General features: G+C 42.8%; 1 protein-coding gene across 1 annotated transcript; it reads right to left on the bottom strand.

Moving 5' to 3' along the window:
• Nucleotides 1–16251: 16251 nt before the first annotated feature.
• LOC137378732 (dynein light chain roadblock-type 2) lies at nt 16252–60961 on the bottom strand. The gene is made up of 4 exons (XM_068049093.1): nt 60830–60961; nt 52972–53047; nt 28502–28669; nt 16252–16502 (listed from the first exon to the last, which is right to left on the bottom strand). The coding sequence occupies exons 1-4, from the start codon at nt 60944–60946 to the stop codon at nt 16459–16461; spliced, it is 405 nt and encodes a 134-aa protein (XP_067905194.1). The 5' UTR covers nt 60947–60961; the 3' UTR covers nt 16252–16458.
• Nucleotides 60962–72089: the final 11128 nt, after the last annotated feature.

The following is a 72089-nucleotide window of genomic DNA, read 5'->3' as shown; positions in this document are numbered from 1 at the left end:
TATCAGTTTATTATCAAACAAGACTTATCCAGTAACAAAGCAAAGCATTAAACACACAGAATGAAATATGAAAGTTCCCTTTTTAAATTCCCCACACACACTGAAGAAAATATATAAATTCTCTCTGCTGAGGTCTGTTACAAAGCAAAAGAATACTTTGGCCAAATACTTGCTAATTCTTGAAGTAAAAAGGGACGATATGGAAGGAAGTTAATTGTCTCTTTTGGTCTGGGGTCCGGGTATACGGAGATGGGTGACTGGGATATTTTCAGAGGCAATTCATTGTGGAGATTGTTGAGAAATCGTCTGATTGGCTTTCCATAAAACATGTGGGATCAGGAGTTTCAGCCAACACACACTTAAATCGCAGGGTTTTTCCAAAGACAGGACGAAGGAGGAGCTGACACATTGGGCTTCTCAGGGTCTATTAGAGGGGTGCAGGCAAAATGAGCTGAGGTTTCTTTTTCCCTTGGCAGGCAAAACACTCCCCAACTGAACTGAAAACAATATCGAAACCCCAAACAGAAAGTCAACTTCCTCACCTCCATAAATCTTGACAGGTGGCTTCTCTGTAAACATCTTCCCCAGGTCACCGAGGTTTCTGTTGTTTATTGAACTTAAAACACATGGTTTCCAGCAAAGGTTGTTTTCAAACAACATCTCAAGTGTCCTTTCAGTGAACTTGCTAAAAAAAAACACATCCATGGAATCTTTTCAGTTTTAAAACACAAGTCTTCAAAAAAATAAAATATTTAAAAAATGGAAGCACTTTCGTAACAATGTTCACTGATGACTGCACAGTGTTCATTACCATTCGTAACTGCTTAGATACTGAAGCAGTCCGTGCCCGCATGCAGCAAGATGTGCATAACATTCAAGTTTGGGCTGATAACTGGCAAGTAACATTTGCACCACACAAGTGCCAGACAACAAACATCTTCGGCAAGAGGTAATCTAACCATCTCCCCTTGGCATTCAACAGCATTGCTATCGTTGACTCCCCCACCATCAACATCCTGAGGGTTAACACTGACCAAAAGCTGAACTGGAAGTGCCATCTAAATACTGTGGTTACAAGCGTAGGTCAAAGGCTGGAAATTCTGTGGTGAGTAACCCACCTCCTGACTCCTCAAAGCCTGTCCACCAACTACAAGGCTCAAGTCAGAGGTGTGATGGAATAAAGGTCATTGACGGTGGCAGGCCACTCCACTTGCCTGGAAGAGTGCAGCTCCAACAACACTCAAGAAACTTGCCAACATTCAGGACAAAGCAGCCCACTTGATTAGCATCCCATCCACCACCTTAAATATTCACACTCTCCACCACCAGCGCAAAGTGAAACAGTGTGTACAAGCTCCTTCGACAACACCTTCTGAACCTGTGACCTCTACCACCTAGAAGGACAGGCAACAGATTCAAGTTTCCCTTCAACTCAAACACCATCCTGATTTGGAACTATATCACAGTTCCTTCACTGTTGCTGGATCAAAATCCTGAAACTCCCTCTCTGGCAACACTGTAGCCGTACCTACCACATGGACTGCAACGATTCAAGAAGGCGGCTCTCCACTATCTTCTTAAGGGCAATTAGGGATGGGCAATAAATGCTGGCCTTGCCAGTGCTGCTCACATACTAAGAATCAAAAAAACCTAAAAATGAGGTGCCAACCTGCTGAAGCTACAAATAGGACTACATGCATGCTAAACAGAGGAAGCAGCATGCAATAGGCAGAGCTAAGCAATCCCACAGACAACAGATCAGGTCAAAGCTTTGTACTCCTGCCATATCCAGCAGTGATGGTCGTACAATTAAACAAGTAACCGGAGGAGGAGGCTCCATGAACATCCCCATCCTCAATGATGGTGGAGCCCAGCACGTAAGCGCAAAAGAAAAGACTGAAGTGTTTTCAACTATCTTCAGCCAGGAGTGTCAAATGGATGATCCATTTTGGCCTTTTCCTGAGGTCCCCAGCATCACAGAAGCTAGTTTTCAGCCAATTCAATTCACTCCACATGATATCAAGAAATGACTGAGTGCGCTAGAAACAGCAAAGATTATGGGCGCTGACAACATCCCAGCTGTTGTCCTGAAGACGTGCTCCAGAACTAGCTGTGACTCTAGCCAAGCTGTTGCAGTACTGCTACAACACAGCATCTACCTGACAAAGTGGAAAATTGCCCAGCTATGTTCTGTCCACAAAAAACACAACAAACCCATTCTGGGTTACCATCCCATTCTCAATCATCAACTAAGTGATAGAAGGTGCCACTGTCTGTACTATCAAGCAGCACTTACCAATGACCTCCTCATCAATACCCTGTTTGCGATCTGCCAAGACCACCCGGCTCCAGACCTCATTACCGCCTTGCTTCAAACATGGACAAAAGAGCTGAATTCCAGAGCTAAAGTGGGAATCAAGGCAGCATTTGACTGTGTTCTATCAAGGAGCCCTATTAAATTAAAGTCAATGGGGATCAGGGGGAAAACTCTCACTGATTGGAGTCATATCTGGCATAAAGAAAGATGGTTGTTGTTGTTGCCAATCATCTCAGCCCTAGTGCACCACTGTAGGAGTTTGTATTGGTAGTGTTCTAGGCCCAACTATCTCCAGCTGCTTCATCAATGACCTTCTCTCCATCATAAGGTCAGAGGTGAGGATGTTCACAGTTCCATTCGTAACTCGTTAGATAATGAATCAGTCCATGTCCATATGCAGCAAGATCAGGACAAATTCAGGTTTGGGTTGATAAGCGGCAAGTAGTTGTATATTAATTATGTTTAATTGTATGCAGATTGTGAGCATTAACTGGTGATTGAACTGAATTCGCATAAATAGACACAGCTGAAACTGTGGTTGTGGGGTTAGAAGATATAGGCTTCTAATGTGTAACTCTGTAAATAAATGTAAAAGTGTGTAAATATTGGCTCCAGTTCTATTTCATCAATTGGCTTTCTGGAATATAACAGCAAGTAACATTCATGCTACACAAGTGCCAGGCACTGACCATCTCCAACAGAAGTCTAACCACATCCCTTGACATTCAACGGCATTACCATCACTGAATCACCCACCATCAATATCCTACCATTGACCAGAAATGTAACTGGAACAGCCACAAAAATACTATGGCTACAAAAACAGGTCAGAGGCTGGATAATCTGCAGTGAGTAACTCACCTCCTGACTCCCCAGAGCCTGTCCACCATCTACAAGGCACAAGTCAGGAGTGTGAGAGCATACCGTTCAATTTCCTGAATGAGTGCAGCTCCTACAACACTCAGGAAGCTCAACACCATTCAAGACAAAGCAGCCCACTTGATGGCATCCACCACCTTAAACAATCCCTCCTTCTACCACCAGCCCACCGTGGCTGCAAAATGTACCGTCTACAAGATGCACTGCAGCATGTTTCCAGGTTTCCTTCAACATCACCTACAAAACCTGTGACTTCTACTGCCTGGAAAGACAAGGGTAGCAGACACTTGGGAACACTCCAATCTGCAAGCTCCCCTCCAAGGCATGCACCATTCTGACCTGGAAATATATCACCGCTCCTTCATCATCACTAGCTCAAAATTCTGGAACCCCCTCCCTAACAGCACTGTGCTGCACCATTAGGACTGCAGCACTTCAAGAAGGCAGCTTACCACCACTCCTAAAGAAGAGCAATAAACATTGACCTTGCCAGCGACGCCCACATCCCATGAATGAATGAATGAAGAAAACGTGTCTCTTGGCTGTCCTAATTTCTTTTTGTTTCACATCCATTCATGTATATGTTTCATCGTTTTCCTTTTTTCAATCTAATTTTATACTTTATCTGTGGAACCACAGCATTTGTCTACTAATAAGAATATATTTAACAATCTTCCACCACTGTCTTTTATCCTCCTGAAATTAACCAATTTCCTACCTTTAGCTTAGACTTCTATTTTACTTTATTCTTCTGCAAATCGACATGTTTATGCCTATTCCAGTCAGGATTTCAATAATACATTTATTCTAAGTTGTTGATCTTTTTCATTCAAACCAGGATCTTACCAAATAATCCCAGAATTAGCTCCAAGGTATAGCTCCCCTTGCTGAATACTTATGTAAATGGCATAATATAATCTTAGGACATATTTATATAGAACCTTATGGCATTCACAGGACATCTCAAAGTGCTTCACAGAAAAAGAATGTTGTTATATTGGCAAACATACAGCCAATTTGCCCACAGCAAGGTGACACAAACAACAAATGATTTGATGTTTGGGTTATTTGTTTTTTGTGTCTGAAAAGGGAAGAATCTTGGCTAAGACACCAGTAGAATTCATTTCTCTTCTTCAAAATAATGCCATGGAATCTTCTACAACCACTTGACCAGCAGACAAGGCCTTGTGTAAAGTCTCATCCAAAAGGTGCAGAAGTCCCTCAGTATGGTGGAAATTGAATTTATAATCATCTAATTCCAAACCAAGAGGGCTAACTCTGAGGGATTCTACCAACTGCAACAACAACAACTTATATTTATATAGCACCTTTAATAAAACATCCCAAGGTGCTTTAACGTAGCATGATAAACAATTGGTGCAGCTCCATTACATACATACGAACGTACAAATTAGGAGCAGAAGTAGGCCATTCGGCCCCTCCAGCGTGCTCTGCCATTCAATAAGATCATGGCTGATCTGTCTGTGTCTCAAATTCCACGCTCCCATCTCTCCCCAATAACCTTAAATTCCCTTGCCTAACAAGAATCTATCTACCTCCACCTTAAAAATATTCAATGACCCCGCCTCTACCACCTTCTGAGGCAGAGAGTTCCAAAGTCGCACAACCCTCTGAGAGAAAAAATGTCTCCTCATCTCTGTCCTAAAAGGGCAACCCCTAATTTTAAAACAGTGCCCCCTAGTTCTGGACTCACCCAAAAGAGGAAATATCCTTTCCACATCCACCTTGTCAAGACCGTTCAGGATCTTATACACTTCAATCAAATCTCCCCTCACTCTTCTAAAATCCTGTAAAAACATGCCCAGTCTGTCCAACCTTTCCTCATAAGACAACCCACTCATACTAGGTATAAATCTAGTAAACCTGCTGTGAACCACCACCAAAGCAGTTACATCCTTCCTTAAATGTGGAGACCAAAACTGCACACAGTATTCAAGATGTGGGCTCGCCAATGCCCTGTATAACTGAAGTATAACATCTTTACTTTTATTTTCAATTCCTCTCCTAATAAAGGTAGCATTCCATTAGCCTTCTTTATTACTTGCTGAACCTGCATACTAACTGCAGTGCTGAAGAAAGATGGCGATCTCAGGATATGCTTAGAGCCACGACAACTGAATTTAGCCCTTAAAAGATTCCCACACAAAATCCCAACCCTGGAGAACCTGAATCCTAGGTTTACTGGTGCAAAGTATTTTTCAAAACTCGATGTGAAATATGGCTACTGGTCTGTCCACTTAGCCAAAAAGTTCCAGCTTTTCACAACTTTGAGAATGCCATTCGGGAGATATTGTTTCAAATGGTTACTATTTGTCTGTGTGTCAGCCAGGACATTTTACAACAATACATAGGCAGAATAACGGAAAATGTCCCGGGCTTTTTATACATATATAAAGAGCAGGAGGGTAACTAGGGAAAGGGTTGGCCCGCTCAAGGACAGAGAAGGGAATCTATGTATGGAGCCAGAAGAAATGGGCGAGGTACTAAATGAGTACTTTGCATCAGTATTCACCAAAGAGAAGGACTTGGTGGATGATGAGCTGAGGGAAGAGTGTGTAGATAGTCTCATTATCAAAAAGGAGGTGGTGTTGGGTGTCTTGCAAAGCATTAAGGTAGATAAGTCCCCAGGACCTGATGGGATCTACCCCAGAATACTGAGGGAGGCAAGGGAAGAAATTGCTGGGGCCTTGACAGAAATCTTTGCATCCTCATTGGCTACAGGTGAGGTCCCAGAGGACTGGAGAATAGCCAATGTTGTTCCTTTGTTTAAGAAGGGTAGCAAGGATAATCCAGGAAATTATAGGCTGGTGAGCCTTACATCAGTGGTAGGGAAATTATTAGAGAGGATTCTTCGGGACAGGATTTACTCCCATTTGGAAACAAACAAACTTATTAGCGAGAGGCAGCATAGTTTTGTGAAGGACAGGTCGTGTCTCACTAATTTGATTGAGTTTTTTGAGGAAGTGACAAAGTTGATTAATGAAGGAAGGGCAGTGGATGTTATCTATATGGACTTCAGTAAAGCCTTTGACAAGGTCCCTCATGGCAGACTGGTATAAAAGGTGAAGTCACACGGGATCAGAGGTGAGCTGGCAAGATGGATACAGAACTGGCTCTGTCACAGAAGACAGAGGGTAGCAGTGGAAGGGTGCTTTTCTGAATGGATGGATGTGACTAGTGGTGTTACGCAGGGATCAGTGCTGGGACCTTTGCTGTTTGTAGTATATATAAATGATTTGGAGGAAAATGTAGCTGGTCTGATTAGCAAGTTTGCGGACGACACAAAGGTTGGTGGAGTTGCGGATAGTGATGAGGATTGTCAGAGGATACAGCAGGATATAGATTGGTTGGAGACTTGGGTGGAGAAATGGCAGATGGAGTTTAATCTGGACAAATGTGAGGTAATGCATTTTGGAAGATCTAATGCAGGTGGGAAGTATATAGTAAATGGCAGAACCCTTAGGAGTATTGACAGGCAGAGAGATCTGGGCGTACAGGCCACAGGTCACTGAAAGTGGCAACGCAGGTGGATAAGGTAGTCAAGAAGGCATACGGCATGTTTGCCTTCATCGGTCGGGGCATAGAGTATAAAAATTAGCAAGTCATGCTGCAGCTGTACAGAACTTTAGTTAGGCCACACTTAGAATATTGCGTGCACTTCTGGTCGCCACACTACCAGAAGGACGTGGAGGCTTTGGAGAGGGTACAGAAGAGGTTTACCAGGATGTTGCCTGATCTGGAGGGCATTAGCTATGAGGAGAGGTTGGATAAACTCGGATTGTTTTCACTGGAACGACGGAGGTGGAGGGGTGACATGATAGAGGTTTACAAAGTTCTGAGCGGCATGGACAGAGTGGATAGTCAGAAGCTTTTTCCCAGGGTGGAAGAGTCAGTTACTAGGGGACATAGGTTTAAGGTGAGAGGGGCAAAGTTTAGAGGGGATGTGCGAGGCAAGTTCGTTACACAGAGGGTGGTGAGTGCCTGGAACTTGCTGCCGGGGGAGGTAGTGGAAGCAGGTACGATAGCGACGTTTAAGAGGCATCTTGACAAATACATGAATAGGGTGGGAATAGAGGGATACGGTCCCCGGAGGTGCAGAAGGTTTTAGTTTAGGCAGGCATCAAGATCGGCGCAGGATTGGAGGGCCAAATGGCCTGTTCCTGTGCTGTACTGTTCTTTGTTCTTGTATCTGTATAGCTGACAATGTTGCGGTGATGGGGTGGACCAAAGCAGTGCATGACCGAAACCTATATTTGCTAATGCTGGCTGCTTATCGTGAAGGCCTGGTGTTTAATAGCATAAGTGCCATGTCACGTTGGGCACATCACCTTCTTTGGGTCGATATATTTCACCACAGGAATACACCCAGACCCAGATAAGATCGAAGATGTCAGAGCCATGCCAACCCCTTAGGACTGGGAAGACCTACAATGGTGTCTAGGACTATTCAACTTTTGGCCCCATACATCCCCAATTTCAGAGTGAGTGGTGTCTTAGTGATAATGTCACTAGACTAGAAATCTAGAGCCCAGGCTAATGCTCTGGGCACATGGGTTTAAATCCCACCATGGCAGATTTAAATTAATAAATCTGGAATTAAAAGCTAGTCTAATGGTGACCATGAAACCATTGTCAATTGTTGTAAAAACCCATCTGGTTCACTAATGTTATTTAGGGAAGGAAATCTGCAATGTGGTTGACTCTGAAATGGCCGAGTAAGCCATTCAGTTCAAGGGCAAGTATGGATGGGCAATAAATGCTGGCCTAGCCAGTGACACCCACATCCCACGTAAAATGATTTAAAAAAACTTAGGGAATTGCTATGTAAAGACACCTCCTACTTGTGGCAGGAAGACCACCAGCTGGTGTTTGAGTCCTTAAAGTTAGGTCTGTGAAGTCAAGCCAATGTGCTACAGTATTATGACCCGACCAAAGAGACCATGCTTGAGGTCAACACATCCCAGAAGAGATTATGCGCCCTCATCATGCAGGAAGGGAAGCCAACTGCCTGCACATCGAAGAGTTTGACGCAAACCTAATCCAATTACTCGAACATCGAATGTGAAACATTAGCTCTGGTTTTTAGTATTGTTTGGTTTCACACCTATTTGTTTGGAACATTTTGCCATGGAGACTGACCACAAGCAGCTTGAAACCATATGGCACAAACCACTCACTAGTGGTTGCAGAGGCCTTTGGTGAAGGTCCAGGGCTACGACTGTGATATCTGATATAAACCGGGCAGCAAAATGGTCACATCGGACACTCTGAGCAGGTTGCCTAACCTGAATCAAAATGCAGATGTCTCGCTAGATTTGCATGCCCACAGTGTGGATACTGATATTGAGGAAGTTCTGAAGATCGGCTTTATGAGTTTGGACCCCACAAATGCAAGCAACTCAGAGACGAAATGACCCCATATTTTTAAACTGTGACCATAAACCTACGAGGAAACCTGTTGTTTGACTATTTATTTGGCCCTTGAAACACTCAGGGACTAAACACTATTTGAAAAAAAACACTACCTGTGGACAGTTGAGAGGTGAAAAGTGGAAGTACATACCAACATACGAACTAGGAGCAGGAGTGGGCTATTTGGCCCTTCGAGCCTGCTCTGCATTCTATAAGATTATGTATGTGGACTCAACTCCACTTTTCTGCCTACCACTGATGCCCTTTGACTCCCTGCCTTAAAAACATTAAATGACCCTGCCTCCACCGCTCTCTGGGGAAGAGAGTTCCACAGACTCATGACCCTCGGAGAGAAAAGAATTTCTCCTCATCTCTGTCTTAAATGGGAAACCCCATATTTTTAAACTGTGTCCCCTAGTTCTAGTCTTTCCTACAAGGGGAAACATCCTTTCAACATCCACCCTGTCAAGTCCCCTCAGGATGTTACATGTTTCAATAAAATCACCTCTCATCCTTCTAAACTCCAATACAGACCCAAGCTATCCAACCTTTCCCCATAAGATAACCCTCTCATCCCTGCACTCAGTAAAGTGAACCTTCTCTGAACTGCTTCCAATGCAATTATATCCTTTAAGCTCGGAGACCAAAACTGTACACAATACTCGAGATGTGATCTTTGCCCTATACAACTGTAGCAAAACATCTCTATTTTTATATTCCATTCCCCTTGCAATAAATGACAACATTGCATTTGCCTTCTTAATCACTTGCTGTACCTATAAACTAACTTTTTGTGTTTTGTGTCCTACAACACCCAGATTCCTCTGCATCTCAAGAGTTCTGCAATTTCTTTCCACTTAAATAATATATTGCTTTTCTATTTTTCCGACCAAAGTGGACAAGTTTGCACTTTCCCAAATTATAACCCATCTGGTTCACAAACTTATACTGTTCTTACAATCCTTTCACTTCTTTATTGTAAGTGACCAGAACTGATCCTTGTTGAGTCACTAGTAGAAAACGTAAATAATTACCATTTATATTCATCCTCAGGTTTCTATCATCAAAACAATTTTCTATCAAGCTTGCAATTTCACCCTTTAGCCTTCACTTCACCTGTCTTTTATTTGGTGGTGTGGGGGGCGGTTTACAGGGTGGGATGGGTGGTACCTAGAATTTCAATAGTTGATGTAGGATATTATGCTTTAGAATAGGCTTCAGATGGCAGAAACGCAATTAATAGCTCAATATTGCTGATTTTAAAAATAAGCCTACAGATTCAGTGGCAAAGTGCATTGGTACCTCAGTGGACTGCAGCATTTCCCATTGCATTGAGCCTATGATTCTCCATATTGTCAGTTCTGAATCTCAGTTGCTCAAGTAATTGGAAGGAGAGAAAATTGGATAGTAAACAAAAACAGAATGCAAATAACCTATCAAAAAATAAATTAGTTGGTATGCAAACTTCTTTTTGGCCTTAATGATCATCCTTCATCCATATTTTTAAAAATGGTAACTGCTGAAAAACTACATGTATAACTTCAGGGTATTTTGTAAATGTGAACAGGGAAAGAGAAGGCAACAGAAGCATTACAAGTTCGAGACAAATATGGCCATCGTTCAAAAATTAAAAATATATCTGTACAAAAAATGCATTCATTTTGACAAACCTGCATGTGTCTACAAGTGTTTAAGGCACAAAGAAAGATCTCTGAATTAGTTTGTTTTTAAAGTCAGATATTTGCACTGGTAACTTATCCACACAAGTTTCTGATTTCTGCTGGGCTATTAGGTTAGATTACAGTTCTGCCACTAAGCGATGATTGATTGGGAATTGAAGGACAAGTTATGTTCTACATACTGTCAAGTTTCCAAAACTCTGAGCATTTAATGGAAGTACACTGTCAAATAATCAATTTAATGACGCCGATAACTCATCAATTTTTTTTATTCGTTTGCGGGATGTGGGCACCACCGGCTAATTTATTGTCCATCCCTAATTGCCCTTGAGTGGCTTGTGAGACCATTTCAGAGTCAACCACATTGCTGTGGGTCTGGAGTCACATGTAGGCCAGACCAGGTAAGGACAGCAGATTTCCTTCCCTAAATGACATCAGTGAACCAGATGGGTTTTTACAACAAACGACAATGGTTTCATGGTCACCATTAGACTAGCTTTTTAATTCCAGATTTACTAATTGAATTCAAATTTCACCATCCCACCGCCATAGTGGGATTTGAACCCATGCCTCCAGAGCATTAGCCTGGGCTCTAGATTACTAGTCCAGTGACATTACCACTACGGCACTGCCTCCCCTTGTGCCACTGCCTCTCCTATGTACTGGCAGTGGTAGGTAGTACTGGTAGATCACCTAATGACTCTTTAACACTACATTATCAAGTGTTCAGATTTACAGGAATACTGGATGCAGCACTATAAATCCATTTTGGGCATGGCGTTTATTTTTAAGTTTAGTCAGTCTGAAAAATAAGCAGATTAATTTTGAATGTAAAGACATGATTTCTTTTATTGAAAAGAACAACTCGGCTGAACGAATGTGGTTTAATTCTCTCCTTCATATATGTTTCCTTATTGTTTTAAGAGTGCACAAGTTTTTTTCTTCTAATTTTCTCCAGGAAGTAATTTATGCTGAAGTAGTTCCTCGGCAACCAGCGCCTCACCCAAAAGGGCATTTCCCCAATACCAGCTTAATGTTGGTAGATTATTTGACTGGTGGGAGGTTGCTCATCATTGATTAGGGGCATTCATAGCATGGATACAAAATTGGGTAAGGGACAGAAAAGAGAGTTGTGGTTGCTTTTCAGACTGGAGAGGTGTCTCATGGTGTTCACCAGGATTCAGTCCTGGGACCATAGTTGTATTTGATATGCATTAATGACTTGGGCTTGGGAGTTCAAGACAGGATTTCAAAATTTGCAGATAACACAAAACTTGGAAAGGTAGTAAACATTGAGGAAGATAGTAACAGGCTTCAAAAGACATAAACTGGCTGGTGGAATGGGTGGACACATGGAAGATGAAATTCAAAAAAGTGTGAGGTGCTACATTCTCATAGGAAGAATAAGGAGAAGGAACACAAGCGAACTTGTACCAATTTAAAGGAGGTGCAAGAACAGAGACACATTTGTGCAAAAATCTTTGAAGGTGGCAGGGCAGAAACAAAACAGTAAATAAGGCTTATGAATTTAGAAATAGAGCATTGTGTAACCTATGTAAAACACCAATTCAGCCGAGCTGGAGTATTGGGTCCAATTCTGGGCACCACACTTTAGGAGGGACGTTAAGGCTTTGGAGTGGGTTCAGAAGAGATTTATTAGAATAGTTCCAGGGATGAGGGATTACAGTTATGTGGATAGAATGGAGAAGCTGGGGTTGTGCTCCTTAGAGTAGAGAAGCCTCAGAGGAGATTTGATTGAGGTATTTAAAATCATGAAGAGTTTAGATAAGAGTAAATAAAGAGTAACTGTTTCCAGTGGCTGAAGGGTCGATAATCAAAGGGTATAGATTTAAGGTGATTGGCAAAAGAACCAGAGGCAACAGGAGGACAATTTTTTTTTACACAAGTGCTTAGGATTTGGAATGCACTGCCTGATAGTGTGATGGATACAGATTCAATAGTAGCTTTCAAAAGGGAATTGGATAAATATTTGAAGAATAAATTGCAGGCATATGGGGAAAAACCGGGGAGTGGGATTAACTGGATTGCTCTTCAAAACAGCTGGTGCAGACTTGATAGGCACCTCCTTCTGTGCTGTACGATTCTATGATAACAGCCAAATCAATCTTGCCCTCACATATGCAAAATATGCTTTCCAGCAAGTTATTTTTTCCCTTCCCTCACCTAAGTATATCACAGCCTGTTGCTACACCCCTGCTCCTGCCCAAAGTGAGGGTTACTACCTCAGCTCAGATCAGGAATTGAACCTTAGAACATACGGATCTCTATAGTTTAGTAACATACCATGCGGCACAGTTCATCTGCTGTGCCATCAGAAAATCAGCCTAAAAATAGTTTTATAGAAGTGGCATTTCGCTTGGGACTGTTTTCTTTAACTTTCAGTCATGTGAATCAACCCTAAATTGCTGCCAAAGAATACATTTTGTGGTAAAATTTTCCAGCTGTGCACTCCCATTACAGCATCCCGCCTGCTAAGAGGGCATAATCCAATTAATTAAACCTTTAAGGAAGATGATTCATCCCAGTGAAGCACTCGGTCATCATTATATGCTGGTAAATCACTTTTCAATTTTTTTCTTTTGAACTCTGCTTCAAACCTCAGTATTTGTAGGGTTATGGTATGAAACAGCTTGTCTATTGGTTTAGCTTTAAAAACCATAAGTCATTTTTGCTGGTGCTTAGAGCTAGCAGTTACTCAGTAACATACTCAGTTACATTCATCTTTAAAGAACATGTGAAAAGGCTTCAAATATGACAAAATTATATTCGAACATACATTAGCTGCATTTGATTTGGACTATAAATAGCAATACTTAAGATCAAAGACAGAAGTTATGAGAGTTAAGCGACTTTATGGTAGAAAAAAATAATTTTTTGGATAGGTCCAAGTATTTCAACTTTTTGGTTCAAGGTGGTTGATGAAAATAAAATAATTTCATGCTAGTTAGCTGAACCATAAAAACAAGAATAAAAACAAGAAATGCTGGAAATACTCAGCAGGTCTGGCAGCATCTGTGGAGAGAGAAGCAGAGTTAACGTTTCAGATCAGTGACCCTTCATCAGAACCGACAAATATTAGAAATGTAAAAAGTTTTAAGCAAGTAAAGCAGGGCAAGAGATAACAAAAGAGGTGTGGATAGGACAAGGTCACAAAGAATAACTGACCAGAAGGTCATGGAACAAAGGAAAACGGTATATTAATGGTGTGCTGAAATACAAAGCGTTAGTACAGAAAGGGTGTGAATTGACTGTAAAGCACAAAACACAAACATTAAAAAAAAATTTAAAAACAGACAGTGGGTAGGCACAGTAGAAACAAACTAAAAGAACACTAAAATAAAATAACCAAATTAAAAAGAAAAAAATAACTCTGAAATTACTGAATTCAATGTTCAGTTTGGCAGGCTATAGCGCTTCTAATCGGTAAATGAGATGCTGTTCCTCGAGCTTGTGTTGATGTTTGCTGGAACACTGCAGCAATGCCAGGACAGAGATGTGAGCATGAGAGCGGGGGCGGTTGTTGAAATGGCCAGCAACCTGGCTCAGTGACCTGCTTACAGACTGGACTAAAAACAGGAAGTCATGCTTAACAGTAAACCTTCCATGAGCGAACATCTGTGTCAATCTCATGCAGATTTGGATAGATATTTGCAACCAGGGCTGTAAATTACACTTTCCAACAAGCCAAATGCTTTTCAGCATTGGCAAAACAGAACAGCTTCTAAGTGACAATGTCCAGACGTCAGTGAAGGAAAAGGGACATTTTCCGATATTTGTGTTTGGTAAATTACTTTTATTTATTTATTTATTTAGAGATACAGCACTGAAACAGGCCCTTCGGCCCACCGAGTCTGTGCCGACCATCAACCACCCCTTTATACTATTCCTACACTAATCTCGTTTTCCTACCACATCCCCACCTTCCCCTACCTATACTAGGGGCAATTTATAATGGTCAATTTACCTATCAACCTGCAAGTCTTTGGCTGTGGGAGAAAACCGGAGCACCCGGCAAAAACCCACGCAGACACAGGGAGAACTTGCAAACTCCGCACAGGCAGTACCCAGAATTGAACCCCGGTCGCTGGAGCTGTGAGGCTGCGGTGCTAACCACTGCTCCCCTGTGCCGCCCACATTTTTTTTTTGAGTCTGTGCTGACCAACAACCACCCATTTATACTAATCCTACATTAACCCCATATTCTCGATCACATCCCCACCATTCTCCTGCCACCTACCTACACGAAGGGCAATTTACAATGGCCAATTTACCTATCAACCTGCAAGTCTTTGGTTGTGGGAGGAAACCGGAGCACCCGGCAGAAACCCACGCAGACACAGGGAGCACTTGCAAACTCCACACAGGCAGTACCCAGAACTGAACCCGGGTCGCTGGAGCCGTGAGGGTGTGGTGCTAACCATGTGTACATGGAAGAATAGTAAATAGTAAGTAAAGCTAAGCTTGCTTCACATTTCCAATCTTCAATCATTTTTCCAGTGCTTTGGACAACTTGTATTGTGTCAAACAATTCATAGTGGAGTATAATACTGGCTAGATAAAGAGTGGAGTGCGTCCTCATTGCTCCAATTCCTATACCTGCCATCTCTACAGCTTCTGCAAAATTGTTTTCTTGTTGAATCTGATCCTTTTCAACTTGCAAGAACAAGTTCAAGATAGAAAATACAACAATAAATGTCTAAACACTGTATTTAGTTACAAGAAACAACTTGACCAGTTCCTAGGACTAGGAAATTCAAAGCTGCATCAAAAGGCCCAATACAGCATATATGAACTACCATGTTTAGAACTTCTAAACCCAAGGAAATACAACTCAAGTTTATGCAATGTGTCCACAATTTTACCCTTCAAACTCTGATATAATTCTAGTGAATCTCCACTGTACACCAAGGCCAATATATCCTCTTTGGTGCAGTGCTCAGAACTAAACACAGTACTTCAGGTGGGGTTTAATCAAAACTCTGCACAAATGAAGCATAATTTCCTCCCCTTTGTATTCCAGCCCTCTTGAGATAAAGTCTAACATTCCATTAGCCTTATAGATTACTTTTGTACCTGTGCAACAGCTTTTACAGATGTACCTGGACACTCAAATCCCTTTGCTCCTCTACAGTATCTAATCTCTCTTCATCAAGAAAATAAGAGTAGGAAGCAAAAAGAGTATTTATGGGTTGGAGTAGGGATGGAGCCAAAACAACCAAGAAGGAAGAAATGAAAGCTGGCATGACCAGTTGATAGGAGAGAGGAGACAGAAGGGTCCTAGAAGAGTCAAAAGAAGGAAAACGTAGTCGAGGTAATGGGCTTGAGTTGGGAATGGCAACCAAAATACATACTAGTATAGACAGAAGGAATTCAGGTTGCATAGACATGGCAAAAATTAGGAGACATATCCTGGTTGTAAACACAGAGCAAGGAACCGACATTAACGAAGAGGTCAAAGTCTGAAGTGCCGAGGTGGGATGAGATTGACTTGTGGCTACGTGGAGTCAGCTTGGAGTATGATGAACCAACGTCCAGGTGCAGAGACAGTTGCAGAGGGCGGGTGAGTCTGTTCGAGTATTAGGGGGCGCACCGCTGGAGGTTGTCCAGTGGAAATGAGAGAACTGAGAAAGTCAACCATGAGGCGCAAATTGATTCAGATGTCCGGCAGAGGTGAGCAGTGGCCTTGGTGTTAGTAATGCAGAGCAGCTGATTCATTATACCAGCTCACCTGCAGATGTAAAATGTCTTTGATTCCAATTTGTACTTATGTTCTGGCACGAAGATTACCTTGTAAAAAAATATCTTTACAAATTCAAATCAAAGAATCAAGGGAAGGAGATTGCATGCCAGAAATAAGAGAACCATATCTGTAATTAAATTCATTGATGAAATAACAATGGCATATAGAAAGGAAAACAAAGATTAAATTGCACATCACCATTTATTTTTGAAGTGTTTTAGAAAAAACAAGAATCAAAATTAGTTAAGAATAAGTTTGATTCATAACCATGACTGGTCCCTTATACTGTCACAAATTTACTTTTAACCATTAATATATTTAAAGGTTATATTGATAGTCTTCAACAGCTGAACATTTATCTTGATGCCTTTCTTATATGTGCTCTTAATTCATTCACTTGGATTCTGGATGACAATTAGCAGGTATTCTTTATCTGTAATGGAAACAAAAGTACAAGATTGCTCAGGGATAGAATACAAAAAGGCTTTTCCAGCTGTACAATTCATACCTACATTTCCACATTTTGAACATTCAATACTTAACACTTAAAATGTAAAAATTAAACTCCAACATTGCTTCAGATTACGTGTTATTCATTGCAAATTAGACTTTTTCTTCCAATTGGAAAAACGTGTTTAAGAACCATTCTATTTGCAGGTGCAAAGCTATGGAAATCTTTATGGAACTCATTATATGACATCAGACTATTCACCTGAACCACAGGCTGGAATTTAACGCCCCCTGGAAGCAGGCCGGGGGGCGGCGGGGAGCGTTGTGAAATCATGTAGGATGATGGAGGCACTGTGCCTGTCGCTTATTGGACCCGTTGGTCTATTTTACCACCAGCGGGGAATGTGGCAGGCGGCCTGCTCACCCTTAGGCCTATTTGAGGCACTCAAGTGGTCAATTAATGGTCACTTAAAAGCCTCTTACCACTGCTGCTGGTATCTTAAATGTAAATATAGACACAACCACTACAGCCATGTTGAATACACTATCTTGTGCAGCTATCAATGCTTTAATAAAGAAATGAATTCATGATGGATTACGCTGAGTTTTTCCATAAATTTTGTCGGAAATCAACTACAAATCGGAATGAAACAGACGAGTTGTCATTAGTCATTAAAATTATTGGCCCAGATTTTGAAGTCAGTGGCAAAGCGATGGCTTCGCCACTGACCACAAAAAAAACTGCCTGCTAACCTCTAGCGATCCTTGTGGCAAAAAAGGGAGACAGATTTCTGTGTGGCATCCTCCCCCACAGAGCCGAGTAGTGTTCCATAAAGCACTTGCAAATGTCAGATCATATAAGGCAGTCAAGAAAAACGCAGCCACATAATCTGAAAACTGGCAGGAAGATAAGACACATCCACAAATTCAGGAATGTCAAGAGGTGTGTAGTATTTAAATGAACATTTAAACATATAATTGCAGGGAAAATTTAAAAAAACTTAATTAAATGGCAAAATGAAATGGACAGTTTGTAAAAAGAAGAGTATAGTAAAATGAACACTTTTTAAAAAAGGTGTGCAAGATAATTAACTGCTTTTAAAAAGCCATGCACTCAATACATGGAAAAAAAGAGGCAGCGCAGAAGATAAAGAGGTGTCGTAACTTTAGTGAGGAAGACCTCAACACACTCCTCAAATGACGTGCAAGTGCAGTATTGGGGGCTTCTGGGGAACAAGTACAGGGTACTGGGAAAAGTTAGCATGTTGGTATGGCAGGAAGTGGCACAGGCCCCAGGTGCTAAATGCACCGTGCCACAGAGCGCCAAGCAATGTCAGAAGAAAACTGAATAATTGAATGTGATCTGCTAGGGTTTGTAGTTATTTAAAAAATGAAAAATTATTAAAATGCTACTGCTGCAATGAATAGCGAACAGCTTGTTTATGGGTGACGTGGTCAGAGTTCAATCTAAAGCCAACTGGTCGTAAAATTCAATTGCCATTGGAGACGGGCCTCACTAAGTGCTTGTAAAGATCTTTTATGGTATTCCACAGATTTGAGGTGTAAAATTGCAATTAGTGAATTATACCTGGTCTCCAAAGCACCCAACTTGTCTCCCTTACAACAAAACTCCAGTACAAACTAATATTATTTTACACAGGCATGGAAAATAAATAAGTTAATCACTTCTGTGGGCAGTCGATGACTGGTGGTGGTGTGATCTTTCTAAAGGAGATTAGCCAGCTTGAAGAAAGGGCCAGGCAACAGGTAGGCATCAGTAACAGTTCAGTGTCCAGTGCCCAATCAGACATTGGAGTGAGGAAAGGTGAGTGTCACATTGTTGCATTGGCCACCTGCAAGTTTAAAACATATTTGTTGGCTGTGAAGTGTGAAAAGGTAAAATGATGCCTTCCCTCCCAATTCAACAGCACCCGCCCACTACCCCTCTCACCTCCCAGCCTGCTCCCAACGAGGGAATTAAATCCTGCCCTTTGAGTCTAAAACTGACACAATTAAAATCAGCTGACATCGGTACAACTCAATGCTTCCATTCATTGTTGCACCTCAATGTTAGCATCATGACATACAGAAAATATTTAATAACTTTAAAATTAAATTCACATTCACATAACTAGGGCTGTGGACAGGGCTTTAAACTAATGGGGGGCGGTGGGGTGGGGGGGTTGCGGTTTGGGTAAAGGGAAATTTAGAAATCCAAAGACAGGGGTCAGGGCACTGGAGCAGGATAGTGACGTGGATAACTTCCAACAGAACAGGACAGGAAGGGACAGAGAATTCAACAAAAATTGTACATTGGCAAATAAGGTCATTGCAGGGAATAGAGGTTAAAAAAATGAAATTGAAGTTCCTTTATCTGAATGCAAGAAGCATCTGTAAAAAGATAGATGAACTAGTAGCATGAAGAGGTAAATGATCTAGATCTAATTGCCATTACTAAGACATGGTTACAAGGAGATCAAGGTTGGGAAATGAATATTCCAGGGTACACAATATTTCAGACAGACAGACAGAATGGCAAAGGAGGTGAGGTAGCCCTAATATTAACGTCCTTATGCAATCCTTTACTAAAAAGGGATCTGGCCTCAAAGATCATGAAGTTGAATCAGTTTGGGTGGAAATTAGGAACAGCAGGAGTCAGAAAACACTGGTGGGAGCAATTTACAGGCCCCTTAATAGTAGTCATATTATTGGACAGAACATTAAATGGGAAATTATTGCAACATGTAAAAAAAGGTAATGCACTAATTGTGGGGGATTTTAATCTGCATATGGACTGGGACAATCAAATTGGCAACAGTGGTCAAGAATATGAATTTGTAGAATGCTTTTGTGACAGTTTCTTGGAGCAATACGCTGTAGAACCAACTAGGGATAAAGCTATCTTAGATCACGTATTGTGTAATGAAGCAGGATTAACAAGCAATGTCATAGTAAAAAATCCACTGGGAAATAGTGACCATAATACCATTGAATATCATGCTAAGTTTGAAAGTGACACATTTCAATCACAAACAAGAATCTTAAAAAAAGCCAATTACGAAGATATAAGGGGAGAACTGGCAAAGGTTAATTGGGTAAATTGACTGGAAGGTATGGCGGTAAATGAGCAGTGGGAAACATTTAAAGAAACAATTCAAAGGATTCAACAAAAGTACATGCTGTTCAAAAACAAAAACTCATCCAGAAAGACCCATCCGTGGCTCACTCTGGAAGTTAAGGAGAGTATTAGACTAAAAGAAGAGGCTTACAATGTTGCAAAAAAATTGTAGCAAGTCTGAGGATTGGCAATGTTTTAGAAATCTGCAAAGGGCCACCAAAAGGTTGATAAAAAGGGAAAAAATTGAATGAGAGTAAACTAGGCAGCAATATAAAAACAGATTGCAAGAGCTTTTATAGGCACATAAAAAGGAAGCGAGTAGCTGAAGCAGAGGTTGGTCCCTTTGAGGCAGAGACAGAAGAAATTATCATGGGGAATGAGGAAATGGCAGAGGCATTGAATAAATATTTTGTGTCCGTCTTTACAGTAGAAGACACAAGTTCCATACCAGAAATAGGCAGTAACCTAGGGGCTAAAAAGAGTGAGGAAATTAAGGACATTGATATCAGTGGAGAAAAAGTATTGGAGAAACTTGAGACACTAAAATCTGACAAATCGGACCAGATGAACTACATCCTAGGGTTCTAAAAGAGATAGTTGCAGAGATAGTGGATGTGCTGGCTAGGATTTTGCAGAATTCTTTAGATTCAGGAATGGTTCTGTCAGATTGAAGTTGGCAAATGTTACGCCACTTTTCAAGAAAGGAGGTAAAGAGAAATCAGGGAACTACATGCCAGTTAGTCTATCAGTCGTTGAGAAGATGCTGGAAACTATTAAGTGTCATGCAGACCCCCCACCTGCCAAGAATAAGGCATATTAATTTTGTCATATGAACACTGATTTTAAACTGTTGCTGGAGCGAGGAAATGACTTGTTAAACAGATCAGCTGGGGATGGAAAAAAAATTTGCATACTAAGAGTGCTTGGAGGGACAAAAGGGCTATTCCCTGCTCCAATTTAACCCACAATGGACTTTGAGCAACAGGTATTGTGTGTAAGAAGAGACATTCCAGGGTCAGCTAAGACAAGAGAATCCACAAACGACGTGGTCAGGCCAGCTAGTCACATGAGTAACCTGCTTGGCAACCCAGGTTTTTCTGAATTGCACAAAAAGATGGAACTGAGAAAGACTGCTTTGCTCCTGGACTGAAAAAGACCTCTCCTTGCTGTCTTGCCACAACCTCTCCTGTCTGCTCCCATCTCTTTCTCACAAGCCTCTGGACCCACTGAGGACACATTAACTTCAAGAGAGAAAAGTCTCCTCCATCGAACAAGGTTTAAGAGTTTTAAGAATAATACTGGGCCCCAACGAAAAGCAAGAGCTACCTACAATCAAGGACTTTACAGCGAGCTCGAAGAACAGTAACCAAAACCATCTTCAGATATTGCCTCAAACTTTTCCACTTTATTTCTTCTGCTCTTTTCTGTCTCTATCTGCATGTGTGTATCGTGTATGCATGCCAGCGTGGGCGTGTCACGTATCCATAGGCTTTAATCAAATTAGAGTTTAAGTTTAATAGAGTTCAACCTTTTTTCTTTAAACCCAAGAAAACCTGTTTGGCTAGTTTCTTTGCCTTATAATAGGAAGTTAGTGAACATGGATTCATTAAGGGGGGGGGGGTTTAAAAAAAATGGTGTGTTTAAAATTAAACTGTTATGGGAAGACCAGGCGAAGGCTGACACGGAACCCTAGACCCCTTTCTCACATGGTCATAACATAAGGAAGTCTTAACATTGTATGATTAGAACAAGTCAGCATGGTTTTATGAAAGGGACATCCTGTTTGACTAATTGATTTGAATTTTTTTGAGGATGTAATTAGTAGGGTAGATAAAGGGGAATCAGTAGATGCAGTATACCTGGAATTTCAAAAGGCATTCAATAAGGTGCCACATAAAAGATTAATGGGCAAGTTAAGGGTCATGGTGTTGGGGGCAATATATTAGCGTGGATAGAGGATTGGTTAACAGACAGGAAGCAAAGAGTGAGCATACACCTGGGTAGGACCGGGACTGATGTCCTGGGGGGAGTATTTGCTAGAGTGGTTGGAGAGGGTTTAAACTAAAATGGCAGGGGGATGGGAACCTTTGCAAGGAGTCAGAGGAGGGAGGATCAAAGACAAGAACAAAAGACAGTAAGGGGAATAAGAAAAGTGATAGGCGGAGAAATCAAGGGCCAGAATCAAAGAGGGCTACAGTGAGATATAGTGGGAAGAGGACAAGTAATGTTAAAAAGACAAGCCTTTAGGTTTTGTGCCTTAACGTGCGGAGCATTCGCCACAAAGTGGATGAATTAATCGTGCACATAGATGTCAACGGGTATGATATAGTCGGGATTACAGAGACATGGCTGCAAGGTAACCAGGGATGGGAAATGAACATCTAGGGGTATTCAGTATTTAGGAAGGACAGACAAAAAGAAAAATGGTGGTGGAGTTGCATTGCTGGTTAAAGAGGAAATTAACGCAATAGAGAGGAAAGATATTAGCTCTGACGATGTGGAATCTGTATGGGTAGAGCTGAGAAACACTAATGGGCAAAAAACGTTAGTAGGGGTTGTATATAGACCCCCAAACTGTAGTGGTGACGTTGGGAATGGCATTAAACAGGAAATTAGAGACACATGCGATAAAGGAACATGTGTAATTATGGGTGACTTTAATCTGCATATAGATTGGGCAAATCAAATTAGTCACAATACCATACAGGAGGAATTCTTGAAGTGTATACGGGATGGTTTTCTGGACCAATACGTTGAGGAACCAACGAGAGAACAGGCCATCCTAGGCTGGGTGCTGTGTAATAAGAGGGGAATAATTGACAATCTAATGCTGCAAGACTTCTTGGGGATGAGCAGCCATATGATAGAATTCTTCATCAAGATGGAGAGTGATGTAGTTGATTCTGAGATTAGGGTCCTGAATCTTCATAAAGGAAACTACGAAGGTATGAGGCGTGAGTTGGCTATGACGGATTGGGAAACGGTACTTAAAGGGATGACGGTGGATAGGCAATGGCAAACATTTAAAGAGCGCATAGGTGAACTGCAACAATTGTTTACCCCTATCTGGTGCAAAAGTAAAAAACGGGTAAGGTAGCCAAACCATGGCTTACAAGGGAAATTAGAGATAACATTAGATCCAAGGAAGAGGTATATAAATTTGCCAGAACAAACAACAGACCTGAGGATTGGGAGCAATTTAGAATTCAGCAAAGGAGGACCAAGGGATTGATTAAGAAGGGGAAAATAGAGCACGAGAGCAAGCTTGCGGGGAACATAAAAACTGACTGTAAAAATTTCTATAGGTACGTGAAGAGAAAAAGAATGGTGAAGACAAATGTTGGTCCCTTACAGTCAGAAACAGGGGAATTTATTATGGGGAACAAAGAAATGGCTGACCAACGAAATGCATACTTTGGTTCTGTCTTAACAAAGGAGGATACAAATACCATACCAGAAATGTTGGGGAACACAGGGCTTAGTGAGAGAGAGGGGAATTGAAGGAAATCAGTATTAGTAGAGAAATGGTGTTGGGTAAATTGATAGGATTGAAGGCCAATAAATCCCCAGGGCCTGATGGTATGCATCCCAGAGTGCTTAAGGAAGTGGCCCTAGAAATAGTGGACGCATTGGTGGTCATCTTCCAAGATTTATAGACTCTGGGACAGTTCCTACAGATTGGAGGGTAGCTAATGTAACCCCACTATTTAAAAAGGGAGGTAAAGAGAAAGCAGGGAATTATAGACCAGTCAGCCTGACGTCGGTAGTGGGGAAAATTCTGGAGTCCAAAGATTTTATAGCAGAGCACTTGAACAGTGGTAGAATTGGGCAGAGTCAGCATGGATTTACGAAAGGGAAATCATACTTGACAAATCTAGTACAATTTTTCCAGGATGTAACTAGTAGAGTTGATGAGGGACAGCCAGTGGATGTGGTTTAGTTGGACTTTCAGAAGGCTTTCGACAAAGTCCCACATAAGAGACTAGTGTGTAAGATTAAATTGCAAGCGACAGGGGGTAGTGTATTGCGATGGATAGAAAATTGGTTGGTAGACAGGAAACAAAGAAGAGGGATAAATGGGTCTTTTTCTGAATGGCAGGCAGTGACTAGTGGAGTACCGCAGGGATCAGTGCGAGGACCCCAGCTATTCACAATATATATTAAAGATTTAGATGAGGGAACAAAATGTAATATCTCTAAATTTGCAGATAACACAAAACTGGGTTGGAGGGTGAGTTGTGAGGAGGATGAAGAGGGGTTTCAGGGTGATTTGGACAAGTTGAGTGAGTGGGCTAATATATGGCAGATGCAGTATAATGTGGATTATTGTGAGGCTATCCATTTTGGTAGCAAAAACAGGAAGGCAGATTATCTGAACGGCTATAAATAGATAGGGGAATATGCAGCGAGATCTGGGTGCTCTCGTACACCAGTCACTGAAGGTAAGCATGCAGGTGCAACAGGCGGTAAAAAAGGCAAATGGTATGTTGGCCTTCATAGTGAGATGTCTTGCTGCAATTATACAGGGCCTTGGTGAGGCCACACCTGGAATATTGTGTGCAGTTTTGGTCTCCTTACCTGAGGAGGGATGTTCTTGCTATGGAGGGAGCGCAGTGAAGGTCTACCAGACTGATTGCTGGGACGGCAGGACTGATATACGAGGAGAGATTGAGTCGGTTAGGATTATAGTCGCTGAAGTTCAGAAGAGTGAGGGGGGGATCTCATAGAAACTTGTAAAATTCTAACAGGACTCGACAGAGTAGATGCAGGAAGGATGTTCCCGATGGTGGGGGAGTCCAGAACCAGGGGTCAAAGTCTAATGATACAGGGTAAACCTTTCAGGACTGAGATGAGGAGAAATTTCTTCACCCAGAGAGTGGTGAGCCTGTGGAATTCGCTACCACAGAAAGCAGTTGAGGCCAAAACATTGTATGTTTTCAAGAAGGAGTTAGATACAGCTCTTGGGGCTAAAGGGATCAAAGGGTATGAGACGAAAGCGGGAACAGGTTACTGAGTTGGCTGATCAGCCATGATCATAATGAATGGCAGAGCAGGCTCGAAGGTCCGAATAGCCTACTCCTGCTCTTATTTTCTATGTTTCTATACATGGGGCATTTTCAAGTTGGCAGGTAGTGAATAGTGGGGTGCCGCAGGGATCATAGCAGGGGCCTCAGCAATTTACAGTCTACATTAATGACTTGGATGAAGAGACAGAGAGTAATGTATCTAAGTTGGATGATATAAAGCTCGGTGGAAAGGTAAGCTGCAGGGAGGATGTAGAGAGGTTGCAAAGAGATGTAGGCAGGTTAAGTGAGTGGGCAACAAGATGGCAAATGGAGTATAATGTAGGGAAGTGTGAAGTTGTTCACTTTGGTCGTAAAAATAAAAAAGCAGAATATTTTTTGAAAGGTGTGGAACTGGTAAGTGTTGATGTTCAGAGACACTTGGGGTACTCATACAAGGAAAGCACAAAGTTAACATGCAGGTGCAGCAGGCTATCAGGAAAGCAAATGGCATGTTGGCCTTTATTGCAAGGGGATTGGAGTACAGGAATAAAGAAGTCTTACTAAAATTGTACAGGACTTTGGTGAGCCCACACCTGGAATACTTTGTGCACTTTTGCTCTCCTTTAAGAAAGGATATACTTGCACCGGAAGCAAAGCAGCGAGGATTTACTAAATTGGTCTCTGGGATGAGGGGGTTGTCTTATGAGGAGAGGTTGAGTAAATTGGGCTTATATTCTCTGGAGGTTAGAAGAATGAGAGGTGATCTAATTGAGACATGCAAGATTTTGAAAGAGCTTGATACGGCAGAAGCTGAGAGATAGTTCCCACTGGTCAGGGAATCAAGAACACAAGGACACAATCTCAGAATAAGGGGTCAATCATTCAGGACTGAGATGAGGAGAAATTACTTCACTCAAAGGGTTGTGAATCTTTGGAATTCTCTACCCCAGAGGGTTGTGGATGCTCCTTCATTGAATACATTTAAGGCTGGGATAGATAGATTTTTGGTCTCGCAGGGAATCAAGGGATACGGGAAGCGGGTAGGAAAGTGGAATTGAAGCCCAAGATCAGCCCTGATCGTATTAATGGCAGAGTAGGCTCGATGGGCCGTATGATCTACTTCTGCTCCTATTTCTTGTGTTGTGTGTTCACAATTTTTTGGCAGATCTCAATTTCTGTGGTATTAATTACAGGGGGACTTTCTAACACAGATAAACCTGTAGGAGAAAGTGTACAAGTGGACAATGTCCTTTCAAGTTACTTCCTGTTCTGCAGAAAATCCTTGTTACTTTTATAAAGCTGTTTGTGTGACATTTTCATGATGCAACATTTTAACTGTTCTCCCACATCCCACTGAGATTCTGATAAAATAGTGATGGCTACATGAAATTTTCATGTTTAAACTGTACAAAAAAAAATTATACACAGATAGCAATTTGAGCTGAATTATACTCATGTGTAGCACTGGTTGCTATAGCTCTGTCACCAGTGCTGGGCACAATGTGAAGTAGACCAGCATGCTTCAGTGGTGTAAGTGCAATTTTTCCCACAGCACATCAGCACCAATGCACTAAATAAGTCTGGTTACAGAAACTGACAATTGTTAGTTTCTTCGATGGTAGATAAAAAAGACAATGCTGATAATCTGATAACATATCTACAGCATACTAAATAAACAACTGTAATACACAATTTATTTCATAAGTAATCAAGGTCCAATAACTCATGAGTGCAGCGTTGAAGTAATAATGAACCAGTCAGATCTTTATTCTTGACTTAATGAATATTCTGAAGTTACTCACACAGCACACATCATACTTAGAAAAATTGTAATAAATGATAACAAGGAACATTATAACAGGCAATCGACTTTAATAGTTCACCCTAAGCGGCATCTTGCCTTTTCGCAAGAAAAATGTATTAAGCTCCTCCAAATAATTTCAGCCGAAAATAGAACACTTTTTTTTTATTCGTTTTTTTTTTCAAATTGATATTTGCATGCTGCATTGTCGAGAATCAAGTTACTGATTGTCAAACTGATTTATTGCATTGTATTTCAAAGTACTTCTACATTATTCTGTCACTGGACCATGGAGCTAAAGTTTTATCCTAACCCTCCCTTCCTATCTGTTTGAATCAAGCTGGGACAATGAATAGCTCTTTGACTACCTTTGAAAAATTTCATTCGTAAAAACAAAGACAAATGGGAGAATCAATATGAACTGAAAGTATATCCAGCCACATTCATCATCACTGGCTAGCTATAATTAAAAATAAAATTCCACAGGCTGAAATATCATGAGTGGTGGAACAGGACATTCCAAGTGTTGTAATCTTAGGCAAATGCAGAGTGGTAAAAAGTTGCTTTGCATGCAGTTAATCACACAGCACAGCTGACATGCTGAATTCACCAGAGGGCAGTATTAAGTGCAGGATCAATACTTCTCCAAAAAATGGAAAATTCGAAGGCAAGTCATTCCAGGGCCCTCTCACGCACATCCAAGCAGCTGACATCAAAGGATATTTGGTAGATGCGTGGGAGCACATCACCTGCTCTCAGCCAGGGAATAGAAACAATTTTTATTTGTTTTTGGTATTTGGGTGGCGGTATCAGGCAGCATTTATTGCCTATCCTTTGTTGCCGAGGGCATTAAGAGTCAATCATGCAACATGGAGGTTGAGTCACATGAAGGCCAAACCAAGGAGAGTTAATAGGTTCTCTTCACTGAAGAGCAGAACTTTTTGCGTTTTTACAGTAACTGGTCAGCTTCAACACTCATTTTTTCTGGTGCCAGCCGACAAATTACCAGGTTATTGGGTTCAGTTTCAGAACTTTGCACAATATCTGGGTTGTTAGTCCAATACTATAACCACTAGGCTACCATACCCAAGGATAAAAGAGACAGCATGCTTCAAAATTACAGTAGTGCATCCGATTACAGTCTTACTGTGCATTAGTAGTCAAGGATTCTGTGACTTTCGTAAATGCATTCAGTTAAAATCAAACTTTTAGCAAACTATATGCTTTTATATCAGACCTCTCTCTTGCTTGGTATTAAAACCTTTGTCAGCCTTCAAAGTAAAGCTTCATGCACTATTAAAACCAAATTTAACTTGTGGGCTCAAGACTGGACAGTGATGAAAGGACCCTGCGGATAATGCAGAGCACACCCTCCACAGCAACTGTAACAACTAATTTTGCTTTTCAATTTCCATAGACATAGAGGACTGAATTTTATGTAAACAGACCCAAATGCAGCGGGGAGGCAGGGAATCTGGTTGTTCTGACAACGGGCTCTTTAACTCATCTACGGCATTAGCATTCTACTTTCCCAACCATCCAATCACAGAAGATGGCTGGGATGATGTACCAAACCCGTCAAAGGAAGGATTTTTAGTTAAAGGGATCTTAGCAGGAGTCAGAAGGGCTGAGGTGTACATTGATTCCTGAGGCTTCTGCAACCACAGGAATTGAAATGCGACAGCTGCCCCCTTGTTCTCGGACTCTTACACGGGAAGTCCTGCTGCGGGATCTGAGGGACTGATATGACATGATGTTTGCCAAGGATGGGAGGAAGAGGCCAGCCTCTCAAACCAAAGAGGCATGCATGGAAGTGGCCAAGGAAGTGAACAGCAGGAGTGTGGCCCATTTGGGGCAGGGGGGTGGGGTGGGGTGGGGATGGAATCATGTCAGGTTCTCGACCGGACACCACTAGTCGGGGAAAATAAGCTCCCTTCCCCGTCCCTCCAACCTGAACCCACTTCCCCTGTGGCAATTCTGCCCAGAGACTCTGTACCTTTTGATTGTCACGTATCAAGGAATCAATCTATTTCACTCTTACAAACTAACAGTTTTACCTGGTGCTACCATTATCTCATGTTTTTTTGATCGGACCCGTAAGAAGGTCAAGTCATTTTGTGGGTCAATATCTCGGACAGTGCTTCTGGCTTTCATGGCAAGTTGATGGAACAGGCCTGCATACTGCACTGTGGTGGAGTTATCCAAGGTTGTCCTTATTGGGATTCCTGCAGATCCAAACAAACATACAAAAAACAATTATATAGCTTTCTAAATGGATTTCATATTTTACTTGTATCCAAATAAAGACTTTAACAGCTTTAAAAAATTGTCAAATAATATTTAAAATGTAATATCAGGATTTAGAGTAAATATGGAAATTTGCATGAGTCATAAAAGAGACCTGTAAGCAGTTAAGGACATATCAATCTACATAGGCTCGAGGGGCCGAGTAGCCTACTCGTGTTTCCAATTCATATGTTCGTATATCCAGCTCTTTCTTGAAATTGTTAATACTACCCACCTACATTGTCTCCTTGGACAGTTCCACTCATGAATCTCAATTGTTTGTTCACTTTCCCATAAATCAGTTATGCTGGGAAGCAACATTGATCCCAACCCTCTTTACTGGGTGAGAAAAATGCTCTGTCTTCTACAGTATTTCCCCACCCCCCCACTGCTCCAACAGCCTGAAGTCAGTTGGCCAAGCCATTGTGCCAATTGTGAGTACCTGCAGCCTTGCAGTAACATATATGGTGGTAGAGTAGCATAGTGGTTATGTTACTGGACTAATAATCCAGAGGTCTAATGATCCAGAGACACGAGTTCAAATCCCACCACAGCAGCTGTCAATTAGATATAACTTTAAAAAGCTAGTACCAGCAATTGTGAACATGAAACCACTGGATTGTCATAAAAATCCATCTAGTTCACTAATGTCCTTCAGGAAAGGAAATCTGCCATCCTCACCTAGTCTAGCCTATATGTGACTCCTTACACACAACAATGTGACTGGCTCTTAACTATCCTCTGAAATGTCCTAGCAAGCCAGTTGGACCAAACTATAATAAGCACCACACAGACAGCAGTGGTTCAAGAAGGCAGCTCATCACAACCTTCTCAAGGGCAATTAGGAATGAGCAATAAATGCAGGCCTTGCCAGTGACGCCCACATCCTGTAAATGAATTAAAAAATATATCTACAAACACAATGAAGTAGAGGATGTGGGCTTATGCTAGTTTCACATTGCGAGTTCAATGGTGGGACAAGGCACTTTACCATAGAACAAAAGCAAGAGGGCAGGTAAATCCAGATGCTTTGCACAAATCATCTGGCGACTGCTGACAAGATGTGAATGTCAAAATAGCTGAGATTTAAAAAGAAAGAATGTCAATGTTAAAATCGAAACAGAAAATTTTGGAAGTACATAACAGGTCAATCAGCACCTGGAAGGAGAAAGAAAAGCTAACATTTCACCAGAACCTCTGACTGGGCCACAACCAGCTCAGTGAATTATATTTTCGTTCCTAAAAGCGAGGTGACCTGCTGCGCAGGTGTAGAGTTTCTGTCTTTATCTCATTAGCAGGCTTCCTGCTGATCTCAGCTGGGGAATTGGGGATGACAAGAAGAAATAATATTGCTGCTATCTGGATCGTAGTACCATTACCAGGCAAGTGTAAAAAAATAACTCAATATATTCTACAGCTTCAATAAAATGCTTCCTTCATCATTCCATGTGCAATCTCATAGGAAATACTATATTAGGATCATGGACAATTTAATGGTATAACCATCATCTTAAATTTGATTGCAACAGTTCTCATTTATTCAGCAAATCACTGAGTGCACATGGGATACTAGCTATTAAAGCATCAATTAATGTAGCATGTGATCACAATACTTGCTAAGAAATAGGCCATTTAGAATATTGTCCCAAATATTACAGGACTTAAAACCATTCCAAACTGTGGGCAAAAAATTATTCCCTACAAACTGAACAGCTGTTATTTGTGAATAAAACATGCCACACAACCATGCAACTGGTGATTCTATGATTCACTACATTTTTATTAAAATTAAAAATTTAGATAAAATTAAATGCTCCCTAAATGCGAGATTTTAAAGTTAGAATAATTAAACAGTAAAGCTGCCGAATGATTGAACCTTTCCCGCCACAAACTCAAACGCTCACATTCATACCCATATTCAGGGCCACAACTCATCCTCTCCATCTCCACAGCCTCTATGTTTCCATAGTCTCAATTTGTCAAAGCTACCTTGCGACTCTCTCATCCCCTTATCCTCCTGCTTTTTACCACATTTTCTCCTGGGGAAAAAAAATCTCCCCTCTAAAGGGGAAACTGTGAATATAGGAAGGAGAGCTTATCCAAAGGGTCCACAAATGTGTTGCTGCCTCACAGATCCATGCCCACCTCGCTGGCAACCCCATGTTTGATTAGAGGGAATTCTGTTTTCCATCCCAACCATGGCATTGAAACAATCCTAATCAAAGGTTAGTGCATATGCAGGTTTCAGCATATGCTGATAACACTGCACTACCTTTACACCACTGCCTCTATGCTGCCAAAATACTTGTCTGACATCAGGAGGGGCGCAAGAGCACCCCTTGTTTACTTTCCTCAGAGTCTAATGCCTGGACAGCAAGAGTGCTGCTTTAGTGTAGGGCCTTACCAAAGCTGCACGATTAGGAGTAGAAACTCGCTATGTGGAGAACTAAACTGTGCCAGTGGACTTGCATTCCATTATCTTGGCATGCAGAGACAGTGTTACTCGCTTATTCAGAGAGACACCCAATAGTTTATCACCGCAGTCCAAGATGCATTAATACAATAGGGTTCTGTAGCTGAGCAAGAAATAGTATAAAACAAACCAGAAAACACCTTTCATTGCAGAAATTAAATTTCTCGAGGTTTTTAATTTTTACTTGTCTTTTCTTCACAATCATAACCTATTGCTCTCAGCAGAGGCTGCATTGTAATACCGTGAATACACCATAGTTTCACGGTTCATCTTGCGCTGATGAGAACAAGTCAAGACGGCAAAAAAACATCAGTTGAGCCAGAAATGAGAGAGAAGAAAGAGAGAGACCATTGTAATACCAGATTACACAGCACATTTATCTGCATTATGGTGTAGATGCAGTGCTGATATGACAGTCAAGGGTCACAAAATCTCTTCCTACTGTGAGCCCAACCAAAACTGCTCCAACCCAACATATGGATCTTGTACATTATTCTAAAATCCTCTAAACATTGCGGCATTAAGATACACATTGGCGTTTCCCCATACTTACCTATCTCAACAGTTCTACTTCTTGGGGTTGTACATAGTGTAACAATATACATCTCTGTGCCCGTCAAACATGTGGACTTCACTTTCCTCCAACTGAAGCACTGATGATATGCACATGTTGCATCATCAGTATACGCAGTGGTACTCACAAGTTTCGAAAGAAGCCAGAGCACCCAACTTTGTGCAATCGGTGCAGCTGAGGCAACATTATTTAATAAGCTTCACTCAAGCATAACTATTGCTAGGCAGTGCGAGGGGGAAAAGAAAACACTCAATAGTGGAAGATAAAGACTTTCAGCTCCCCCTTATGAGCAGATTGTGGATATACCAGTTAGATGATTAGAAATTCTTAGGATTAGAGTGTCATGCTCCAACAAATTATATTTTTGAGAACCTAACCTACAGAAAAATGATTCAGATCACCACTTATACTTCACAATACCAGAAAATACATAAACATTTATTATTCCATTAATACAAATTTTCTTTTCCACTTTTCATTTATTAAGAATTATTTTTCATTTCCATCTTTGCTTTCCCCTGCTTCCCTCTCTCCTCCATCACTCCCAACAGCAGCTCCACCCCTCCCGAGAGCTATGCCCATTATTACCAAGCCACAGAGACAGACAAACAATCTTGATTCTAGTTTCTACCTCTGCTGCCCTACAAGAAGCTAATAGGTGGCACCTTGTGGGGAAGTACTTGGAATTCTCCAGGCAGATCAAATATAAGCACAGATAAAAGTGGAAAATTTGTTGCGTGGGGAAATATGGGGAAGATGAAACTAGGTGCACTGCTTCATGTTGCTGTAATTATCAATTGGTTCAACTTCAATACAAAATATCAACAGTGTATTTATTGGAGTGTATTACTCCCAAAATAACCCAACTAGTTAACTATAAGCAATGGGAGATTTTTAATTTGGCCAGAACATGCATGATTGTTGGGCTTTTCAAGTTGCACAGGTTTATTTCAGCGAAGAATTTGGTCTGTTTCACCATCAAAGGATATGGGGAGCAGGCAGGAAACTGCAGTTGAGGCAGAAGATCAGCCATGATCATATTGAATGGCAGAGCAGGCTCGAGGGGCTGCATGGTCAACTCCTATTTCTTATGTTCGTATCAGTTATTAGTTCAAAAAGAGTGCATACTAATGTTTGATGTCAACAACAGTATTACTACTGTCAGCTACAGTAGGACAAAACACCGCTGCTTCACGTCTGGGACCTGGGTTTGAATCCAGACTGATATGATGAAAGCCTCTTCCCTTTCCAAAATATGTACAAGTTTTAAAACAACTGAATTCAAGTTTGAACACATGGCACTGAAATTGGCAGTCTCAGAGGCCACAAATAATGCTGGTGTACAAAACTGAAATGCTCTTCTGAATTTGTAAGTAAAAGGACTTTTTTGTGTGAAGAACTTTACTATGCATCTAATCCATACCATATCTGACCTATCTACTCTTTCTCTGCCGGTTGTACTGGTCCTGTGCAAAATGAATTCTGTCGGTGAATTCACTTTTTACTGTTCCAGGTTGATGCTAAAGCAATCGTCAAATGCAGAAAACAATTCATAGGAAGACTATTATGAGTACAGGTCTGGTACAGATATTATTTTGGACAGGTGGTAAGGGGTGTGGATGGTTCCCACTCTTCATCTCCAACTGACCACAATCGCATTTTGTTAAATTGATACATTAGCCCTAGAGTGTCTTTAGGGTCAAATAAAGAGACGAATGACAAGTTTTTTCATAGGTTAAACAAAAGATTACTATTTATTTTTACACAATTCCCGAAATGGTCGCAACCTCCCTCACACACACATACATACATGCATGCACAAGGAGAGAGGGAAAAAGGGCAAGTGGTTTAAAGTGAGATAGGCGTTTGTGCTTCATGCTAAACCTGCTGAATCTTCGAAGGAGGAGAGTCTCTTTTAAAGGTGCAGGCCTGGATGTTTGTAGTCTTGAATTTGTTGAGGTGTTGTAGATTTCTGGTGGTTAAGACTTCAGACTGGAGGTGGTGGTGGTGGTCACTTTCAGCTCTCTGCTGCAACAAGATGAAGTGTAGAATTAGCAGCAGGGCTTTTTCTTCTTGTCTGGCTGGCTCCTTCCACAGTCCCTGACTGGACTGCTTTGTGGTGTTGGCACGATCTCTCCTCTATTTCCAGAGGACTAGCTTTAAAAAGGTCAAAACCCATCACAGTAGCATTTCTGTTAGTTGATACATGACCTTCTCCCTGGACCAGGATGTGGAAGCTATGGCTATCTTTTGATGTCTGGATGGGTACCATCCTGTTATGATATGTCTACTGTTACGACCGACCGCTCCACTCAAAGCCCTAGATCAAAATATACGATTCTGATTGTGGTTGGAGAAACGCATGGATAATTCAATCCTGTCGCTCCACAGATCGCCGAACATATCATACCCAACCAAATTGTACCATCTATTAACCCCCTGAATGAGGCTAACCAAACCAGGTGTCTTTAAAATCAACAAATTAACTCTTTAATTATAAGAACTAAATTCTTAAACACTATGAAGATAGAAACATTTAAAATAGAAAAAAATTAGAGTCCTTGCAAATTTGCAGTCCAATGTTGCTTGAAGTCCTCACAGAATGTTGCTTTTCTCCTCCAGCACATTTCAACAATTAACGACTTGCAAACACTTTCAACAGAATCAATCTGACTTGAGTTTGAGGGATAAAAGATTGTCACAGTCTAAAGTGCCTTTCTTCAATTTAAATTACCAGAGATCTCTGTTTTGGCTTGACTTTTTTTTTTAGAATTTTGAGAGATAATAAACAGACTAAAATTTCTATTCCTTCAGTTTAAATGCTGAGCGCTCTTTTTCCAGGTGCTGACACCATAGCTGTTTCCTCTCTCTGTCTGTGTTGGAACAAACGGTCTTCAACTAAAAGCCAGTTCAAAATTGAATTGTAACAAATGTATCGCATGAGATTCACTCCCAGTGGCTGTATCTATGGTAACGAGAATGCACCCTTTGAATCGCAGTCTCCAAATGGCTGTTTCTAGGGCAATGAAAATTCACCTTCCTATAACTCCTGAGGATTGCTGGTTCTTAAAGCAATACTGATCCCTTGCAAACCTTAAAGAAAAACCGCATATTCACTGGAGAAAATGAAACTACACGACCATGACACTACTTCATCCCTTCATTGTATCAAAAGAAACACATTCAATTCAGGAATATCTCTTGATGGTTTCAGGATGGATGTAGTTAACACCTCTTAGGCTGGAACGTATCCTTTTGTCCTTTCAAGGCAGTTTTTGAATATATCGGCCAGGTCATCTGACCTTTGGCTGCCATCTTTGTAGTACATTGTCCATTTTTTTCCAAAGGAAAAGTCAAGTTCAAAGAGTCCACATTGAATAAAGTTTTTATCTTTAAAGTTAGGAATGTGAAATGCCTTTACTGGGCATAACACTACCCAGTTTTAGTGGTGTCAGTGCTCCTTTAAAACGGTGTTTGGTTCGATTCAAAAGATGCTGTATTTCATGCAAATATAGACAGTAAAAAGAAAAATAAATTGGAAAGATTTCAGGCAATATCTGAAGAGTAGTTGTTACGGTTCTTCAAGCTCACTGTACAGTCCTTGATTGTAGGTAGATCTTGCTTTTCGTTGGGGCCCAGTATTCTTCTTAAACCTTGTTCATTGTAGGAGACGTTTCTCTCTTGGGGTTCATGTGTCTTCAGTGGATTCAGAGGCTTGAGAGAGCGAGATGGGAGCAGACAGGAGAGATATCTTCTCAGTCTGGGAGCATTCTGCTTTTCTGCCCAAACTGTTTGTACAAATTCAAAAAAAAAAATCTTAGGTCACCCAGCAGGTCAGTCATGTGACTAGCTGGTTTGACTATGTCCATTTGTGTATTCGGCCATCTTTGCAGTCAACCTGGAATGCGAGCTCCCCCCCCCCCCTTCAACGACTGGTGATCAAAAGTCCATTGTGGGTTGAATATCAGGGAATGGCTGTTTTGTCCTTCCATACACCATTTGCCAATATGCAAACTTCCCTTCCAGCCACGGCCGATTTGTTCAACAAGTCCACCTCTCACTCCAGTCACAGTTTAAAATCAACGTTCAATACAAAATTAATGTGCATCATTCTTGGCAGGTGGGGGCCTAGCATGGCACCTCTACTGTTGGCATGAAGCAATTTTGCATATTTTTCTGCATCCTTATTTCAGATGCTAACCCTCATTGCCTGCAGTTATAATGAAAATGTAATCTGAATCTGTTATCTGGTTGTGTTCTGACATCGAAATAAAGTGGTGAGAGACTCTTAGAGGATGTTGTAATCATCCTCTGATTCACCTTTGGGTACATTTGGGCCTTGTTGCCCAATTCACAGTGCCATATTTAGTGCTTGTGAAGTGTAATTGCACTGCAATGTTCTCTGCTTAACTCAGACATATGATGTACAAGGAAGAATTTATCTGATTGCAATTTGAGTTTATCAGTGAACATTCTGTTTCTTTGTCTTTCCCCCCAACCCTTCCATGTTGGGACTGGACGCTGTGGGTCGACATACTGTCCTTTCACTTAGAGTCTGTGTTTGTATCTCTTCAAGACTGATGGTGTCAAAGCACTGTATTTCTCCCCTTCCGATTCACTGAGGAATATTGCCAAATGAGGGTTAATCTTGGAATGAATTTTTTAAACAAAGGCTGAATGGTAGACAGTAGCAGTTACCAGTTAGAGGAGTTTTGCCAACCAGGAGTGATGCAGAGAAGAGGGAGTGCTGAGTATGATGCGCCAGTATTGGAACCCCTGCTGTTTGTCATGAATAATTCCAATTCAAGTTACCAGATAATCAAACTTAAGAGGGTCAACTGAATCTATGGAGACAGTTTTATAGCTACAACATTTGAATATTAATAGAGATAGAACAGTGTCAGATTAAATTTAATACAGACAAATGTGAAGTCCTACATGTAGGAAGAAAAAAAGACAACATTAGTAGTTCATGAATGATGCTGAAATTGTGGATGGAGTTGAAAAAGAACTGGGGATCTTTGTAGATTTGGAGCTCAATGTGCCCAACCCTGTTGGGGTAGCAATCATAAAAGCAAATAAAACTCTCCATCGTGTTGTGTGGCACTACCGCCATGCTAAAAGTGATAGATTTTGAACAGATCTAGCAATGCAAAACTGGGCATCCATGAGGTGCTGTGGACCATCAGCAGCAGCAAAATTGTACTCAACCATAATCTGTAACCTCATGGCCCGGCCTATCCCCCACTGTACCATTACCATCAAGCCAGGGGATCAACCCTGATTCAATGAAGAGTACAGGAGGGCATGTCAGGAGCAGCACCAGGCATACCTCAAAATGAAGTGTCAACCTGGTGAAGCTACAACCCAGGATACTTGCGTGCCAAACAGCGGAAGCAACATGCGATAGAGCTAAGCGATGTCACAATCAACGGATCAGATCAGAGCCCTGCAGTCCTGCCACATGCAGTTGCGAATGGTGATGGACAATTAAACAGCAGGAGGAGGTGGCGCCATAAATATCCCCATTCTCAACGATGGGGGAGCTCAGCACATCAGTGCAAAGACAAGACTGCAGCATTTTCATCCATCTTCAGGCAGAAGTGCCGAGTGGATGATCCATTTCGGCCTTCTCCTGAAGTCCCCAGCATCACAGATGCCAGTCTTCAGCCAATTTGATTCCCACCGCATGATATCAAAAAAAGGCTGAAAGCACTGGACACTGTAAAGGCTATGGGTCCTGACAACATCCCAGCTTCAGCAATGAAGATTTGTGCTGCAGAACTAGCCACTAGAGCATGGCTACCCGACCTGAACCCGACGGCACCCGATATATATCGGGTTCGGGTCAGATACGCTCTATCACCACCTCCGATAAGTGGCTCCAATGTTAATGCACTTTTTGGACTAGAAAGATTGTATAGTTACAGTTTTTTAAGCTTGTGCAGATAAGCAACAAAGTGAAAAACAGAAGCAAGGTTAACTGCTGGTTGGGTCAGTTTGGGTGACGGAATAGAATGAAAGGACTCGGGCCGGGTCGAGCTCGGAGTCGGATGTGATTCTGTCGGGCTCGGGTCGGGTTTCGTTTGCAGACCCGAGCCGGCCTTTACTAGCCACACCCCTAGCCAAGTTGTTCCAGTACTGCTGCCACTGTGCGTCGGTGGTGGAGGGAGTGAATGTTTGTGGATGGGGTGCCAATCAAGCAGGCTTTGTCCTGGATGGTGTCAAGCTTCTTGAGTGTTGTTGGAGATGCACCCATCTAAGCAAATGAAGAGTTCCATCATACTCCTTTACTTGTGCCTTGTAGCTGGTGGACAGGCTTTGGGAGTCAGGAGGCGAGTTACTCGCCGCAGGATTCCTAGCCTCGGACCTGCTCTTGTAGCCACGGTATTTATATAGCTACTCCAGTTCAGTTTCTGATTAACGGTAATTGCTAGGATATGGATCGTGGGGGATTTGGCAATCGTAATGCCATTGAATATCAAGGGGAGAGGTTAGATTCTCTCGTTGAAGATGGTCATTGCCTGGCACTTGTGTGGCACAAATATTACTTGCCACCTATCCGCCCAAACCTGGATACTGTCCAGGTCTTGCTGCATTTCTACACGGACTGCTTCAGTATTTGAGGAGTCGCAAATGGTGCTGAACATTGAGCAATCATCAGCGAACATCCCCACTTCTGACCTTATAACTGAAGGAAGCACATTGATGAAGCAGCTGAAGATGGTTGGGCCTAGGACACTACCCTGAGGAACTCCTGCAGTGATGTCTTGCAGCTGAGATAATTGACCTCCAACAACCACAACCATCTTCCTTTGCACTAGTTATGACTCCAACCAGCAGAGTGTTTTCCCCCCCCCGATTCCCACGGACTCCAGTTTTGCTCAGGCTCCTTGATGCCATACTCGGTCAAATGCTGCCTTGGTGTCAAGAGCAGTCACTCTCATCTCACCTTGGGTTCAGCTCTTTTGTCCATGTTTGAACCAAGGCTGTAATGAGGTCAGGAGCTGAATAGCCTGGCAGAACGCAAACTGAGTGTCAGTAAGCAGGTTATTGCTAAGCAAGTGCCGCTTGATAGCACTGTCGACGACACCTTCCATCACTTGACTGATGATTGAGAGTAGACTGATGGAGTGGTAATTGGCTGGGTTGGATTTGTCCTGCTTTGTGTGTACAGGTCATAACTGGGCAATTTTCAACATTCCCGGGTAGATGTCAGTGTTGTACTGGAACAGCTTGGCTAGGGGCACGTCAAGTGCTGGAGCACAGGTCTGAAGAACTATTGCCAGAATGTTGTCAGGGCCCAAAGCCTTTGCAGTATCCAGTGCCTTCAGTTGGTTCTTGATATCCCACGGAGTGAATCGAATTGGCTGGGAACTAACATCTGCGGTGCTGGGGACTTAAGAAAAAGGCCAAGATGGATCATCCACTCAGCACTTCTGGCTGAGGATGGATGAAAATGCTGCAGCATTGTCTTCTGCACTGATGTGCTGGGCTCCCCCATCGTTGAGAATGGGGATATTTGTGGTGCCACCTCCTCCTGCAAGTTGTTTAATTGTCCACCACCATTCATGACTGCATGTGATAGGATTGCAGAGCTTGGATCTGATCCGTTGATTGTGGGATCGCTTAGCTCTATCGCATGCTGCTTTCGCTGTTTGGCACGCAAGTAGTCCTGGGTTGTAGCTTCACCAGGTTGACACCTCATTTTAAGGTATGCCTGGTGCTGCTCCTGACATGCCCTCCTGCACTCTTCATTGAACCAGGTTGATCCCCTGGCTTGATGGTAATGGTAGAGTGGGGGAAAGGTCAGGCCACGAGGTTACAAATTGTGGTCGAGTACAAATTTGCTGCTGCTGATGACCCATAGCACCTCATGGATGCCCAGTTTTGCATTGCTAGATCTGATCAAAATCTATCCCTTTTAGCATGGCGGTAGTGCCACACAACACGATGGAGGGTTTTATTTGCTTTTGTGATGCCACCCCAACAGGATTGGTCACATTGAGCTCCAAATCTACAAAGATCCCCAGTTCTTTTTCAATTCCATCCACAATTTCAGCATCATTCATGAACTACTAATGTTGTCTTTTTTTCTTCCTACATGCAGGACTTCACATTTGTCTGTATTAAATTTAAGCTGACACTGTTCTATCTCTATTAATATTCAAATTTTGTAGCTATAAAACTGTCTCCATAGATTCAGTTGACCCTCTTAAGTTTGATAATTATCTGAAAACTTGAATTGGAATTATTCATGACAAACTGCAGGGGTTCCAATACTGCAGCATCATTCTCAGAACTCCCTCTTCTCTGCATCACCCCTAGTTGGCAAAACTCCTAACTGCTACAGTCTACCATTCAGCCTTTTTAAAAAAAAAAGGCATTCCAAGATTACCCCCCCACTTGGCAGCATTCCTCAGTGAATCGGAAGGGGAGAAATATAGTGCTTTGACACCACCAGTCTTGAAGAGATTCAAACACAGACTCTATAAGTCAAAGGATGGTACATCAACCCACAGCGTCCAGGCCCAACATGGAAGGAATTGATTGTGGGGGGTGGTGGGGGAAGGAAAGAAAGACAAAGAAACAGAATGTTCACTGATAAACTACTTATGCTGCAATCAAATAAACTCTTCCTTGTACATCATATGCCTCGATATAAATGGTTATGATATGGTTGAGATTAGAGACATGGCTGCAGGGTGAGCAATGATGGGAACTGAACATCCAGGGGTATTCAATATTTAGGAAGGAAAAGGAAGGAGGTGGGGTAGCGTTGTTAGTAAAGGAGGAAATCAATGCAATAGTGAAGAAGGATATTGGCTCAGAAAATCATGATGTGGATTCTGTATGGGTGGACTTAAGAAACACCAAGGGGCAGAAAACTTTGGTGGGTGTGGGGGGTTTCGACAGGCCCCCAAACAGTAATGGAGATGTAAGGGATGGCATTAAACAGGAAATTAGACGCATGCAATAAGGACTCAACTGTAATCATGGGTGACTTTAATCTACATACAGATTGGTCAAACCAAATTAGCAATAATACTGTGGAGGAGGATTTCCTGGAGTGACAGTTTTTTAGACCAAAACGTTGAGGAACCAACTAGAGAATAGGCTATCCTGGACTGGGTATTGTGCAATGAAAAAGGATTAATTAACAATCTTGATGCGCAGGGTCCCTTGCGGAGGAGCGACCATAACATGATAGAATTCTTCATGAAGATGGAGAGTGAAGTCGTTGAATCCAAAACTAGGATCCTGAATCTAAATAAAGAAAACTACGAAGGTACAAGGTGCGAGTTGGCTATGGTAGACTGGGGAACTTTACTAAAAAGGTTGACAGTGGATAGGCAATGGATAATATTTAAACAACGTGTGCATGAATTACAACAATTATTCATTCCTGTCTGGTGCAAAAATAAAACCGGAAAGGTGGCTCAACTGTGGCTTACAAAAGAAATTAGGGATAGTATCAGATCCAAAGTGGAGGCATATAAAATTGCCAGAAAAAGCAGCAATTCTGAGGATTGGGAGCAGTTTAGAATTCAGCAAAGGAGGACAAAGAGCTTGATTAAACAGGGGAAAATAAAGTATGAGAGTAAACAAAAACTGACTGTAAAAGCTTCTATAAATATGTGAAGAGAAAAAGATTAGTGAAGACAAATGTAGGCTCCTTGCAGTCAGAAACGGGGGAAATTATAATGGGGAACAAAGAAATGGCAGAACAATTAAACACATGCTTGGGTTCTGTCTTCACAAAGAAGGACACAAATAACCTCCTAGAAACGTTAGGGAACCAATGGTCTAATGAGAGGGGGGAACTGAAGGAAATCAGTATTAATGAAATAATAGTGCGAGGGAAATTAATGGGGTTAAAGGCTGACAAATCACCAGGGCCTGATAATCTACATCCCAGAGTACTAAAGGAAGTGGCCCTGGAAATAGTGGATGCATTGGTGGTCATCTTCCAAAATTCTATAGACTCTGGAGCAGCTCCTACAGATTGGAGGGTGGCAAATGTAACCCCACTATTTAAAAAAGGAAGGAGAGAAAAAAAAACAGGGAATTACAGACCATTTAGCCTTACATCAGTAGTGGGAAAAATACTAGAGTCTATTATAAAGGATGTGATAGCAGAACACCTGGAAAGCATAGAACGGCATTGGGCAAAGTCAGCATGGATTTACGAAAGGGAAATCACGCTTAAAAAATCTACTGGAGCTTTGAGAATGTAACTAGAAGAACAGATAAGGGAGAGCCAGTGGATGTGTTGTATTTGGATTTTCAGAAGGCTTTTGATAAAGGTCCCAAATAAGAGGTTAGTGTGTAAAATTAAAGCACATGGGATTGGGGGTAATATACTGGCATGGATTGAGAATTGATTGACAGGCAGGAAACAGACAGTAGGAATAAACGGGTCTTTTTCTGGGTGGCAGGCAGTGACTGGTGGTTACCGCAAGGGTCAGTGCTTGGGCCCCAGCCAGTCACAATACATATTAATGACCTGGGTGAGAGAACTATATGTAACATTTCCAAGTTTGCAGACGACACAAAGCTGGGGAGGAGGATGCAAAGAGGCTCTAATGTGATTTGGACATGTTGGGTGAGTGGGCAAATGCATGACAGATGCAGTATAAGGCAGATAAATGTGAGGTTATCCACTTTGGTTGTAAAAACAGAAAAGCAGATTATCTGAATGGTGATAGATTGGGAAAGGGGGAGCTGCAACGAGACCTGGGTATCCTTGTACAAATCGTTGAAAGCAAGCATTCAGGTGCAGCAAGCAGTCAGGAAGTTATACAGCAGTTATACAGGGCCTTGGTGAGGCCACACCTGGAATAGTGTGTGCAGTTTTGGTCTCCTTATCTGAGGAAGGATGTTCTTGCCATGGAGGAAGTGCAGCAAAGATTTACTAGGCTGATTCCTGGGATGGCAGGATTGGCGTCTGAGGAGAGATTGGGTCGACTAGGCCTATATTCACTGGAGTTCAGAAGAATGAGGGGGGGATCTCATAGAAACATATAAAATTCCAACAGGACTAGACAGGGTAGATGCAGGGAGGATGTCCCCGATGGTGGGGGAGTCCAGAACCAGGGGTCATAGTCTCAGGATATAGGGTATGTCATTTAGACCCGAGATGAGGAGAAATGTCTTCACTCAGAGGGTGCTGAACCTGTGGAATTCTCCACCACAGAAAGCAGTGGAGGCAAATTAACCAAATATATTCAAGAAGGAGATAGATATATTTCTTAATGCCAAAGGGATCAAGGGATATGGGGAGAAAGCGGGAACAGGGTACTAAAGAAGACGATCAGCCATGATCCTTTTTGAATGGTGGAGTAGGCTCAAAGGGCCAAATGGCTACTCCTGCTCCTATTTTTCTATGTCTCTGTCTGAGTTAAGCAGAGAACATTGCAGTGCAATTACACTTCACAAGCACTAAATTTGGCAGTGTGAATTGGGCAATAAGGCCCAAATACACCCAAAGGTGAATCAGAGGAAGATAACATCCTCCAAGAATCTCAATCCACTTTATTTCAATGTCAGAACACAACCAGATAACAGATTCAGATTACATTTTCATTATAACTGCAGGCAATGAGGGTTAGCATATAAAATAAGGATGCAGAAAAAGATGCAAAATTGCTTCACACCAACAGTAGAGGTGCCATTCTAGGCACCCACCTGCCAAGAATGAGGCACATTAATTTTGTTATGAACATTGATTTTAAACTGTGACTGGAGTGAGGGGTGGACTTGTTGAACTGATCGGCTGTGGCTGGAAGGGACATTTGCATATTGACAAACGGTTTGGAAGGACAAAGCAGCCATTCCCTGACATTCACTCCACAATGGACTTTTGCTCACCAGTCGTTGAAGGGGGGTGGGGAGCACGCATTCCAGGTTGACTGCTAAGATGGCCGAATACATAAACTGACATGGTCAAACCAGCTAGTCACATGACTACGCTGCTGGGCGACTTGGGTTTTCTGAATTTGTACAAACAGTTTGGGCAGAAAAGCAGAAGCCTCCTGGACTGAGAAGATCTCTCTCCTGTCTGCTACCATCTCTTTCTCACAAGCCTCTGAATCCACTGAAGACACATGAACCCCAAGAGAGAAACGTCTCCTACAGCGAACAAAGTTGAAGAATACTGGGCCCCAACGAAAAGCAAGATCTACCCACAATCAACGACTGTACAATGAGCTCGAAGAACCGTAACAACAACTCTTCAGATATTGCCTTAAACCTTTCCAATTTATTTTTCTTCTGCTCTTTTCTGTCTCTCTTTGCATGTGTGTATCGCATATGAATGCTAGTATGGACGCGTCATGTATCTGTAGGCCTCAGCCAAATTAGAGTTTAAGTTTAATAAATTTCAACGTTTCTTCTTTAAATCTAAGAAAGCCTGTGTTTCTGGTGGTTTCTTTGCCTTATAATTGGAAAGCAGTGAACAAGGATTCACCAAGGGGGAGCTAAAAACACGATGTGTTTAAGATTAAATCCTGTTACGGTAAGACCAGGTGAAAGCTGAGAGGGACCCCCAAACACCTTTCTCACCGGGTCATAACAGAAATTTGGGTGCTAGCGTCTGGAATTTTACCCACAGACAAATGAAGGAAATTGGAAGTGGGAAGCCAAATTGTGCCCAATCAAAAAGAGCAAGATTTTCTTGTGGTTGTGTGTGCTTGAATACTAACATGTCTGCAACTGAAGCTCATAGCTCTCCAAGCCAGGGTGAAGTAACTTGGGGCCAGTCTGTTCAGTTTTCTGTCAATTAACACTCTCTCTGTACTAACACTTTGTCTTTCACCACACCATTAACATACAATTTGCCTTTGCTCCATGACCTTCTGGTCAGTTATTCTCTGCGACCTTGTCCGATCAACACCTTCACTTTTGTTATCTCTTGCCCCATCTCTGCTTTACTTGCTTAAAACAGATTACATTTCTAGCCTCTGCCAGTTCTGATGAAGGATCACTGAACTGAAAAGTTAACTCTACTTCTCTCTCCACAGATGCTGCCAGACCTCAGTATTTACAGCATTTCTTGTTTTTATTGCAGTATTTTGCTTTTATTAGATTATTGAAGTAACTTGGGATACGTTAAAAGCACTGTCTATGGAGGAGTTGAGAAAAATGGCACTCTCACTGATGACGTGGTTTTCTTTACGTAGCAAGGCTAGGTCGTCTGAACTCCTAAGACTAGTGGCCAACCACTTTTCCCTTGAATCTGAAGCAGCAGAAATAGGGTTAGAAGCAGACTCCGACAAGATATTGTCAGCAAAGATAGAATTGGAACAGAGGAAACTTGAATTTCAGGAAAGGGAGAGAAAAAGAATATTCCGGAAGGAATGCAGAGTGTGTTGAAGTGGCTTGAGTTAACTAGGGGGTGACAGAGTAACCACAGTGAAAGTATGGCCAATATGGAGGAGCATAATTTAGGGCTGAGTACAAAATTGTTAAAAATAGCTCCACTAAATCCAAAACTCAATGAAGAGGATATAGAAACATTTTTTGTATCGTTTGAGAAATTGGCAAGGCAGCTAAAATGGCCAGCTGAGACCTGGTCTCTTACTACAAAGCAAGCTAACCGGAAAAGCCCATGAGGTTTATTCGCTGTTGCCAGATGAGAGTTCATCAAATTATGAATTAACCAAAAATGCTATTCTCGGGGCATATGAATTAATACCCAAAGCCTATCGCCAAAAGTTTAGAAACCTCAAGAAGCAAGCGAATCAAACTTACCTGGAGTTTGAAAGAAGTAATCAGCTGGCTTTTGACCAGTGGCTCAGGGCTCTTAAAAGTACAGCTCAGCTAGGAGAATCTCAGAGAAGTAATTCTGTTAGAGGAATTTAAAAACTCTCTCCCACTCTCCGTAAAGATCCATGTAGAGGAGCAGCGGGTCCAGAGTGTCTGGCAAGCAGCCGTTCTGGGCAATGAGTTTGCTTTAATTTATAAGTCTGTTTCCCAGGGGAGAACCTTTCCTAGTCACCCCCACAAATCCAAATGGGGCAAAGGGTGGGAAGGTGATAGGAGCCTAAGCAGTCCTGGGAGAGAAAGGAAAGCAGGAGACACGGGGCCCCTCCTCCAACTAAAAAGGAAGGTGCTGTGAGCAAGAGTGAAACCGGAGACTTGTGTGCTTCCATTGTAATAAAGCAGAGCATTTAAAACCTGACTGCTGGAAGCTAAAGGGAAAACCTGTAGGGTTAATCAGGGCACACCCGTTCAGTGAAGAAGAGACCCTGATGGAAAGCACAGCAGAACAAGCTGTGGCTTTAACTGCAGGAAGAGTGAGAGGAAACTTATGGCTACAAGTGCAGGAAAATTTAATAGGATTCCTGAAGGTTATCAGGGTTTTGTGTCTGGAGGGAAAGTTACCCCATGCCCGTCGAGTGGGGCAAGCAAACCCATTGTGATTCTCAGGGACACAGGAGCCACTAGATCCCTTTTACTGGGAAAAAGGCCTTACCTTTCCCCCAGAGAGTGCAGTGTACACCAAAATGGTGGTGAATGGTATTGGAGGGCAGTGTATGCCTGTCGCTGTACACAGAGTGCAACTGGAGCACAACCTAGTTTTGGGACCAGTGACTAAAGAGATTGTCCCTAGTTTGCCTGTGGACGGGTTGATCTGTTCCGATGTAATGATCTGGCAGGGGTGAAGATGGTAGCCCCCACCCCAGCAGTGAAAGTAAGACCACAGGCCGTCAGAGAGACAGGGCAGTGGCGGAGATGGACCCCTGTAGTTTTCCTGAATGTGTAGTGGATGAGGCCATTAACGAACCAGCTCCCCCAGAGGAGACTGAATTGGCACTGCAGGCAGATGACCAGGTCTGTCTGTCTGAGACTTCCTTTGGAAAGTTAGGAGACCCAGGGAATGAATTAAATGGATTTTCCCAAGCTGAGGCTCAGTGAGCCGACCCAGTATTCAGAGAGTTAGCACAGGCTGCCCAATCTGAAAGTGAAGCAGAGGGAGTCCCTGATTGCTACTATTTAAAGAATGAGGTACTGATGAGGAAATGGAGTTCTCCTCAGACCTGAGGGCAAGGAATGGACAGTAGTTCACCAGTTAGTGGTGCCACAGAGGTACTGGGGAGAAATATTAAGAAGGGCCCACGAGACTACAGTGGCTGTACATGCAGGTATATGAAAGACTAAAGCACGCATAAGACAGCAGTTTGACTAGCCAAAACTCCAAAAAGATGTGGTGGAGTACTGCAGGAGTTGCCACATGTACCAGGTTGAGGGGAAACTCCAATCCGCAGTGAAACCTTTACCCTTAAGTCCTGTACCGGTGTTAGGAGGACCTTCCAGCAGAGGGCTGGTGAACTGTAAGGGACCCCCGCTGAGAACAAAAGGGGACAGGCAAGCATACGGCTGGCAAAATTTTAGAAAGAGAAGGGGAAAAAGTGACCAAGGGGGCAGGTTAAAGGAAGTCCAGGAGGAATCCTGGATGAAAATCCTTACTGTCCGGTCAGCCAACCCCAAAAAATGTGAAAATTTAGACCTATTTAAATGCAGACTCCAGAAGCACCCCAGAGTTGCTAACAGCATTTACAGGAACCTGCAGAGACAAAGAGAGACCTATAGGGAGCACAGAAACTGTGAGGGTGACACCTCACCTAGTCAAAGTGTCACAGGAGAGTGCAGTCAAGTCTGCAGAAATACCTGCAGGTAGAAGTGTCCCAGAGAACCAAGGGGAGATAACCAAAGAATCCTCCCCCACAGTCAGAGAAAAAGGGAATCACCCATCCCCTGAAGTCAAAAGTCTTCACATGACTCAGAGTTCAAGATAGACCCGCCCACTACTAACTCTCCTGGATAAAAAAATTACCTCAATAGGAACAAAACCCTGGGCAGTCATGGCAGTGGGCAAGCTGAGGAAAAGCTTCCCCAGGGAACCACATGGCTACTAGGATGCCAAAAATGGGAAATTAAGCAGCACTGGCACCCAGAAAAGACAACTTTAATCAGCTTTAAGATTGATGAATGAATGGAAATGAATGAGTGAAATGCATGGTTTTTCTTTCGGTATCTTATATTTCTCTCAAACCTTATCAAATGTGCCGTTTTGTTTCAAATCGCATTTCATTCCCCTGGGTGCAGAGGGGTCATGCAGGCCCCCATCTGCCAAGAATGAGGCACACATTATTTCGCCCCGCGGACATTAAAAATTTTAAAATGTTGCTGGGAAGAAAAGAGGGAAGGAAATGCCAGGCCCCTCGCCGGAAAGACCTTTTTTGTATACTAGCAGTGTTGTTACCCATTGTCTCTCGAGATAAGGAGGCCAAAGAAGACAGTGTTGGAACAAAGGACCCAGTCCCTGCTTCTCCAACACACAGAAGACCTGGTCGGACCAGTTTAGTCAAATGACTAGCTAGCTATTTGAATTTGAACTTACCACAGAGTTGGAAACCCAGAAAGCTCTTTGTTCCTAGACTGAGAACATCTCTCTCCTGTCTGCTCCCATCTCCTTCTCACGGAACTGAAGACCCACTGAAGACACATGAACCCCAAGAGAGAAAAGTCTCCAACAGTGAAAAAGGTTTAAGTAGTATACTGGGCCCCAACAAAAAGCAAGACTACCTACAATCAAGAACTACAGCAAGCTTGAAGCACAGTAAAAACCCCTCTTCAGAGATTGCCTCAAAATGTTTTTACTTCATTTTTCTTCTGCTCTTTTCTGTCTCCATTTGCACGTGCGTATCGCGTATGCATGCTAGCGTGGGGCGCAGTGTTTATACGTAGTTATTAACTGACTTAGAGTTCAAGGTTTAATAAATGTCACTTTTCTTCTTTAAACCCAAAACAGCCTGTTTATGCTCATTTCTTTGCCTTATAATTTTTTTTTTATTCATTCAGGGATGTGGGCGGCGCTGGCTAGGCCAGCATTTATTGCCCATCCCTAATGGCCCTTGAGAAGGTGGTGGTGAGCTGCCTTCTTGAACCGCTGCAGTCCATTTGGGGTAGGTACACCCACAGTGCTGTTAGGAAGGGAGTTCCAGGATTTTGACCCAGCAACAGTGAAGGAACAGCAATATAGTTCCAAGTCAGGATGGTGTATGACTTGGAGGGAAACTTACAGGCGGTGGTGTTCCCATGCATTTGCTGCCCTTGTCCTTCTAGTTGGTAGAGGTCGCGGGTTTGGAAGGTGCTGTCTAAGGAGCCTTGGCGCATTGCTGCAGTGCATCTTGTAGATGGTACACACTGCTGCCACTGTGCATCGGTGGTGGAGGGAGTGAATGTTTGCAGATGGGGTGCCAATCAAGCGGGCTGCTTTGTCCTGGATGGTGTCGAGCTTCTTGAGTATTGTTGGAGCTGCACCCATCCAGGCAAGTGGAGAGTATTCCATCACACTCCTCACTTGTACCTTGTAGATGGTGGACAAGCTTTGGGGAGTCAGGAGGCGAGTTACTCGCCTCAGGATTCCCAGCCTCTGACCTGCTCTTGTAGCCACAGTATTTATGTGGCATTTCCAGTTCAGTTTCTGGTCAATGGTAGCCCCTAGGATGTTGATAGTGGGGGATTCAGCGATGGTAATGCCGTTGAATGTCATGGGGAGATGGCTAGATTCTCTCTTGTTGGAGATGGTCATTGCCTGGCACTTGTGTGGCGCGAATGTTATTTGCTACTTATCAGCCCAAGCCTGGATATTTTCCAGGTCTTGCTGCATTTCTACAGACTGCTTCAGTATCTGAAGAGTCACTGATGGTGCTGAACACGATTAGCACCGCAGCCTCACAGCTCCAGGGACCCGGGTTCAATTCTGGGTACTGCCTGTGCGGAGTTTGCAAGTTCTCCTGTGACCACGTGGGTTTTCGCCAGGTGCTCCGGTTTCCTCCCACCAGCAAAGACTTGCAGGTGATAGGTAAATTGGCCATTGTAAATTGCCCGTAATGTAGGTAGGTGGTAGGGAATATGAGATTACTGCAGGGTTAGCATAAATGGGCGGTTCTTGGTCGGCACAGACTCGGTGGGCCGAAGGGCCTGTTTCAGTGTTGTATCTCTAAATAAATAAAAATAAATTTAAAAGATAAATAAATATAACATTGTGCAATCATCAACGAACATCCCCACTTGTGACCTTATGATTGAAGGTAGATCATTGATGAAGCAGCTGAAGATGGTTGGGCCTAGGACACTACCCTGAGGAACTACTGCAGTGATGTCCTGGAGCTCAGATGATTGACCTCCAACAACCACAACCAAATTCCTTTGCGCTAGGTATGACTCCATCCAGCGGAGTGTTTTCCCCCCCGATTCCCATTGACCTCAGTTTTACTGGGGCTCCTGGATGCCATACTCGGTCAAATGCTGCCTTGATGTCAACGGCAGTCACTCTCACCTCACCTCGAGTTCAGCTCTTTTGTCCATGTTTGAACCAAGGCTGTAATGAGGTCTGGAGCCGAGTAGCCCTGGCGGAACCCAAACTGAGCGTCACTGAGCAGGTTATTGCTGAGCAAGTGCGGCTTGATGGCACTGTTGATGACACCTTACATCACTTTACTGATGATTGAGAGTAGGCTGATGGGGCGGTAATTGGCCGGGTTGGACTGGTCCTGCTTTTTGTGTACAGGACATACCTGGGCAATTTTCCACATTGCAGGGTAGATGCCAGTGTTGCAGCTGTACTGGAACAGCTTGGCTAGGGGTGCGGCAAGTTCTGGAGCACAGGTCTTCAGTACTGTTGCCGGAATATTGTCAGGGCCCATAGCTTTTGCAGTATCCAGTGCCTTCAGTCGTTTCTTGATATCACGCGGAGTGAATCGAATTGGCTGAAGTCTGGCATCTGTGATACTGGGGCCTTTAGGAGGAGGCCGAGATGGATCATCAACTCGGCACTTCTGGCTGAAGATTGTTGCAAATGCTTCAGCCTTATCTTTCGCACTGATGTGCTGGGCTCCCGCATCATTCAGGATGGGGATCTTTGTGGAGCCACCTCCTCCAGTTAGTTGTTTAATTGTCCACCACCATTCACGGCTGGATGTGGCAGGACTGCAGAGCTTAGATCTGATCCGTTGGTTATGGGATCGCTTAGCTCTGTCTATCGCATGCTGCTTACGCACTTTGGCACGCAGATAGTCCTGTGTTGTAGCTTCACCAGGTTGACACCTCATTTTCAGGTATGCCTGGGGCTGCTCCTGGCATGCCCTCCTGCACTCTTCATTGAACCAGGGTTGGTCTCCTGGCTTGATGGTAATGGTAGAGTGGGGGATATGCCAAGCCATGAGGTCACAGATTGTGGGTGAGTACAATTCTGCTGCTGCTGATGGCCCACAGCGCCTCATGGATGCCCAGTTTTGCATTGCTCGATCTGTTCGAAATCTACCCCATTTAGCACGGTGGTAGTACCACACAACATGATGGACGGTATCGTCAATGTGAAGGCACAAGGACCATGCGGTGGTCACTCCTACCAATACTGTCATGGACAGAAGCATCTGCGGCAGGCAGATTGGTGAGGACGAGGTCAAGTATGTTTTTCCCTCGTGTTGGTTCCCTCACCACTTGCTGCAGACCCAGTCTCGCAGCTATGTCCTTTAAGACTCGGCCAGCTCTGTCAGTAGTGGTACTACCGAGCCACTCTTGGTGATGGACATTGAAGGGTCCCACCCAGAGTACATTTTGATCCCTTGCCACCCTCAGTGCTTCCTCCAAGTGCTGTTCAACATGGAGGAGTACTGAGTCATCAGCTGAGGGAGGACGGTAGGTGGTAATCAGTAGGAGGTTACCGGACCCATGTTTGACCTGATGCCATGAGACTTCATGGGGTCCGGAATCAATGTTGAGGACTCCCAGGGCAACTCCCTCCCTACTGTATACCACTGTGCCACCACCTCTGCTGGGTCTGTCCTGCCGGTGGGACAGGACATACCCGGGGATGCTGATGGCAGTGTCTGGGACATTGTCTGAAAGGTATTTAATTGGAAAGTGGTAAACAAGGATTCACCAAGGGGAAGCTCAAAACACTGTGTTTAAAATTAAACCCTGTTATAAGAAGACCAGGGGAAGGCTGAAAAGACCCCTAGACACCTTTCCCACCTGGTCTTAATCTACATTTTACCACACTAAACTGCTGTTGATGTCAGTGCACCATATTTTGGAATCAAAACATTATTTTGGGGAGGGGGTGCACGGGGAGGAAACTGCAATCCATGCATAAACCACCCCATCAGCTACTGCAGCTCCCTAGGTGGCAGATAATTTGACTTTAATCTGCACTTGTTAATTATTTTGCGAACAGGGAGACCAAGAAGTGGAGAGAGGCAAGTAGGAGACCAAGGGAGTGATACTGGACCAAGAGCAAGTGACTGAACTCTCCATCGTGAGCTAATGATCATCCACAATAATGACTGGAGCTGGAGACAAATATTCTACTTTCAAAATACAAATAATATAGATACTTTTATCTAGGTTGCATTTTAATTTGAATTCTGGAGACTGATACATGAATCAGTTCCCAACATCTACACCAGCAAATTCAATTCTGGCCAGTATACTTTAAGAAGAATGTCAAGGCCTTGGGAAGGACGCAGAAGAGATTTACTAGAATGGTACCAGGGATAAGGGTTATATGAGAAAGTGGAGAATTTGGGCTTGTTGCTCCTTAGAGCAGAGAAGGTTAAGGAGCGATTTGGTAGTGGTGTTCAAAATCATGGTTGACTTTGATAGCATAAATAAGGAGAAACTTCTTCCAGTGGCAGGAGGGTCAGTAACCAGAAGACACAGATTTAAGGCGATTTTTTAAAAAACACAGCGAGTTGTTGTGATCTGCGATTTACTGCCTGAAATGGTGTGGAGACAGATTCAATAGTAAAATTTGAAAGAGAATTGGATAAATGAAGAAAAGCGTTTGCAAGGCTGTGGGGGAAAAAAAAAGAGATAAGTGAGGTTAATTGGATAGCTCTACCAAAGACCCAGCACAGGTGTGATCGATCAAATGACCTCCTTCTGTGCTGTATCATTCTATGATTCAACAAACTCCTTTATCACATCGGTAGACTTGTTGAGCCATGATAATCGGACGTACAAATCTGCCACTATGTTAAGGAAGCTAGTTTGTGGCCACTGGCTCCCTTAGGATGCAAATTATAATTGCATGAACATAAAGTAGCTCTGTTTGTATTCTTTTATGTCTCAATGTGAACAGCAACTTAGAAATGCATTAGGGCACATAAAGAGCAGCATACCTTCTGAGTTCACAACTATCGTCCCAATCACACCTTTGTGTGATTGAATCCTCTTCAGAGTTTCCTCCACCTCACTCTATAAATAAGAAAAAACAGATTAATACAAGACAGCATTTGACCGAATGCAAAATCTCATCACATTTCTTCCAAAGTGTGTTGACTGGTAGAATAAAAATTAAGAAATTGAGAAAGTGGGGAGCTTCAGGATGAACATGTTATAACTAACAGCCTGCTATAAAATGCTCTACGACACTGCATTTAATGTTAAGGTTTTGAAATGATGCCATGGGGTGGATGAGACTAAAGTTGACCCAGCTTTCTAAAATGAGATGAACAAGTGTGAGAAAGTTACATAAAAAGGCAAAAAAAAGGAAGGGATGAGCCAAAAAAGGGTAAATAAAAAGATCAATAGGTAAGCAAGGCAATATGAGAGCAAGACTCAATAAGAAAGATGTGAGTGAGACACAAAAAAGTGTGAAGGTGTGACACTGCTGGGAATGCCAAGGATAAGGAACAATTACCCAAGAGATAAGGGGACATAAGAGAAGAACCTAGATTCATGTTAGCAGTGAACGAACAGCACAGGTACCAGTGAAAAAGTACTGAGCACAAAGAAAGTATAAAATTTAGAATTTCATACTGAATACAAATATTCCAAACCCTGGCCACTGAGAAGGATACTTAACCTAAATAAAGGGAGGAGGAAAAGCAAAATTGTTAAGTCAACCCATACTGCATTGACATACATCTTGATGGCTATCTCAAAAGTAGTCTTGGCAAGAGGCCAAGAATTATGTTGTTCCACCAGTTTGAGTGGGAAAATAGCACATGGAAGAGAATCACAAGGAAGTAAAAATCAGCCATTGAGATTTTTTCCTTAAGCACATCAGTGTTACAAATTGAATTCCAGATAGCAGCCAATAACCCTAATAAACTTATCAAAGATCCTAAAGCAATTCTACACTTTCCTCAATTACAATGCATGATTACTATATGGTCTAAACTCTCAACTTCTTGTGCCTCTAACAGTGTTTGATAATCTTGAAAGCAAACATCTGTTCAACCAATTTTCTGAAATACAATCAAATTAAATTTTTCTTGCAACACTGATTCCATTTACCCACTGGTAATGCTTGGATTGAAAACAGCAGTGACAAAGTACTTATAGACCACACTAAGCTGGTAGCTGGCTACATTATGAAGCTTGCTGTGCTACACTTAGGGACAAAAGTACAGAATGTCACCAATTTTTTTTAAAGGAGTGAGCCAGCCAACCCTTCCGGAAACATTTCAGTTTAGCATGCATTATTCTGGGATCAGTGTACACAGATACAGACAATGTAGTTTTCAAAGATGATGCACAGGTATGGTGTCTATGGAATAAATAGAATAAGTGGTTTTTAAACTTGCACTGCCACAGATAGCACATGAGCTGCCACTTGTATTAGACAGTTATAATGAAAAGGAAGAATGTGCAGGGTTACGGGGAGAAGGCAGGGGAATGGGACTGAGGGAATTGCTCCTTCAGAGAGTCAGTGCAGACATGATGGACCGAATGGCTTACTTCTGCACTACAACAATCCTGTGATTCTGCAATTCCCTTCAAGATCTCAGCTAAACAAAAGTAGAGGCATATTCCAGCCATTGGGGAGTAGAGTAAAACAAGGTTACAGCTGGGTCAATATGCGCTATTCTTAGCAGTTTTAAACAATGCAGGGCAGCATGTACGATTAAAAAAAGAGCAAGTTTCATTTTTAAAAAAATGTTTGATTCCTCTTCCCATCATTACCATGTCCAACTGAGGAGTCAGATAGGTTTGTTGCAGAGACAGTGACATTCCAATTTTCTCTTCCTCAAGGAAAGCAGCATATTCTCATTGGACTCTTCACAAAATAGCCCCAAGATCCAGGTTGGTAGTTAACAACCCATATTCTATTCAACTGTGGAACAGCAAAACACTGTACTACTGGGATAAAAACAGAAACTGCTGGAAATACTCAGCAGGTGTGGCAGCATTTGTAGACAGAGAAGCAGAGTTAACATTTCAGGTCTGAAGGGCTCCTTCAAATGTTGCCTTGATGACAAGGGCAGTCACTCTCGTCTCACCTCTGGAATTCAGTTTTTTTGTCCATTTTTGGGATAAGGTTGTAATGATTTCTGCAGCTGAGTGATCCTGACAGGATCAAAACTGAGAATCAGTGAGCAGATTATTGGTATGCAAGTGCTACTTGATGGAAGATCTTAACAGTTCTATCACTTTGCTGATAAGAGTAGACTGATGGGGCAGTAATTGGCCAAATTGTATTTGCCCGGCTATTTGTAGACAGGACATACCTAGGCAATTTTCCACATTGTGGGTAAATCCCGGTGTTATAGCTGTACTGGTACTGCCTGGCTAGGGGCGTGGCTAGCTCGGGAGCACATCTTCAACATTATAGTCAGTATGTCGTTAGGGCCTATAGCACTTGCCGCATCCAGTGCGCTCAGCTATTTCTTGACATCATGTGGAGTGAATTGAATTGGCTGAACACTGGCTTCGCAGACAGTGAGGATGATCATGAGGAGGTCAAGATGGATCATCCACTCAGCACCTCTGGCTGGAGATGGCTGGAAACACTTCAGCCTTGTCTCTTACACTGACAGAATCACAGAATAATACAACGCAGAAGAGGCTTCGGCCCATCGAGTCTGCACTGATACATTAAAGACACCTGACCTGTCTACTTAATCCCATTTGCCAGCACTTGGCCCATAGCCTTGAATGTTAAGACGTGCCAAGTGCTCATCCAGGTACTTTTTAAAGGATGTGAGGGAACCCGCCTCTACCACCCTCCCAGGCAGACTGTCACCACCCTCTGGGTAAAAGATTTCTGACTCAAATCCCCCTTAAACCTCCTGCCCCTCACCTTAAACTTGTGTCCCCTAGTAACTGACCCTTCAACTAAGGGGAACAGCTGCTCCCTATCCATGCCCCTCATAATCTTGTACACCTCGATCAGGTCACCCCTCAGTCTTCTCTGCTCCAACAACCCAAGCCTATCCAACCTCTCTTCATAGCTTAAATGTTCCATCCCAGGCAACATCCTGGTGAATTACCTCTGCACCCCTTCCAGTGCAATCACATCCTTCCTATAATGTGGCAACCAGAATTGCACACAGTACTCCAGCTGTGGCCTTACCAAAGTTCTATCCAACTCCAACATGAACTCCCTGCTTTTGTAATCTATGCCTCGATTGATAAAGGCAAGTGTCCCATATGCCTTTCTCACCACCCTATTAATCTGCCCTTCTGCCTTCAAGGATCTATGGACAAACACGCCAAGGTCCCTTTGTTCCTCGGAACTTCCCAGTGTCAGGCCATTCATTGAATACTTCCGTGTCACATTACTCCTTCCAAAGTGTATCACCTCACACTTTTCAGGGTTAAATTCCATCTGCCACTTTTCTGCCCATTTGACCATCCCATCTATATCTTCCTGGAACCCAAGACACTCAACCTCATTGTTAACCACTTGGCCAATCTTTGTGTCATCTGCAAACTTCTGATCCTACCCCCAAATAGTCATCTATGTCGTTTATATAAATGACAAACAATAGGGGACCCAGCACAGATCCCTGTGGTACGCCACTGGACACTGGCTTCCAGTCACTAAAACAGCTGTCTGTCATCACTCTCTGTCTCCTACAGCTAAGCCAATTTTGAATCCACCTTATCAAGTTACCCTGTATCCCATGTGCATTTGCTTTCTTGATAAGTCTCCCATGTGGGACCTTGTCAAAGGCTTTGCTGAAATCCATGTAAACTACATCAACTGCACTACCCTCATCCACACACCTGGTCACATGCCCAAAACATTCAATCAAATTTGTTAGGCATGACCTCCCTCTGACAAAGCCATGCTGACTATTCCTAATCAAATTTTGCCTCTCCAAGTGGAGATAGATTCTCTCCTTCAGAATTTTCTCCAATAGTTTCCCTAACACTGACGTGAGACTCACTGGTCTATAGTTCCCTGGCTTATCTCTACAACCTTTCTTAAATAGTGGGACCACATTAGCTGTTCTCCAGTCCTCTGGCACCTCCCCGGTTGCCAGAGAGGAATTAAAAACTTGGGTCAGAGCCCCTGCAATCTCCACCCTCGCCTCCCACAGCATCCTGGGACACAAATCGTCCGGACCTGGAGATTTGTCCACTTTTAAGCCTGTCAAAACCTCCAATACCTTGTCACTCCCTATGACAATTTGCTCAAGAACCTCACAGTCTCTCTCTCGGAGTTCCATATCTACTTCCTCATTCTCTTGGGTGAAGACAGATGTGAAGTATTCATTCAACACCCTACCAATGTCCTCTGGCTCCACCCACAGATTTCCCCCTTGGTCCCTACTCTTTCCCTGGTCATCCTCTTCCCATTGACATACTTATAGAATATCTTGGGATTTTCCCTACTTTTACCAGCCAGAGCTTTCTCACGTCCCCTCTTTGCTCTCCTAATTGCTTTCTTAAGCTCCATCCTACACTTTCTGTACTCCACTAATGCTTCCATTGATTTGCTCTCTTTGTATTTGCTAAAAGCCTCTCTTTTCCTACTCATCGTATCCTGAATGTTTCTGGTCATCCATGGTTCTCTGGGCTTGTTGCTCCTACCCATTACCCTAGGGGGAACATGTTGGGCCTGTACCCTCCCCATTTCCTTTTTGAATGCCCCCCACTGCTCTTCTGACGTACTGGGCTTTGCCATCATTGAGGATCGGGACGTTTGTGGAGTGTCCTCCTCCTGTTAGTTGCTTAATTGTCTACCACCTTTCACGATTGAATGTGGCGTGAGTGCAGAGCTTTGATCCGATCCATGGTTCTGGAATTGCTTAGCTCTGTCTATGGCATGTTGCTTCTGCTGTTTAGCATGCATGTAATCCTGTGCTGTTGCTTCACCAAGTTGGCACCTCATTTTTAGGTATGCTTGGTGCTGCTCCCAACATACAGTTCTGCATGCCTCACTGAACCCAGGTTGGTCCCTTAACTTGATAAAAATCAGAGTGACGGACTTGCCAGGCCATAAGGTTACAGATTGTGGTGGTATACAGTTCTGCTGCTGTTGATGGCCCACAGCGCTCATGGATGCCCAGTTTTGAGCCGCTAGATCTATTCTGAACTTATTCTATTTAGCACAGTGGTAGTGCCACACAACACAATGGAGGGTGCCTTCAGTGTGAAGGCAAGCCTTCCACTTCCACAAGGACCTTGCAGTGGTTACTCCTACCAATACTGTCATGGGTAGATTGGCGAGGACAAGATCAAGCAGGTTCACTCTCTCACATTGATTCTCTCACCTACTGCAGGACCAGTCTGGCAGATATAGGGCGGCACAGTGGTGCAGTGGTTAGCACCGCAGCCGCACAGCTCCAGCAACCCGGGTTCGATTCTGGGTACTGCCTGTGTGGAGTTTGCAAGTTCTCCCTGTGTCTGCGTGGGTTTCCTCCGGGTGCACCGGTTTCCTCCCACAGCCAAAAGACTTGCAGGTTGATAGGTAAATTGGCCATTATAAATTGCCCCTAGTATAGGTAGGTGGTAGGGAAATATAGGGACAGGTGAGGATGTGGTATGAATATGGGATTAGTGTAGGACTAGTGTAAATGGGTGGTTAATGGTCGGCACAAACTCGATGGGCCAAAGGGCCTGTTTCAGTGCTGTATCTCTAAATCTAAAACATATGCCCTTCAGGACTTGGCCAGCTCAGTCAATAATGGTGCTACTGAGCCACTCTTGGTGACGGACAGTGAAATCCCCATACAGAGAACATTCTGTGCCCTTGTGGCCCTCAGTGCTTCTACCAAGTGGTATTCAACATGGAGGTTAACTGATTCATCAGCTGAAGCAGGGCTGTAGGTGTAATCAGTAGGAACCATGAATTTACAGATGCTGAACCATGAAGGTACAATTGTTACCAAAGAGACTAAATGCAACTTGTACCAACATACTAGGGTGGCACAGTGGTTAACACCGCAGCTTCACAGCTCCAGCGACCCAGGTTCAATTCTGGGTACTGCCTGTGTGGAGTTTGCAAGTTCTCCCTGTGTCTGCGTGGGTTTCCTCCGGGTGCTCCGGTTTCCTCCCACATGCCAAAGACTTGCAGGTTGATAGGTAAATTGGCCATTAGCAATTGCTCCTGGTATAGGTAGGTGGTAGGAAAATATAGGGACAGGTGGGGTTGTGGTAGGAATATGGAATTAGTGTAGGATTAGTATAAATGGGTGGTTGATGGTCGGCACAGACGCGGTGGGCCGAAGGGCCTGTTTCAATGCTGTATCTCTAAAACTAAAAAAAAAAACTTGTTGTGCAGGATAGGATTTCCTGTAATTGAATCAAACTGTGATTTCTCTTTAGTTTTAAGGGTGGCATACTTGAAAACAAGGGCAGTTACAAAAGTTGAGCTTTTCAAACAAGCACAATTCTATTTATTATTGCTTTTATATATGAGTCAATTATTTCACAATATCGTGATTAATAGATTGATCCTGGGATGAGCTATTTGTCCAATGATGAAAGGTTGATTGATTGGGCCTATACTCTCTGAAATTTAGATGAACGAGAGCTGATCTCATTGAATACAAGATTCTGAGGGGGTTTGACAGGGTAGATGCTGAGAGGTTGTTTCTCCTGTTTGGAGAGTCTAGAATTAGGGGGCATAATCTCAGGATAAGTGGTCTATTATTTAAGTCTGAGATTAGAAGGAATTTCTTCACTCAGGGGGTTGTGAATCTTTGGAATTCTCTACCCTGTGGAGCTGTGGATGCTAAGTCTTTGAATATATTTAAGAAAATAGATAGAAATTTGAACTCTAGGGGAATCAAGGGATATAGAGATCAGGCAAGAAAGTGGAGATGAGGTCAAAGATCTGCCAGGATCTTACTGAGTGGTACAGCAGGCTCAAGGGGCCATATGGCCTATTCTAGTTCCTAATTCTTACTGTTATTTTCAATTTTGTCAGTCGAATTACTAAGCATATTGATATCAGAACACTATTGTGAAAAATCACTTTTGTCAATATACAATGCTGTTCTTAAAATCAGTACATCAAATTGCTCCCATCAGCAGTGACAGTTCTGTAATGACCAGCACTTCATTCTCGTATTACAGTTCAAAATCTCCCCAGAAACACATATTTGGAAGGCTAAGATATAGAATCAGACTGCTTGGGATTATTCTACAGCTTAAAACAAACATACTGCCAATAACTCATATACCCACCATAACTACAATCCTGGTGTCAATAAATTAATTTGAAAATAATTTACTACATTGCTGAGCCTAAGATTCATTTATAAAGTAAACTGGACAGTGCATTTCCAGAAACCCACATCTATTTGTAAGGCGTGGCAGGGGTAATTAGTAATGCAGTTTGAAAATGTTGAAGCCAAAATCAATACAGCCACAGCCCAAGAGAGCGAGAAACCCTTACAAAAGCCATTTCCAAAATATCATCACAATGAGAACTTGTCATTTAAACCGACAAGAACACACGGAGCAGGAGACCACTCGGCCTGCTCCGCCATTCAATAAGTTCATGTGCTGTTTTTTGCTTTAAGTATAAATGAAACGGGGTGAGCAAAACAGATTAGGTTTGCATGAACATAATATAAAAAGCAGTTTTAAACCAAACCCAATACCATCAGTAAATGTCATCCCTCCGGCCCAGTCCTGAACCTTCAGAGACTGACCCTCGCAGGCAGCTTCAGGGAGACAGGGCTGACGCGCGCACACACCAAAACCGCCCTCAATTAACAATTTATTTCCCCACGACTGCCTCAATAATAACCCAAGAAATACTTTAATCTAATTGATTGCTTTTCTTTGTTTTACCATCGTCTCCTCTCGAGATCCAAGTACGAACAAACCAGGCCAAATACCGGTTGCTAGGCGGAACCGGAAATCATTCTTAACCCGGATATAGTAGCCTGTAGTTAAGGCTTGGGTCATGCAAGGGGTGGATAATAATAGTACAGTTGCAACTTGAGCCTTAAATGACTATTTCGCCTTCAGTACTACCTTGAAAAGGGTCCTTAAACTAATCATAGGATTATTACTACTTGGTAAATTCAAGCTGAATAGAGGGTCAAGAGTGGGTGAAGATCAAGGGGACAGGATCATGTTTGAGTTGCGTAATATGCTTTACTACTAGAAATTAATGAACTCCTTAACAACTATCAATTTCAATCATTGTACATGGAGGTGATGGGGGGCAGTGAAACACATTTATTTCTGGTTTAGATTGTTCAGGCGAAGGTTGACAGCACCGGTTGGAGACATTCCTGAAGGTTTCATAATACAATGTCTTCAAGTGTTATTCCATTTACCTTATAAAATCTGGGTCCTCTATAGTTGACTAACTTTGCTTGTAGTTTTGCACCAACAGTTGTTATGGAAGAAGTTCTGAGAACCAGGGGGCCACCAGTGAGCAGACACAGAAGGGGTATCAAGGGCAAGGAAGTGGGGAAAGTGAAAGTGGGGAGGGATTTGTAGAGTTAGGATGAATTTTGATTCCATCAATAAGGAAAAAAAAACAATAGAGATAATAGGTAGGTGTTCTGATTGGTATAATCTGATTACTGGTGTCATGCAAGGATCTGTGTTGAGGCCTCAAATTTCACTATGCAGTAACGATTTAGATTATGGGATAGAAAGCCACATATGCAAATTTGCCAATTACACAAAGATAGATGGTATGTAAGTAGTATAGATGGAAGTTTAAAATTACAAAGTGATATTAATAGATTAATTGAATGGGCAAAACTGTGGCAAATGGATTTCAATGTAGGTAAATGTGACGCCATCCATTTTGGACCTAAAAAGGATAGTCTGTGTCAGTATGGGTCTGCCAAAGCTGCCCGTAAAGGTCAGTCACTGAATTTTCAGGACGAGGTCGGAGGGATGAAATTTACTGATTGTCTCGTGTTTGGTTTAAAAGTGTGTTTTTATATTATTTTCACACAAGCCCACCCTGTTCTGCCCAACCCATTTAATTATACTTAAATCAAAAGCACAAAGTTCTTGTTGGTTTGAATGCCAAATTTTCATTTGTGATGCTATTTTGTAAAATGGCTTTTGCAGGGTTTTCTGTCTCGCTCTCGGGTGTGCAGCTGTATTGATTGATTTCTAAATGTGAAAAGCTAGAAATAGTGAAGGTCCAAAGAGACTTGGGGGTCTAGGTACATAGATTATTAAAATATTGTGAACAGTATAACAGAATGCTGGACTTTATTATCTAGGGGAATAGAATACAGGAAAGTAGAAGTCATGCTTAGCTGTACAAAGCCCTGGTTAGACCACAGCTGGATTACTATGAGCTGTTCTGGTCACCACACCTTCAGAAAGATATATTGGCCTTGGAAGGATGCAGCGTAGATTTACGAGAATGACACCTGGATTCCAAAGGTTAAGTGACCAGGAGAGATTATGTAAATGAGGAACAAAAACAAGAAATGCTGGAATCACTCAGCAGGTCTGGCAGCATCTGTGGAAAGAGAAGCAGAGTTAACGTTTCGGGTCAGTGACCCTTCTTCGGAACTGACAAATATTAGAAAAGTCACAGATTATAAACAAGTGAGGTGGGGGTTGGGCAAGAGATAACAAAGGAGAAGGTGCAGATTGGACCAGGCCACATAGCTGACCAAAAGGTCACGGAGCAAAGGCAAACAATATGTTAATGGTGTTTTGAAAGACAAAGTGTTTTGAGGGCTCTCCGCTTCTTCCTGGAACAGAGGCCCAACCAGTCCCCATCCACCACCACCCTCCTCCGCCTGGCTGAACTTGTTCTCACATTGAACAACTTCTCCTTCAACTCCACGCACTTCCTTCAAGTAAAAGGTGTCGCTATGGGTACCCGCATGGGTCCTAGTTATGCCTGTCTTTTTGTGGGATATGTCGAGCATTCTTTGTTCCAGTCCTACTCAGGCCCCCTCCCCCAACTCTTTTTCCGGTACATTGATGACTGTATCGGTGCCGTTTCCTGCTCCCACCCCGAACTCGAAAACTTTATCAACTTTGCTTCCAATTTCCACCCTTCTCTCACCTTTACATGGTCCATCTCTGACACTTCCCTTCCCTTCCTCGACTTCTCTGTCTCCATCTCTGGGGATAGGTTGTCTACCAATATCCATTATAAGCCCACTGACTCCCACAGCTACCTCGACTACACTTCTTCACACCCTACCTCCTGTAAGGACTCCATTCCATTCTCCCAGTTTCTCCGTCTCCGACGCATCTGCTCTGATGATGCTACCTTCCATGACGGTGCCTCTGATATGACCTTTTTCCTCAACCGAGGATTTCCCCCCACTGTGGTTGACAGGGCCCTCAACCGTGTCCGACCCATTCCCCGCACCTCTACCCTCACCCCTTCCCCTCCCTCCCAGAACCGTGACAGGGTTCCGCTTGTCCTCACTTTTCATCCCACCAGCCTCCATATCCAAAGGATCATCCTCCGCCATTTTCGCCACCTCCAGCGTGATGCCACTACCAGTCGCATCTTCCCCTCCCTTCCCCTGTCAGCATTCCGAAGGGATCGTTCCCTCCGCGACACCCTGGTCCACTCCTCCATTACCCCCACCACCTCGTCCCCGTCCCAGGGCACCTTCCCTTGCAATCGCAGGAGGTGTAATACCTGCCCATTTACCTCCTCTCTCCTCACTATCCCAGGCCCCAATCACTCCTTTCAGGTGAAGCAGCGATTTACTTGTACTTCTTTCAATGTAGTATACTGTATTCGCTGCTCACAGTGTGGTCTCCTCTACATTGGGGAGACCAAGCGCAGACTGGGTGACCGCTTTGCGGAACATCTCCGCTCAGTCCGCAAGCAGGACCCTGAGCTTCCGGTTGCTTGCCATTTCAACACTCCCCCCTGCTCTCATGCTCACATCTCTGTCCTGGGATTGCTGCAGTGTTCCAGTGAACATCAACGCAAGCTCGAGGAACAGCATCTCAACTACCGATTAGGCACACTACAGCCTGCCGGACTGAACATTGAGTTCAATAATTTCAGAGCATGACAGCCCCCCACTTTACTTTCATTTTTAGTCATTTTTAGTTATTTTTTCTTCCTTTTTTTTGCATTCCTTTTTAAATTTTTTGCATTTATTTCATTTCATCTTAGTTTGTTCAGTTTGCTTACCCACTGTTTTTTTCAGGTTGTTTTTCTTCAGGTTTGCACTTGCTGATGTTCTATATTCAGTATATTCACACCTAATCTGTACTAATGCTTTGTCTTTCAAAACACCATTAACATATTGTTTGCCTTTGCTCCGTGACCTTTTGGTCAGCTATGTGGCCTGGTCCAATCTGCACCTTCTCCTTTGTTATCTCTTGCCCAACCCCCACCTCACTTGTTTATAATCTGTGACTTTTCTAATATTTGTCAGTTCCGAAGAAGGGTCACTGACCCGAAACGTTAACTCTGCTTCTCTTTCCACAGATGCTGCCAGACCTGCTGAGTGATTCCAGCATTTCTTGTTTTTGTTTCAGATTTCCAGCATCCGCAGTATTTTGCTTTTATTTTTATGTAAATGAGGGTTGTGTTCCCTGGAATTGAGAGGGTTAAAGGGGTGATTTGATTGAAGTTTTCAAGATATTAAGGGGAACGGGTAGAGTGGATTGAGAGAAACTATTTCTGCTAGTTGGGGAATCTAGTACAAGGGGGTATCGTCGAAAATTTAGAGCTGGACCTCTAAACTTTCTTCGCACAAAGGATGGTAGAAGTTTGGAACTCCAATCCATAAACAGCAATTGATGCTGGATCATTTTAAAACTGAGATTGATAGATTTTTGTTAACCAATGATATTAAGGGATATGGGACAAAGGGAGGTATGTGGAGTTAGGTTGCACATCAGCCATGATCACATTGAATGGTAGACCAGACTTGAGGGGTTAAATGGCCTGCTGCTGTTCCTATGCTCCTATTCATGCACAGTAAAGTCCCCAGGTTTCACTCACCCGTTTACTGGCTGCTACTCCCTCAGCACTCTTGCCATTCACTGCGATGTTATTGCTGTTGCTGCTCCTGGCTTTGCAGACAACATGCCAAAAATTTCAGCTCATCTAAAATTCGGCTGCCGCTATCCTATCCCACCCCATTGCAGCCATTCTCGCTGATCTATTATCTGGTTTCCAGCTTTAAAAATTCTCATTCCCATCAGCGCCTTCTTTTCTTGCCAACCTTCTACAGACTGCATCTGTACTTTCTATTCCTCTGACTGTTCTCATTTATATGTTCCCCCCGCCCCCGATCCTTTACCTCATTATTGGTGGCTGCTTTGATCCCACTCTACATAATTCCCTCACTGAATCCAAGCTGTGTTGTAAGGAATAGGGAGTACATGTGGTGTTCAGAAGCCCCTTAACCCTGGTCCCGTAAATTAGAAACAGCACAGCTTGTTTATTTTGTCACTTCTTTACTTTCTTGCTCTATGTCGAGGCTTTCTCTCCTCTGTCGTCCTTCTGGAATACTTGTGTTCTTCCAGGTGAATTGCTGTAGCTTATAATTCAGGATATTATTCTCCAGGGGCTTGTTAAACCATATTTTTGACTTTGGTTCAGGGGAAGGCTGCTGTTGTTTTCTTTGTCTTGTGTCCTGACAGCAATATATTATATATCTACGCTCCACAAAAGAAAATTGGAATAAACATTTCATTTTAAAATGTTATTTAAAAGACAAAATAGACTCACTTAGAAAATTAGAATTTGAGGAAAATAACAGCCAATCAAAGCAGCTAATCAGTTAGTAGAATCAAGCACTGGGGTCTGTGTCAGCAGTTTTGTTAGAGCTAATAACATTTTGGCTGTGCTTTTAGCACTTGCTGCCTTTTTTGCTGCTCCTATTTCACATCTGCATGCTGCCCCTTGGTGACATCATCCAAAAACACAGCATCAGTTTCCATATGTACAGTGGCGGCACCCAGCTCAACTTCACCACCACCTCCCTAAATTGTCAGACTGCTTGTCTGACATACAGTACTGGATAAGCAGAAATCTCCTCCAACTAAACATTGGGAAGACCAAAGCCATTGTCATTGGTCTTTGGTTCCTGCCACAAACTCTGTTCCGTAGCCACTGACTCCATCCCTCTCCCTGGCAACTGGTTTTAGACTGAATCAGACTGCTCGCAACCTTGGTGTCATATTTGACCACAAGGTGAGCTTCCGACCACGTTTCGGCACCAATACTAAGACTGACAATTTCCACCTCTGTAACATCGCCTGACTCTGTCCCTGCCTCAACTCATCTACTGCTGAAACCCTCATCCATGCCTTCGTTAACTCTAGACTATTCCAACACGCTCCTGGCCAGTCTCCCACGTTCTATCCTCCGTAAACTTGAGGCCATCCAAAAGCCTGTGACCTGTGTCCTAACTTGCACCCATTACCTTGTGCTTGCTGGTCGACATTGGCTCCCGGTTAAGCAATGCCTCAATTTCAAAATTCTTATCCTTGTTTTCAAATCCCTCCTTGGCCTCGTGTCTCCTCTCGCTATCTCTAATTTCCTCCATCCCTACAACCCTCTAAGGTATCTGTGGTCCTCCAGTTCTGGCCTCTTGAGCATCCCTGATTTTAATCACTGCACCATTGCTCGCCGTGTGTTCAGCTGCCAAGGCCCTGAGCTCTTGATTTGCCAACCTAAACCACTATGCCTCTTTTTCTCTCTATCCTCCTTTACGACATAAGAACATAAGAATTAGGTGCAGGAGTAGACTCCTTAAAACCTACCTCTTTGACCTAATATCTCAAATTTTGTTTGATAATGCTCCTGTGAAGCGCCTAGGAATGTTTTACTATATTAAAGATGCTTTATAAACGCAAGTTACTGTTGTTTGTTTTTTCTCCCAGGTGATTTGAAAGGATTTAAGGGCCTGCTTCATTGAGGGTTGCTTCCAATGGATTTTCCAGGCAATTAGAGTATAAAGCTTCCAACATGAGCAACCGTGGGGATTTAGTGTATTTGGCAGTTTGCAGACCAGTCTACATAGAAGGACCTTTATTTGATAAAGTGTTCTTTCTCATTTTGTGATTCATTATTTTTTACTGCAATTTCCATTTAACAGCAACACACTCTATATACACTTGACATGTTGGTCTAGTAGCCTCGTCATTATGGCATTGCATTAGTAATCCAGTGGTCATGACTTCAAATCCCACCATGGTAATAGCTGTTAAGTATGTGGATTTTCAAAGGATTTTTGATAAGGTGCTGGACATGAGGCTTGCTGATAAAAGTAAAGTACATGGTGTTAATTAGAAATGTGGCAGCATGGGTAGGAAGTTAGCTGAAGGACGACAAAAGCAAAGCAATGGTTACTGGATTGGATCTTATCTGTGGTGGTCTCTAGTGATCAGTATCAGGACCATTTCTTTTCTCAATTTATATAAAGAAATGCTCCTGTGTATAAGGAACAGCATATCAACATTTGAAGGCCTTATAAAAATAGATACTGTGGTTTACTGTAATGAGAACTGTAAGTGACTAAAAAAGAAGGTAGACAGATTTTCAAATTGAGCAGATAGTTCTTTGATGAAATTTTTGCAGCAAAGTCTAATGAGATATTTCTTTTGGGCCTCCTTATCTCGAGAGACAATGGATACGCGCCTGGAGGTGGTCAGTGGTTTGTGAAGCAGCGCCTGGAGTGGCTATAAAGGCCAATTCTGGAGTGACAGGCTCTTCCACAGGTGCTGCAGAGAAATTTGTTTGTTGGGGCTGTTGCACAGTTGGCTCTCCCCTTGCGCCTCTGTCTTTTTTCCTGCCAACTACTAAGTCTCTTCGACTCGCCACAATTTAGCTCTGTCTTTATGGCTGCCCGCCAGCTCTGGCGAATGCTGGCAACTGACTCCCACGACTTGTGATCAATGTCACACGATTTCATGTCACGTTTGCAGACGTCTTTATAACGGAGACATGGACGGCCGGTGGGTCTGATACCAGTGGCGAGCTCGCTGTACAATGTGTCTTTGGGGATCCTGCCATCTTCCATGCGGCTCACATGGCCAAGCCATCTCAAGCGCCGCTGACTCAGTAGTGTGTATAAGCTGGGGGTGTTGGCCGCTTCAAGGACTTCTGTGTTGGAGATATAGTCCTGCCACCTGATGCCAAGTATTCTCCGAAGGCAGCGAAGATGGAATGAATTGAGACGTCGCTCTTGGCTGGCATACGTTGTCCAGGCCTCGCTGCCGTAGAGCAAGGTACTGAGGACACAGGCCTGATACACTCGGACTTTTGTGTTCCGTGTCAGTGCGCCATTTTCCCACACTCTCTTGGCCAGTCTGGACATAGCAGTGGAAGCCTTACCCATGCGCTTGTTGATTTCTGCATCTAGAGACAGGTTACTGGTGATAGTTGAGCCTAGGTAGGTGAACTCTTGAACCACTTCCAGAGCGTGGTCGCCAATATTGATGGATGGAGCATTTCTGACATCCTGCCCCATGATGTTCGTTTTCTTGAGGCTGATGGTTAGGCCAAATTCATTGCAGGCAGACGCAAACCTGTCGATGAGACTCTGCAGGCATTCTTCAGTGTGAGATGTTAAAGCAGCATCGTCAGCAAAGAGGAGTTCTCTGATGAGGACTTTCCGTACTTTGGACTTCGCTCTTAGACGGGCAAGGTTGAACAACCTGCCCCCTGATCTTGTGTGGAGGAAAATTCCTTCTTCAGAGGATTTGAACGCATGTGAAAGCAGCAGGGAGAAGAAAATCCCAAAAAGTGTGGGTGCGAGAACACAGCCCTGTTTCACACCACTCAGGATAGGAAAGGGCTCTGATGAGGAGCCACCATGTTGAATTGTGCCTTTCATATTGTCATGGAATGAGGTGATGATACTTAGTAGCTTTGGTGGACATCCGATCTTTTCTAGTAGTCTGAAGAGACCACGTCTGCTGACGAGGTCAAAGGCTTTGGTGAGATCAATGAAAGCAATGTAGAGGGGCATCTGTTGTTCACGGCATTTCTCCTGTATCTGACGAAGGGAGAACAGCATGTCAATAGTCGATCTCTCTGCACGAAAGCCACACTGTGCCTCAGGGTAGACGCGCTCGGCCAGCTTCTGGAGCCTGTTCAGAGCGACTCGAGCAAAGACTTTCCCCACTATGCTGAGCAGGGAGATTCCACGGTAGTTGTTGCAGTCACCGCGGTCACCTTTGTTTTTATAGAGGGTGATGATGTTGGCATCGCGCATGTCCTGGGGTACTGCTCCCTCGTCCCAGCACAGGCATAGCAGTTCATGTAGTGCTGAGAGTATAGCAGGCTTGGCACTCTTGATTATTTCAGGGGTAATTATACGGAAGGAAGAATAGGGAGAGGAAATATAAATAAATGGTAAAATCTTATAAAGAGTAAACTGGAAAAGTATACAATGCTTTAAAAGTGCAAATACAGGTTGATAAAACTGTAAACAAAAATACCTTGTATCTTAGCTTTATAAATACAAACCATTAATTAGACCACAGTTATTGTGACTTGTTTTGGGTTTCCTGTTGTAGGATGGATGAAGAGAGTAAAGAAATTGTTACGACCAAGGTGGGAGCAGTGCACCATCTTTTCTAGTTCCACTTCTCCACAGGTCACAACATATATTTAAACGTTTACCCAGTTACCGATGCAGTCAATCATACGCTCTACTCTTTATCCCAGAATAAATTACACCAACCAGGTTTCTTTAATAAACAAGAAAATTATCAGTTTATTATAAAACAAGACTTATCCAGTAACGAAGCAAAGCATTAACACACAGATTGAAATATGAAAGTTCCCTTTTAAAATCCCACACACAAACACTGAAAAAGATACAGAAATTCTCTCTGCGGAGGTCTGTTACAAGAAAAAGACAAAAAAAAATCTTTGGCCAAATACTTGCTAATTCTTGAAGAAAAAAGAGAAGATATGGAAGGAAGTCAGTTGTCCCTTTTGGTCTGGCATCCAGGTGTACAGAGATGGGTCAATGGGATCTTGCCAGAAGTAATTTGTTCTGGAGATGTCGAGAAATCGTCTGGTCGGCTTTCCAGGAGAGATGGCATCAGGGGTTTCAGCCAGCACAGACTTGAATTGCAGGGTTTTTGCAAAGACAGGAGGAAAGAGGACCTGACACACTGGACCTCTCAGGGTCTCTTAGAGAGGTGCAGGCAAAATGAGCTGGGGGTTTCTTTTTCCTTGGCAGGCAAAACACCAACTGTCTGCAAAACAGTTCATATCCCAACTGAACTGAAAACAATCCAAACCCCAAACAGAAAGTCAACCTCTTTTGACCTCCATAAACCTTGACATGTGGCTTCTCTGTAAGGATTTCCCTTTAGTCCAAGGTTCCTGTTGTTTATTTATCTTAAGGCAGATGATCTACAGTAGAAGTTGTTTTGAGCACTCCTTGATTCTTCCAGTAAGTGTTTTCAGTCAAATGTCTTTTCAATGACCCCAGTGAAAAAAGCAAAGTCCAGCATTTCTTCAGGCTTCCAAATGAATCCATTTCCACAATTTAAATATGAGTCCTTAAAAACATATTTTTAAAAAAGAAACCTCTCATAAAAAAATGTACAAAGATGATCACAGGGTTGAGAAGCCAAATTTAGAAGAGACACTGGGAGCATTTTTTATGAGAATGGAAAGAGGGATACATACTTATGAAAGTTTTGATAAGGTAAATTGTGAAGTTTCCACTGGCCAGTCAGTTGGTAATTAGAGGACATAAATTTAAGACCGCCACCTTGAGAGAAGTGGTTAAGAGTTTTTTTATGCAGAGAATTGTTCAGACATGAATTGCTCTATGAAACAAGTGTTGAAGCAGAATCCAATAAGACCTTTTAAAAGGGAAGTGGATAGATATTTGAAGAAGAAAAATTGAAGGGACAGAGGATTGGGACAAATTGAGAAATATGCCGAGGTGCAGTAGGCTGAATGGCCTCCTTCTGTGCTGTAAAATTCTATAATTCTTTTAGAAACTAACTGGCATCCTCGAAAGTATAGAACTAATCTCTTTAACCAGGGGTATATTTTGGATTTTCCTAACTCCTCTAGAAAAATCTTGAGTTATTTATTTCACAGGAGTGCCTTCAGTTAATCAATTCTGAGCATTTTTGTTTTCAGAAAAATAGTGACAATTAAAATATACAGAAATTCTGATATCAAATGAAATGATTGCTTTCAGTTTCTATCAACCAACAAACATATTTTCTTTTATATTTATTCTTGGGATGTGGATGACTCTTGCAAGATCAACTTCATTGCCCATCCCTAGTTGCCCCGAGAAGGTTTTGATAGGACATCTTGAACCAGTGCAGCCCTTGTGGTGATAGGGCTCTAATAATGGCATTCAACAGAGAATTACAGAATTCTGACACAGCAATGAAGAATGAACAGCAGTATATGTCCAGGACATGATGGTGTGTAACTTGGAGGAGAATTGGAGGTGACGGTGCTCTCACAACATTGCTGCTCTTGTAATTCTTGATGGTAGATGTTACAGGGGAAGGAGGTGCTGTTGAAGTAATCTTGGCAAATTGCTGCAATGCATCCTGGAGATAGATACATAGCCACAGTGCTGGAGGGGATGGATATTATATTCATTGACATGGGGAACCAAAGAAATAAAATGTTCAGTCCCAGATGGTGTCGAGCGTCTTGAGTGTTGTGGCTGTAACCATCCAGGCAAGTGATGAATATTTTATTCCACTCCTGACAGCTTTACTATTGAGAGACATGACCTCCAAAAGATAGAATGAATTGGATGTACAGCAATAATTACTCCCACATATTTGAGAATGATGCCAAACATAACAGAACATTCTTCAGAAAATGTATGAACTGTTCATAATTTCCTTCTTCAGATTGGCAGTTTTAATGGCAAATGTGCCTGTCGATTGTGTTCTGTGTCATGGAGAGTAAAAAGTATGATGGATGTTATGACTTCTTGTTGTTCTCTGGTTCCCAGATATTGGAAGTAATCACACTTTAAACTTGGCAAGGCTTGAGCTTTTCATTTATTTGTTCAGCCAGCATGCTGCCTGCTGTAGGACTGGTGAAACTTGTTTTGTGTTACATATCCCATGACTCTCCAGTGCAGCCATGAATGTGGCCCCACTGGAACACTTACACATA

This window comes from Heterodontus francisci, chromosome 17 (assembly GCF_036365525.1).
Source record: "Heterodontus francisci isolate sHetFra1 chromosome 17, sHetFra1.hap1, whole genome shotgun sequence".
NCBI classification, from domain to species: Eukaryota; Metazoa; Chordata; class Chondrichthyes; order Heterodontiformes; family Heterodontidae; genus Heterodontus; species Heterodontus francisci.
This window is presented reverse-complemented; position numbering and strand designations above follow the sequence as displayed.

Bases quoted from the DNA above. Each gene is read 5' to 3' on its own strand.
- LOC137378732 (XM_068049093.1), bottom strand. From the start codon at position 60,946: ATGACCCAAGCCTTAACTACAGGCTACTATATCCGGGTTAAGAATGAT. The intron at 53,048-60,829 runs GTAAAACAAAGA...TCTTATTTATAG, and splicing joins GATCTCGAGAGGAGACGATG to AGTGAGGTGGAGGAAACTCT. The intron at 16,503-28,501 runs GTAAAACTGTTA...TTTCCATTACAG, and splicing joins TGAGATAATGGTAGCACCAG to ATAAAGAATACCTGCTAATT.